Genomic DNA, 72,089 nt, shown 5'->3' with positions numbered 1-72,089 from the left:
TGATTTCATAGACCATATGTATATGAACATATCACCAAACCAACATTTTCTTTACACATATATCGGCGGGCAATGCAGATGGCAGTAAGGTGTTCAGGGGCAGATAGTTCTAGGCCTCCTCCCAGTGCCGCCCTACTATACGTCACCACTCACATTATTTGTAAAGGAACATTGAATTTTCTTTATTGATTTTCCAGACTTTATGTATATGAACATATCACCAAAACAACATTTTCTTTATACATATATCAAGCGGGCCACGCAGATGGCAGTAAGGAGTTCAGGGGCAGATAGTTCTAGGCCTTGTCATAGTGCCGCCCTCATACCCGTCACCACTCACATTATTTGTAAAGGAACATTGAATTTTCTTTATTGATTTCCCAGTTCATATTTATATGAATATGGCACTATACCAACATTTTCTTTATACATATATCGAGTGTGCCAGGCAGAAGGCAGTAAGGAGTTCAGGGGCAGATAGTTCTCGGCCTGGTCCTAGTGGTGCCCTCATAACCGTCACCACTCGCATTGATTGTAAAGGAACATTGAACTTTCTTTATTGATTTCATAGACCATATGTATATGAACATATCACCTAACCAACATTTTCTTTATACATATATCGAGCGGGCAAGACAGATGGCAGTAAAGATTTCAGGGGCAGATAGTTCTAGGCCTGTTCCGAGTGGCGCCTTCATACCCGACAAAACTAGCATTGATTGTCAAGGAACATTGAATTTTCTTTATTGGTTTCCCAGATTCCGTGTATATGAACATATCACCAATCCAACATTCTTTTTATACATATATCGAGCGGTCCAGACAGAATGCGGCAAGGGGTTCAGGTGCAGATAGTTCTGGGACTTGTCCGAGTGCCACCATCAATACCGTCACCACACACATTAATTGTAAAGGAACATTCAAATTTCTTTTTTGATTTCATTGACCATATGTATATGAACATATCACCAAACCAATATTCTCCTTATACACATATTGAGCGGGCAAGGTAGATGGCAGCAAGGAGTTCAGGGGCAGATAGTTCTAGGCCTGGTCCTTGATGTGCCTTCATACCCGTCACCACTCACAATTATTGTAAAAAGACATTGAATTTTCCTTATTGATTTCATAGACCATATGTATATGAACATATCACCGAACCAATATTCTCTGTATACATATATCGAGCGGGCATGGCAGATGGCGGCAAGGAGTTCACCGGCAGATACTTCTATGCCTGGTACCTGTGCTGCACTCAAACCCGTCACCACTCACACTGATTGTAAAGGAACATTGAATTTTCTTTTTTGGTTTCCGAGACCACATGTATATGAACATACCACCAAACAAACATTTTCCTTATACATACATCGAGTGGGCCATAGAGATTTCAGTAAGGAGCTCGGAGGCAGATAGTTCTAGTCCTGGTCCCAGTGCCGCCCTCATACCCGTCACCACTCACATTGATTGTAAAGGAACATTGAATTTTCTTTATTAATTTCCCAAACTATATGTATATGATCGTATCACCAAACCAACATTTTCTTTATACATATATCGAGCGGTCCAGGCAGATGGCTGTAAGGATTTCAATGGCAAATAGTTCTAGGCCTCGTCCTAGATGTGCCTTCATACCCGTCACCACTCACATTGCTTGTAAAGAAATATTGAATTTTTTTTATTAATTTCCCAGGCTATATGTATATGATCATATCACCAAAAAAACATTTTCTTTATACATACATCGAGCGGGCCAGGCATATGGCAGTAAGGAGCTCAGGATCCGATAATTCTAGGCCTGGTCCTAGTGGTGCCCTCATACCCGTCACCACTCACATTGACTGTAAAGGAACATTGAATATTCTTTATTGGTGTCATTGACCATATGTATATGAGCATATGACTAAACCAACATTTCCTTTATACATATATCGAGTGGGCCATGCAGATGGCGGCAAGGGGTTCAGGTGCAGATAGTTCTGGGCCTGGTCCGAGCGCCACCATCATTACTGTCACCACTCACATTGATTGAAAAGAAACATTGAATTTTCTTTTTGGTTTCCAAAACCATATGTATATGAACATACCACCAAACCAACATTTTCTTTATTCATATATCGAGCGATCCAGGTAGATGGCATTAAGGAATTCAGTGGCAGATAGTTCTAGCCCTGGTCCCAGTGCCGCTCTCATACCCGTCATCACTCACATTGATTGTAATGGAACATTGAAATTTTTTTAATGATTTCATAGACCATATGTATATGAACATATCACCAAACCAATGTTTGCTTTATACATATATCGAGCGGGCCAGGCAGATGGCAGTAAGGGGTTCGAGGGCAGATAGTTCTAGGCCTGTTCCCAGTGCGGTCCTCATAGCCGTCACCACTTACATAGATTGTAAAGGAACATTGAATTTTCGTTATTGATTTCCCAGACTATATTTATATGAGCATATCACCAAACCAGTATTCTCTTTATACATATATCGAGCGGGCAAGGCAGATGACGTCAAGGATTTCAGGTGCATATATCTCTGGGTCTGGTCCAAGTGTCACCATCATTACATCGCCACGCACATAGATTGTAGAGCAACATGGAATTTTCTTTTTGATATCCCAGACCATATGTATATGAACATACCACCAAACCAACATTTTCTTTATTCATATATCGAGCGATCCAGGTAGATGGCATTAAGGAATTCAGTGGCAGATAGTTCTAGCCCTGGTCCCAGTGCCGCCCTCATACCCGTCACTTCTCACATTGTTTGTAAAGGAACATTGAATTTTCTTTATTGATTACCAAGACTATATGTATAAGAACATGTCACCAAACCAACATTTTCTTTATACATATATCGAGCAGGCCAGGCAGATGGCAGTAATGAGTTCAGGGGCAGATAGTTCTAGGCCTTGTCCTAGTGGTGCGGTCATTCCCGTCACCACTCATATTGATTGTAAAAGAACATTGAATTTATTTTATTGATTTCATATACCATATGTATATGAACATATCACCAAACCAGTGTTCTCTTTATACATATATCGAGTGGGCAAGGCAGATGGTATCAAGGATTTCAGGTGAATATATTTCTGGGTCTGTTCCGAGTGTCACCATCATTAAAGTCACCACGCACACAGACTGTATAGGAACATGGAATTTCCTTTTTGATTTCCCAGACCATATGTATATGAACATATCACCAAACAAACATTTTCTTTATAAACGTATCGAGCGGGCCAGGCAGATAGCATTAAGGAGTTAAGAGGCAGATAGTTCTAGGCCTGGTCCCAGTGCCGCCCTCATACCTGTCACTACTCATTTTGATTCTAAAGAAACATTGATTTTTTATATTGATTTCCCAGGCCATATGTATATGAATATATCACCATACAAAAATTCTCGTTATACATATATAGAGCGGACCAGGCAGATGGCGGGAGGGAGTTCAGGGGCAGATACTGCAAGGCCTGTTTTGAGTACAGCCCTCATACCCGTCATCACTCACATTGATTGTAAAGAAACATTGAAGTTTTTTTACTGATTTCCCAGACCATATGTCTATGAACAGATGACCAAATCAACATTTTTTTTTTTATCATGTATAGAGCAGGCCAGTCAGATGGCGACAAGGAGTTCAGGGGTAGATAGTTCTAGGCCTGCTACCAGTGCCGCCCTCATACCCGTCACCACTCACACTGATTGTTAAGAAACATTGAATTTTTATTATTGATTTCCCGGGCCACCATACCAAACCAATATATCACCATACCAAAATTCTCCTTATACATATATAGAGCGGACCATATGTATATGAACATATCATCAAACCAACATTTTCTTTATACATATATCGTGTGTCCCATGCAGATGGCGGCAGGGAGTTCAGGGAAAGATAGTGCAAGGCCTGGTCCGAGTGCAGCCCTCTTACCCGTCATCACTCACATTGATTGTAAAGGAACATTGATTTTTTTTTACTGATATCCCACACCATATGTATATGAACATAACACCAGACCAACATTCTCTTTTTACCTATATCGAGTGGGAAAGGCAGATGTTGGCAAGGATTTCAGGGCCAGATAGTTCTAGGCCTGGAACCAGTGTTGCCCTCATTCCACTTACCACTCACATTGATAGTAAATGAGCATTGAAGTTTCTTTATTGATTTCCCACACCATATGTACATGAACATATCACCAAACCAACATTTTCTTTTTACATATATTGAGTGGGGCATGCAGATGGCAGCAAGGAGTTTAGGGGCAGATATTGCTAGTTCTGGTCCGAAATCCGCCCTCATACACGTCACCACTCACATTGATTGTAAAGGAACATTGAATTGTCTTTATTGATTGCCCAGACCATATGTATATGAACATATTACCAAACGATAATTTGTTTTATACATATATCGGGGGGGCGGGCAGTAGGCAGCAAAGAGTTGGTTGGTCATTACTGTCTCCACTCACATTGATTGTAAAGGAACATTGAATTTTCTGTATTGATTTCCCACACCATATATATATGAACATATCACGAAACCAAAATTTTCTTTATACATGTATCCTACAGGCCAGGCAGATGACGGCAAGGAGTTCAGGGGCATATAGTTCTAGGCTTGGTCCGAGTGTCGCCCTCACACCCGTCACCACTCACATTGATTGTAAGGGAACATTGTATATTCTTTATTGATTTCCAAGACCATATGTATATGAACATATCTCCAAACAAAAATTTTCTTTATACATATATCGAACGGGCCAGGCACATAGCGGCAAGGAGTTCAGGGCAGATAGTTCTGGGTCTGGTCCGAGTGTCACACTCATTACCATCACGACTCTCATTGTTTGTGAAGGAACATTGAATTTTCTCTATTGATTTCTCAGACCATATGTATATGAACATGTCACCAAATCAACATTTTCTTTATACATATATTGGTCCGGCCAGGCAGATGGCGCCAAGGAGTTCAGGCGCAGATACTTTTAGCCCTGGTCCGAGTGACACCATCATACCTGTCACCACTCACATTATTTGTAAAGGAACATTGAATTTTCTTTATTCATTTGCCAGACCTTATGTATATGAACATATCACCAAACCAAAACTTTCTTTATACATATATCGAACGGGCCAGGCAGATGGCGGCAAGGAGTTCCGGGGCAGATTGTTCTGGGTCTGGTCCAAGTGTCGCCAACATTACAGTCACAACTCTCATTGATTGTGAAGGAACACTGAATTTTCATTATTGATTTCCCAGACCATATGTATATGAACATATCACAAACCAACATTTTCTTTATACATATATCGGGCATGCCACGCAGATGGCTCCAAGGAGTTCAGGGGCAGATACTTTTAGGCCTGGTTCGAGTGACACCATCATACCCGTCACCACTCACATTAATTGTAAGGGAACATTGAATTTTCTTTATTGATTTCCCAGACCTTATGTATATGAACATATCACCAAACCAACATTTTCTTTATACATGTTTCGAGCGGGCCAGGCAGATGGCGGCAAGGAGTTCAGGGGTAGATAGTTCTAGGCCTGGTTCCAGTGCTGCCCTCATAGCTGCCACCACTCACATTCATTGTAAAGGGACATTGAATTTTCTTTTTTGATTTCCCATACCATATGTATATGAACATATCACCAAACCAACATTCTCTTTTTATGTATCCTGAGCGGGCCAGGCAGATGGCGACAAGGATATCAGTGGCATATAGGTCTATGCCTCTTGCGAGTGCGCCCTCATACCCGTCACCACTCACATTGACTGTAAGGAACATTGAATTTTCTTTATTGATTTCCCAGAGCATATGTATATAAACATATCACCAAACCAACATTTTCTTTATACATGTTTCGAGCGGGCCAGGCAGATGGCGGCAAGGAGTTCAGGGGTAGATAGTTCTAGGCCTGGTTCCAGTGGTGCCCTCATTACTGTCACCACTCACTTTGATTGTAAAGGAACATTGAATTTTCTTTATCGATTTCCCAGACCATTTGCATATGAACATATCACCAAACCAATATTTTCCTTATACGTATATCGAGCGGGCCATGCAGATGGCGGCTAGGATTTCAGGGGCAGATAGTTCTAAACCTGGTGAAGTGCTGCCCTCACACGTTTCTCCACTCACATTGATTGTAAAGGAACAATGAAGTTACTCTATTGTTTCCCAGACCATATGTATATGAACATATCACTAAACCAACATTTTCTTTATACATATATCGAGCAGGCCAGGCAGATGGCGGAGAGGAGTTCAGGGGCTGATAGTTCTAGGCCTGGTACGAGTGCCGCCCTGGTATATGTCTTCACTCAAATTGATTGCATAGGAACATTAAATTTTCTTTATTAATTTCCCACACCATATGTATATGAACATGTCAGCAAACCAAAATTCTCGTTTTACATTTATCGAGCTATTTAGGCAGATGGCGGCAAGGAGTTCAGGAGCAGATAATTCTAGGCCTGGTCTGAATGCCTCCCTAATACCCAACACCACTCCCATTGATTGTAAAGGAACATTGAATTTTCTATATTGATTACCCAGGCCATATATATATGATCATATGACCAAACCAACATTTTATTTATACATATATCGAGTGGGCCAAGCAGATGGCGGCACGGAGTTAAGGGCAGATAGTGCTAGGCCTGATTCCATTTCCGCCCTCATACCCGTCACCACTCACATTGATTGTAGAGGAACATTGAATTTTCTTTATTGATTTCCCAAACCATATGTATATGAACATATCACCAAACCAACATTCTCTTTATACATATATCGAGCAAGGCAGGCAGATAGCGGCAAGGATATCAGGGGCAGATAGTTCTACGCCTCTTGCAAGTGCCGCCCTCATACCCATCACCACACACTTTGATTGTAAAGGAACATAATTTTTCTTTATTGATTTCCCAGACCATATGTATATGAACATATCACCAAACCAACACCCTCTTTCTACGTATATTGATCGGGCCAGGCAAGTGGCAGCAAGGATATCTGGGGCAGATAGTTCTAAGCCTGGTTCCAGTGCTGCCCTCATACCTGTCACCACTCATATTGTTTGTAAGGGAACATTGAATTTTCTTTATTGATTTCACAGACCATATGTATATGAACATATCACCAACCGAACACTCTCTTTATACATATATCGAGCGGGCCATTCAGATTGCGGCAAGGATTTCAGGGGCAGATAGTTCTAGGCCTGGTCAAGTGCTGCCCTCACACGCTTCACCACTCACATTGATTGTAAAGGAACAATGAATTTCCTTTATTGTTTTCCAGACCATATGTATATGAACATATCAGTAAACCAACATTCTCTTTATACATATATCGAGCAGGTCAGGAAGATGGCGGAGACTAGTTCAGGGGCAGATACTTCTAGGCCAGGTCCGAGTGCCTCCCTCGCATATGTATTCACTCAAATTGATTGTGAAGGAACATTGAATTTTCTTTACTAATTTCCCACACCATATATATATGAACATGTCAACAAACCAAATTCTCTTTTTACATTTATCGAGCAGTCCAGGCAGATGGCGGCAAGGAGTTCAGGAGTAGATAGTTCTAGGCCTAGTCTGAGTGCCTCCCTAATACCCAACACCACTCCCACTGATTGTAAAGGAACATTGAAGTTTTTACATTGATTTCCCAAACCATATGTATATGAACATATAACCAAACCAACATTCTCGTTTTACATATATCGAGTGGGCCAGGCAGATGGTGGCAAGGATTTCAGGGGCAGATATTCCTAGGCCTTGTTCCACTGCTGCTCTCATACCTATCACCTCTCACATTGATTGTAAAGGAACATTGAATTTTCTTTATTGATTTCCCAGAACATATGTATATGAACATATCACCAACTCAACATTCTCTTTATACATATATTGAGCGGGACAGGCAGATGGCGGCACGGAGTTAAGGGGCCGATATTGCTAAGCCTATTTCCAGTGTCGCCCTCATACCCGTCACCACTCACATTGATTGTAAAGTAACATTGAATTTTCATTCTTGATTTCCCAGACCATATGTATATGAACATGTCACCAAAAAACATTCTCGTTTCACATATATCGTGCGGGCAAGGCAGATGGCGGCACGGGGTTAAGGGGCAGATAGTGCTAGGCCTGGATCCAGTGCCGCCCTCATACCCATCACCACTCACAATGATTGAAATGTAACATTGAATTTTCTTTATTGATTTCCCAGACCAAATGTATATGAACATATCACCAAACCAACACTCTCTTTTTACATATATCGAGCAGTCCAGGCAGATGGCGGCAAGGATTTCAGTGGCATATAGTTCTAGTTCTGGTACGAGTGCCACCCTCATACCTGTCACCACTCACTTTGATTGTAAAGGAACATTGAATTTTGTTTTTTGATTTCCCAAACCATATGTACATGAACATATCACCAAACCAACATTCTCTTTATACATATATCGAGCTGGCCAGGCAGATGGCGGCAAAAATTTCAGGGGCAGATAGTTCTACACGTCTTGCGAGTGCCGCCTTCATAACTGTCACCACACACTTTGATTGTACAGGAACATTGAATTTTCTTTATTGATTTCCCAGACCATATATATATATGAACATATCACCAAACCAACATTCTCTTTATACACATATCGAGCGGGCCAGGCAGATGGCGGCAAGGAGTTCAGGGGCATATAGTTCTAGGCCTGGTGCGAGTGCCACCCTCATACCTGTCACCACTCACATTGGTTGTAAAGGAACATTGAATTTTCTTTATTGATTTCCCAAACCCTATGTATAAGAACATATCATCAAACCAGCATTCTCTTTATACATATATCGAGCGGGCCAGGCAGATGGCTGTAAGGATTTCAGGGGCAGAGAGTTCTACTGCTCTTGCGAGTGCTGCCCTCATACCCGTCACCACACACATTGATTGCAAAGGAACATTCCATTTTCTTTATTGATTTCCCAGACCATATGTATATGAACATATCACCAAACCAACACTCTCTTTCTACATATATCGAGCTGGCCAGGCAGGTGGCGGCGAGGATTTCTGGGGCAGATATTTCTAGGCCTGGTTCAAGTGCTGCCCTCATACCTGTCACCACTCACATTGATTGTAAGAGTACATTGAATTTTCTTTATTGATTTCCAAGACCATATGTATATGAACATATCAGCAAACCAACATTTTCTTTATACATATATCGAGCGGGGCAGGCAGATGGCGGCAAGGGGTTCAAGAGCAGATAGTTCTAGGCCTGGACTGAATGCCGCCTTCATACCCGTCACCAGTCACATAGATTGTAAAGGAACATTGAATTTTTTTTATTGATTTCCCAGGCCGTATGTATATGAATATATCACCAAACCCACCTTTTCTCTGCCTCGGTGAATACGTGCACGTCACTCAGTACTCGTTTGCATTTGGTGGGCCCATACAGAATCTCTCCATGCTGCCTAATGTTTTCCTAACGTCACACTCGTCACGTACTTCACTTTTATTTCATAATCATTTCTGAGAGGTAAAGGAATTGCATGAAAACCTGCAGAGCTAGTGGCTCAAAATTAACACATATACTTGATGTGACTCATAAGCTGAACGAGTTATTCCCCGACGTTGTCTTAGATGTGCAAGTGCCAGTCAAAACACGCGGCGACGGCACTCTGCCGACTATTTCGCCAGTTAACACCGGTCTTGTTGTGTGTGTTTCGAGCTCAAGAGCATCTCCAAGCATGAAATGGTCAACAGCAATATTCAGACGGTTTCGTACTGCTCAATTGCTACACTAAAACGGTATGTTTCTTTTCCAGAACTGGAAAAACACTACCGTGACAGGATTCGAACCTTCAATCTTCGCATCCGAAGTTCGACGCCTTATCCAGATTTTTTTTTTTATTTTAGCTCTCATTTTGTGTGCTTTTCTCCGTTGTATCTGCTCGGGGCTGACGTTGTAAGACATCCGATGAAGTTCATTGATGACTGATTAACTCAGTTTTTTTTTATGACAGAGGGTACGTAACCGTCTGACCGAACACGCTGAGCTACCGTGCAGGCAAAAATATCGTATTGTTCGTTTCATCTGCTCGTTGTGCACGTCGTAAGACGTCCATTTCAGTTCGTCGTTGATCCATTAACTCAGTTTTTTTTTATTGCAGAGGGCAGCTAACACTGTGACCGGACACGCTGAGCTACCGTGCTGTCGACACCATTTCGCTAGTTAACACCGGTGTTGTTGAGTGTGTTTCAAGCTCAAGAGCATCTCCAAGCAGGAAATGGTCAACAGCAACATTCAGACGGTTTCGTACTGCTCAATTGCTACACTAAAACGGTATGTTTCTTTTTCAGAACTGGAAAAACACGACCGTGACAGGATTCGAACCTTCAAGTCCGACGCCTTATCCATTTTATTTTTTTATTTATTTTTATTTATATTTATTTATTTATTTATTTATTTTTTTGATGGAGCAGGGAGGGGGCTGGCGGAGGCAAGGTGGGCAGGGGTCGCGACCCAAGGCCTGTCCACGATGCCTGCCCCCTCCCATCCTGGGGATGTGATGTGGTACAAAGGATACAGTTGGTGTATTATTGTGATTTTTTTATTTATTCATTTATTTATTTTTAATTTTTTTTAACAGTTAGGAACAGAAAACTAGTAAGTGCACTCCTTGCGTCGAGTTGGGGACGCACGTAACTAAAACCATGCTAATAGTTGTAGAAAAAGGCATAAATAAATAGAGCAAAGTGCGGGGCTAAGGAAACCATGAAACAAAACTGAAGGGTGGAATCCATACCACCATTAACCAGTGCTACATCTTGCACCGGATGGTATAACTAAAACTGCGAAGACCTTTTCGCACCGGGGACAAAAAGAGGAAACGGGACAAATACTGCTACAGAGTGTGAGAGTTCACAACGAAACTCTCCATCTGCTGTATCATCCAGGTATGACTTCTCGTAATGATGAAAGTAGATCCCACGTTGTACCGTGTAGTGTTCTATTATCGTATTGTAATTTTAGCTTCTCTTACCCGTGACGTTCCAGCTACGTGGAGGGTCGTGGAACGCACTCCACAAAAAATTGGAAAAATATTGTCGCTACTTTGGGTTACGGAGGATCTTGCAATGTCGTTCCCGCAAATAGTTCCAAAAGTCTAAAGTGTCCTTAGTGCCGTCTTGAAACAAATAATGCACTGCATGTCCACGAAGCCACGTCATTGCATTAGTTTTAGTCCGTGGGTAATACGTTTCATCCGGGTATAAGGTAGTCTTAGGGGCGATCTGATTTGGCGTTACCGGAAGGAAGTATGCTGACATTTGCCTCACTAAGTGCCACACTGCTGTAGACTCGCCACAGCTAAGACGGTGTTCATCGTTGTCTTGAACGCCACAGCTCGTGCACGTGGGTGAGTCTACCATGTGGTTCGCATGTAGCCTTGATCTGGTCACCTGCTTACCGTTGACAGTGATATACCACATCGCCGTGACGTCAGTGTCTAGTGTTACGTGGTGAATTGTCCTCCACACTACCCTCCAGTTGACGTTCGGGTGCTTCCTCTCCACTACGTTGTCGGGTCGTCCACGTTGCAGGACCCTACAAACCGTCTTTGCCGACGCCAGTTGAGTCGCTGGTAAGGCAAGTCGAACGTAACTGAGTTCGAGGTAAAAGACACCGATGTAGAAGAGCGAAGAGGGGACGTGGTGTATCGGCACAGGCGGCAACAGGGAGGGCGGTGCTAGTTCTTCTATTGACAAACTGGTCAGACTGTCCGGACGGCGGTGCCATAGTTTGACTAATGTGCTCACAAATAGGGCAACCGCTCTGTCATAAACGTGATAAAGGCCAAGCCCTCCCCGATCCGGGGGAAGGGTGAGAGTCTCACATTTGATCTTGAAAAGCATTCTAGAACTCACGAAGGACCCAAAAGCCGCAAGTATACGGCGAGCTAACATCACCGGTATAGGTAATATCTGGGCGTAGTGCGGAATGTGTGACGCTAAATGTGTGTTGACATACTGAGACCGTTGGACGATATCCAGGGCTCGTAGGCGGTTGTTGGCAATTCCAGTCCGAACATTTCGTAAAAGCCGTCGAAAGTTGTGAGCAGCAGTCCGTCGTATATCGTCTGTAAAATCAATGCCGAGACATTTCAAACTATCACTGAGCTGTAAGGGGGTGACACTGTTCTCAGACAATCCGACCCCGATGTTCATCGCCACAGATTTTGCGACGTTGATACGACTACCAGTGGCCATGCCATATTTCGCTATCCAAGTTAGTGCGCTAGCGGTGTCGTCACCGTTGCGGATGACAATCAGCAGGTCGTCAGTGTACGCTTTACATCGGAAAGTGTGGCCTCGTAACGTCATACCCGTTAGTCGTTGGCGCAGGCTGCAGAGGAGAGGTTCCATGGCCACAGCGTAAAGTAAAGTGGACAGAGGGCAGCCTTGGCGTATCGATCGAGAAATTGTGAGGGGCTGCGAAGGTCGGCCGTTGACGATCACCTTGGACGTCACGCCACGGAGTAGTCGCATGACGACAGTGACGAATGGCTGTGGGTACCGCATATGTTGGAGGACCGCTTCCAAATAGTTGTGGTCCACTCGGTCGAAAGCTTGACTAAAATCGATGGCCGCCAGTGCACCCTTCAGACGACATGCCCTCGCCAGTGAGATCAAGTCACGATATTCGCTGAGTGCCGTTTGAATATTATTGTCGCCTCCCAATTATGTCTGATCGGGTGAGATAACATTGCGTAGGGTCTGGCGTATCCGCGCCGCCAACAGTCGAGAAAAGATCTTAAAGTCGCAGTTCAATAGCGTCAACGGGCGGTAGTCCTGCAGTCGTCAGCCACCAGACGGTTTGTGAATAGGAATAATCATCCCTTCCGCAAGGGCCGCAGGGAGCGGCACGTCCGGGGATAGTAGTTCGCGACAGATGTCCGTCCATCGGGAGGCTAATAAATATTGAAAAGTCCGATAAAATTCCAAGGGGAGGCCATCAGGACCCGGAGACTTGTTGACAGCTCCTTTTCTAATGGCGTTGATCACTTCTTCTTCTGTAATTTCTTCCATCAAGGCCGCTTTTATTACCGGGGTGACGGTGCCGTAAATCGTCTGAGAGACGTCCTCCAGTGCTGTCGGATCACGGGTCTGAGCGGAATAGAGCTGGGCATGATGATTGTAGAACGCTGTGTTTATGTCTTGTTGCGTGGTGAGGCGATGACCGTCCTCCGTATCGATGAAGCGTATCAGCGCTCGTTGGCGTCGTTTACGTTCACGAAGGACGTGGAACATTGACGGGCGTTCGCTAGGTATCCGATCCTGCGTCCTCGAGCGGATGACTACCCCCTCTAGGTGGCGTCGCATATGAGCGAGGATCTGAGCCTTGGCACGGTGGACCGCCCTTTGTCGTTCCGGAGACGGCGCCATAGCATCGCAGGTGCGCAAGACCCGGAAGTAAAAGTCGAGTGTATGTCTTCGCCAAGTAGCATGGTCGCGACCGTAGGTTATCAACGTTCGCCTCAGTGCCGGTTTGGCGCAGTCCAACCACCAGCGGATCGTTGTGTGATACGCACGGAGGCGATTTTCACACGAATGCCACGTATCCTCAACGGCTTGGCGGCAATCCGGGTACGACAGGTGAGCGATTTTTAATTTCCACGGGCTGCGGCTTCTCCACATTTGTTGCCGCCGCAGGGTGACGGCACAAATGTAAGCTGAGTGGTCCGAGAATGCTGCAGGCCACAGTTCCACATCCTGTGTTCCAGCGGCGAGAGAGCGTAAGACATAAATCCTGTCGATACGACTGGAAGAGTGACTCGTGAAGTGCGTGAATCCCGGTCGGTGGCCGTGAAGATGTTCCCAAGTGTCCACCATCTGCAGGTCTCGAATTAGCGTCTCGAGTTCCGGGCACGGATTATGATTTGGTAGTTGGTCTCTGGGTGCCAGTACGCAATTGTAGTCACCTCCAAACAACAGACGGTCGTGGGGGCCTTGGAAGAGCGGGGCGACGTCTTCCGCAAAGAATCGTGAACGTTCGCGACGTTTGTCCGTCCCGGAAGGTGCGTAGATATTGATAAGGCGGACACCCAGTACTGTGAGTGCCATTCCTCTTGCCCCAGGCAGAAACATCATATCGTCCGCCACTATCCCTTCCCGAAGAAGTACAGCGACACCGATGCATGTTGGGGAAGCTGGAGAGACGCAAGCATCGTAACCGTACATGCCTGGGAAGTCGTTGACGTACACTTCCTGGAGGAGGGCTATGTCGATGGAAGCAGAGTTCAACATATCCTGAAGCAAGGATAACTTAGCGCGCGTCCGTATAGTGTTGATGTTTATAGTTGCAATGCGATAAGTTTGAGGTCTATCCACAGCATCCGTGTTGGCCATCAGTACCCCTGTAAGGCTGTCTCGTCACTCTAACTGATGGCGGGAAAGGGTCAGCACTGGTGGGATAAATTTCCCCCCGTGTCGTCCGACACGATGGGCAAGGAGTGTGCCACACAGTCGTCTGCCCAGTCGCCATGAAATACCATCGGCTGTTGGTGGCTGTTAGTGGCTGCTGCGGCACTCGGCGCTGACTCCATCGGCTCTTCTGGCTGGGAATCGGCAGCGGCTGCCTGCTTGTTATCCTGCTGTTCTGTGGGGTCGGAGGGGCTGAAGCCGTCACCACGGCGATCTGTTGAGTTTGAAGTTACAGCGGGCTCTGTACCGCCGGTACCGTCGTCGGAATTTCCACTGTCCATGTCACACGATCGCTGCAAACACTCGTCCGATGGAGCACGCCGCCGTCTCTTGTGTTTTCGCGGGGAACGCTGTTTACGGTCGTGTGCTTCAGTATCTGAATGTGGGTGGATTTCTTCAGCTGCTCCGGTGTCTGGAAGAAAAGCCGCTGTCGGCACAACCCGTGGGTCAATGTCCATCCTGGCATCCACGCCTTCTTGCATGGTCGGTCGGCGATTATCTTCAGGTGGGGGTGCCGTTGTAGAAACCGGATCCTGTACTGTAGAGGCCATTATGTTCTCGCCGTCGGGGGCGGCTATCGGACTAATGTCGTCAGTATCGGTAAAGGTTGCTGCCCGTGTAACTTCGGCGTAATTGAGAGGAAGGGTCGTCACCGTAGAAGGAGTCATAGATTCACCTGTCGGGATTTGAGTAAACCGTCGTCGGGGACAATCCGAACGGACGTGCCCTACTTGACCACAACCAGAGCAAGTGCGTGGCTGACCGTCATACATAATGATCGCCCTACATCCGCCGATGACAAGATAGGACGGTACATGTTTGGTCAATTCAATTTTAATCTGTCGTACCCCGTTCTTAACGGGGTACGTTGTAAAGGTGGTCCATTTTTCTGCCATATGGCTGATCACTCCGCCGTAGGGCTGGAAAGCCGCGCCGAATACGTCCGGTGGTACTTCAAAAGGGAGTTCGAAGACGCGTATCGTACGTAGGCCAAGCCCCGCGTGATCGATAGAGACCGCCAAAATATGGCCATCAGAATGTTTGAATTTAAGACCGTTCGCATGTGCGCACACGATTCTGTTGCACACCTCGTCATTTACTAGCTTGACGTAGACAACACTGGTCGTGATAGAGAGATGGATACCAATTATGTCTCGCGGGTCAATTTTAACGTCGTCACGTAAGAAACGTTCCACTTCAAAAGCTCGCGGTCGTGCATGATCGGGTTGAAAACTGATCTTGATGGTGGTTTGTCTGTATGAATGTGCCATGGTGCGTCGGTAGTGACAACGCAGTAGTAAACAAGTACGAGCACTCGCGACCACGCGGACGGGACGTAAACAAGACGTCCTCGCCGCAGCGCTGCGGAAAGCAGACTGACCATTAGGCCACACGGTCACTGACGACCATGTATAACTTATATACGACTCATCTCGAAACGTTCACACCCCGGAGGAATTGTGTTTTCGTTCTACACAGACGCTGCCCCTTGCTGTTTCCCACCCTTTCGTCACATTCAACCTCTTACGAGACCGACCAAATATAGACTGGGAAACAAAACCACACACTTTGTGCATTCGCAATCGAAGACAGGGCGTCTCTCGCCGCATTTGCTACGATGGCCATTTGCTACTTCTGCAGAAGCGGCGGCGACGACGACGACCGAGAGAGACTCTGAGATATATGAAAAATACATCTACTGCCCCGTCCCACATTATGCTGTACCGCTTTGACAAATGCTTTATCTGCTCCATTCGCCTTAATCACATCTGAGAGTAATTCTTAATAAAACGCCTGTCGCTAAATGTTCGTCATCCCAGTTACTGTTTGCTATACGGCCACGACGCGCAACTGATTTCCAAAATTCGTCTGCCTCCTGTGAGAATCGAACTCATGACCCCTGGTTTACTAGACCAGTGCTCTGTAACTTCTTTTTTTTTTTTTTTTTTTTTTTGATGTGGGGAGAGTGATATTGCCCCAGCGAGTAAAACGTGTACCTCTGGTGGGACTCGAACCCACAATCCCCAGTTTAGGAGACCGATGCCTTACCCATTTTCTATAACGCGCATTTCCGGTACCTGGAATCGAACCCGGGCCTCTTGGATGGGAGCCAGGTATCCTAGCCACTTATTTTTCTTTTTATCTTTTTTTTCCCCTCCTCTGAGGATTGAACTCACGACCTCTGGTTTACCACACCAGTGCTCTGCCACTTTTTTTTTAATATACAATCATCTATATGAAGGAGATTATAACTGAAAATTATCGCGGCTCCATTGCCTTGTGGTAACAGAAAAAGAAGTGAAAGGAAAAGGGAAAATCAATCCACTGAGGTAAAGATGCGCGGCCTAGCGGTACTTTTGCGTACTTCGTCCTTACGGTCGTCTGGATAATCAGTCTTCAGCTGACAACACTTCATATTGCCGACTAATATTTGCAGCTATGGCTACCCATTACTGCTTGGCTACACATCTGACACGTAACCGCTGTGATCTCCAACCAACACCACTTCCATTTCAGAACATGTCTTTCAAACATGTCTACAAAATCACCTTCACCTACAAATACAGTTTCCTTGCGACTGACGGAGACCTAGGCAAAGTTTAAAGTTGCTATTTCCATTAAATCACGTTAATCAGAAAAACGGTAATTTACATCTGCAGCGGAACCAAATTCCGTTCCGCCCAGCGTGGGGCTCGAACCCACGACCCTGAGATTAAAAGTCTCATGCTCTAGCGACTGAGCTAGCCGGGCTGCCTCTGTGAATATATGCCGGGTACCACGTCACACAGTACTCGTTTGGGTTGGGTGGTCCCATACAGAATCTCTCCATGCTGCCTAATGTGTTCCTAACGTCACACTCGTCACGTACTTCACTTTTATTCCATAATCATTTCTGAGAGGTAAAGGAATTGCATGAAAACCTGCAGAGCTAGTGGCGTCAAAATTAACACACATACTGGATGTGACTCATAAGCCGAACGAGTTACTTTCCGACGTTGTCTTAGATGTACAAGTGCCAGTCAAAACTCGCGGCGACGGTACTCTGCCGATCATTTCGCTAGTTAACACCGGTCTTGTTGTGTGTGTTTCAAGCTGAAGAACATCTCCAAGCAGGAAATGGTCAACAGCAACATTCAGACGGTTTCGTACTGCTCAATTGCTACTCTAAAACGGTATGTTTCTATTTCAGAACTGGAAAAAACACGACCGTGACAGAATTCAAACCTGCAGTCTTCGGATCCGAAGTCCGACGCCTTATCCTTTTTTTAAAAAAAAATCTCATTTTGTGCGCTTTTCTTTGTTGTATCTGCTCGGGGCGGACGTTGTAAGACATCCGATGAAGTTCATTGATGATCGATCAATTCAGTTTTTTTTTTGTTTTTTTTTTTTTTTATGACAGAGGGTACGTAACCCTCTGACCGAACACTCTGAGCTAACGTGCCGGCAAAAATGTCACATTGTTCGTTTCATCTGCTAGTGGCGGACGTCGTAAGACGTCCGTTTCAGTTCGTCGTTGATCCCTTAACTCAGTTGTTTTTTTAGTACAGAGGGCAGCTAACACTGAGCGAACACGCTGAGTTACCGTGCTGGCAAGACCATTTCGCTAGTTAACATCGGTCTTGTTGTGTGTGTTTTAAGCTCAAGAGCATCTCCAAGCAGGAAATGGTCAACAGCAACATTCAGACGGTTTTTGTAGAGCACAATTCCTACACTAAAACGGTATGTTTCTTTTTCAGAACTGGAAAAACACAACCGTGACAGGATTCGAAAGTGCAATTTTCGGAATCGAAGTCCGACGCCTTATCCATTAGGCCACACGGTCACTGACGACCAAGTATAACTTATATACGACTCATCTCGAAACGCTCACACCCCTGAGGAATTGTTCTTTCGTTCTACACAGCCGCTGCCCCTTGCTCTTTCCCACCCATTTGTTACATTCAACCTCTTACGAGAACGACCAAATATAGACTGGGAAACAAGACCACACTCTTTGTGCATTCGGAATCGAAGGCGGGGCGTCTCTCGCCGCATTTGCTACAATGGCTATTTGCTACTTCTGCAGAAGCGGCGGCGACGACGGCCGCGAGAGGCTCTGAGATATCTGAAAAATACATCTATAAGATATAATTCAGACTGCCTCGTCCCACCTTATGCTGTACCGCTTTGGCAAATGCTTTATCTGCGCTATTCGCCTTAATCACATCTGAAAGTAATTCTTAATAAAACGCCTGTCGCTAATTGTTCGTCATCCCAGATACTGTTTGCTATACGGTCACGACGCGCAACTGATTTCGAAAATTCGTCGGCCTCCTGTGAGGATCGAACTCACGACCCCTGGTTTACTAGACCAGTACTCTGCCACTGAGCTAAAGAGGCGCGGCCTAGCTGTTCTGTTGCGTACTTCGTTCTTACGGTGGTCTGGATCATCAGTCTTCAGCTGACAACACTTCGTATCACCGACTAATATTTGCAGCTTTGGCGACCCATTACTGCTTGGCTACACATGTGACACGTAACCGATGTGCTCTCCAAACAACAACACTTGCATTTCAGAACATGTCTTTCACACATGTCTACAAAATCACCTTCACCTTCAAATACAGTTTCCTTGCGACTGACGGAGACCTAGGCAAAGTTTAAAGTTGCTATTTCCATTACATCACTTTAATCAGAAACACGGTGATTTACATCTGCAGCGGAACAAAATTCCGTTCCGCCCAGCGTGGGGCTCGAACCCACGACCTTGAGATTAAGAGTATCATGCTCAAGCGACTGAGCTAGCCGGGCTGCCTTTTAAAAATTTTTTTAATTTTTTTATTGTTTATTTTTTTTATGCATCTCAGCGCTAGGCAGTCGGCGGCAAGGCGGGCAGGCGTCGCATCCTGAGGCCTGGCCACGATGTCACCGCCATACCCCGCACTCATTCGCATGGTTTTGTGATTTTATGTTATGGCTATTTGTGTATTATTCATTTTTGTATTAATTTTCAAAGTGGCATCATGTGCGCCAGTGTTTTTATACATATAAACAGAATGTTAAAATAAATCCATGTCTGGTCTTAGGATTACGCAGCACACTATGAAATCCAGCACAGCAGATACTCTAAGTTGGTCTTCGCGTACAAATAATTTTCCCAGTTTCCATGTCGTTTATTAGTATGGTGAATTCTGTTGCCAGATGGTTGATTGTGGATTTCTGCTTCTCAAAACATTGAGCATGCTATGCGTTTGAAGATGCGCGCTGGTAACGTGGGGGCACCATAGAGCAGGGACATGCCAAACAACCATTTCCCGTATTATAAGTCCTCTTGATAGGAATAATAGAAGCTGCAGAAAACTTCTGGTTCTTACTAAATCTTTGTGCAGCTTTGATGAAAGATAATGCGAAATGAAAGTAAACAAATGAGGATCCTCTTCTGGGTGTCGCACTGCGGAACCAAAGGTAAAGTGCTTTCATTCCAAAACGAAAAGGAACACCAAAATACAATTAAATGTTCGAGGCCGAGTGCACGATGTACTCTGTACCGTCTATTGATCCATGATGCAAATCACCCACATCTGACGGTGCGGAGCAGACCAATCCATGGAAACAATAACAATAATAACAAAGTAGTGAAAAAAAAAGAAAAACTCCGCCCAATGTATTTAGAAACTTAAATTCTTCCATCACTTAAAGCAATAGTGAGAAAATATTGGAACTGGTCTTTATACTGTCGCAATTTCTTAATCGCATAGTACTCTTCTATGAGGTACATCTGATAATCGTGTAGCGTTGCCGTTGTATGGACGAGCATGTAATAGACGAACTGGCCCATGAGCCAGACATAACTATTATTCTTAGATTGAGGATAAAGCTGCCAGTCCGGTCGGAGCGCGTCTTGAAGTTGAATGGAAGTATCCGACGTCCTATTAATGACAGCGAGTTTCTTTCGTGTCCACTGCCATATCTGTGTTTGATCCCTGCAGTGGAAGAGATGCGGCAGGGTTTCCACTAGGTTACACTTGGCACAAAACGGGGTGGGCCGCAGCTTGATTTTGTGCAATTTCTCTCCAGTGGGAATCACCTTATTGACAGCGTCATACCAAACAGATCCAACTCTGGAACGAAGGAACGGATAACTAATGTTCTTCCATATATTTCTATAGTTCATGCCTAAATGTTTCTTCTCAATTGGGTTATTCAGCTGCCGTTTAGTAAGAGCACGATAGATCTCCGCCGTGTGGAACGGATGCGGGTTATCCTGAACATAGCTGAGCTCCACATAATATCGCCAGACATAGCTGAGCTCAGGATGAATGTGTCCCACATACGTTGGCGCAGACAACTCCTTTGGACGTAAGGTCTTGAAAAGCTGTTCCGTAAGGCTATTTTGGTTACTGTGTAGTATGCGGGAAGTACGAGTTAAAAAAGTAGCCACACATTGGGATTCAACGTCTTTGACGCCTAAGCCACCTCTGGAACGAAGTAACGAGGTAGCTTTAAAGGAAACTTTAAAGATGTTCCCTCTCCAGACATACCAGCAAGCAAGTGCTAAAAATTTTTTCGCAATGGCTGTTGGGATTGGTAAAACAGCGGCAGTATGATAGAGCTTACTGAAAACGTAACTATTAATAAACTGTGCCCTCTGCATCCGGTCTAAAGACCGCATGTTATGTTCTTTGATCACCGCACGTAAGATGGTAAGCTTGCGTTCCCAATTCGCGTTGAGCATTGCCTGGGGATGTGGTGATATAACCAGGCCTAAATGCCACAGATGTTCGGTCTTCTCCAACCAAGAAATATCGATGGAGTTCGGATTACGACCCAACGGCATGATTTTGGACTTTCGCTCATTAAGTCTGGCGCCACAAGCGACAGAGTACTGATGGACAATCCGACGAACTGACCCCAGCTCTTCGGTGGTAGTAATAATCACACTGATATCGGCGGCATAGGCGTGGCAGACCGTTTTGTTGTTTAACGTTTGCAACCCATGTAAAGTTATGTAAAACTTTTTAAGAAGTGGCTCAATAGCAATCGAGAATAAAGTCATGGAAAGGGGGCACCCTTGTCGTACTGCTTGTCGTATAGGCACAGGGGCGGTTAACTGGCCGTTAACCTTCACGCGTGAAGACGTTCCGCAGATACATTTCTTAATAAGCTGTCGAAAACGCTGACTGAATCCCATTTTACTCATTGTGCGCAATAAAAATCCGTGATTAATTCTGTCAAACGCCTTATCGAAGTCGAGAAATAGTAACGCCAAATCAGTGTTGGTAATCCAAGTTAAATAAGCCAGGTCACGATATTCACACAGGGCATTTAACATAGATCGACCACTGACTGAACTCGTCTGATAAGGGCCAAGTACTTTGCCAAGAAGCACTTTAAGCCTGTTGCTTATAATCCTAGTCAAGATCTTGAAATCGGAGTTAAACAACGTAATGGGCCGAAAATCATTTAACATAGTCGGATTTGATGTTTTAGGAACCAGGACAACCATTCCTTGCGTGAACTGCGGGGGGAAGGCAGCATGCGAGAGCAATTCATTGTACATTCGGGTCAATTCGTCGCCGATCACATCCCAATACCGTGAATAAAATTCGACCGGTAAGCCGTCTAAGCCAGCAGCTTTGTTCTTGGCAGCGCACGCAATAATGGACTTCACTTCAGAGTTGGTGACATTGGCCAAGAGATCAGCGTTATCATCCTGATCCACTTTGGAGGCGATGTCGGTTAAAAATCATCCCCCGCCGATAGATCGGTATCTGACTCGGAATAATGTTCTCGAAAATAATTGAAGACATACGCCTTGATAGCACCCTGCACATTGTACAGATGCCCCCCAGCATCCGTAAGATGAGCAATAAGTTTTTGTTTACCACGTTTCTTTTCCCGTATGATATGGAATAACGATGTGGACTCGTGGGAAACGTCATCAGAAGAGCGCGATCGTACCCGTTTACCAACAAGTGCTTCACGAACTAAAGCTGTAAGTTTTGCTTTGATACGCTTGATGCGGATCAGGTTGTCGGACAATGCGGAGGGATCGCTGTACAGCTGGCGTAAACCGAGGAAATAAAATTCTAGAGACTGTTTCCTCCAATAAGCCCTGGTCCTGGCAAACTGGCAAAGACATTTCTGAATCCGCGGCTTAACAAAATCCGTCCACCAAAGAATGCGCTCCCTATACCGAGCTTGCCTCTGGAGGCACTGCTGCCACGTGGCAACGAGGCAACGCCTTAAGTCCGCTTCTTCTAGCAGAGAGACATTCAGCTGCCACGTGCCGCGTCCCAAAAATGTCTTCTGTCGCAAATGCCTTAACGTTATGTGGTATGCGGAGTGGTCACTAAAACTGCGCGGCCATAGTTCACAATCACGAATGGTATTTAAAAGATCTTGAGAAACATAAAACCTATCCAGACGGCTGGAAGAAGCAGCGCTCACATAGGTATATCCCATCGTGTGTGGTCGAAGGTGACACCAACTATCTTTTAAATGCAGTCCATCTGTTAACATTAGTAGCTCGGGACAAAAATTAAAATTCGGACGTTGATCTGCTTTGCGCAAAACGCAGTTAAAATCCCCACCCAGGATGATCTTCAGACGAACGTTTGTCAATAATGGCACAACTTCAGCCCTAAAAAAATCACTTCTGTCCCGTCTGCCAGCGGACCCTGTCGGGGCGTACACGTTCAGGAGAAGCAAATCCTGTAATTGGGCGGCAATGCCGCGTCCCGTTTCTAAGATCGCTGTAGGTTGGTAAGCGATGCCAGCTTTGAATAAAATCGCAGTTCCCGTCTCAGTGCCTAGATTTAATATGGCATCATACCCAGGTATTTCTCTAACCTTGGGTGACACAACTTCTTGGAAGAAAACTATATCGATATCTGCTGCATGTAGAGAGTCGGTCAAACATTTAAGTTTGACATCGGATGCGATCCGATTTAAATTAACTGTGGCAAGTGTGTAATCTTGCATGGTGGGGATAGGAAGGGTCCGTTTTATTCACTGTCGTCGGCCCAAGACTTTTCGGATGGCGTATGCTGATGGCCAGTATCCATCAGCTCAGGACTCGGACGGTCGACATGCATGTCCATATCGGCCTCCCCCACGTGGCGGGCGACGGAACCCATTTCATCTGTGCTGCCGCGGTCACTGCCGTCTTTTCGGATCTGCTTTATGGTGCGCTGCAGTTTCTTTTCCAGAGTGCGTATCTCCTCCTCACTCTGCTTCCGTGCCGCCCGCTTAGATTTCCCCGTTCTTTGGGGAGGTGCGTCGGCGTCAGAAACGGTTTTGGTATCCGTCAAGAGGCTGTGCGTAGAGCCTTCCTCAGATTGGTCACTGCCGGGAGGGAGGGGTGTGGGGGCGCAACGTCAGGGGTGCAAGAAACGCGCGACCTGTCGCCACCATCCGACAACTGTTTCAGCTCAGCGAACATGGTTGGAGTAATGACGGGAGTCGGTCCTGCATGGTCGGCACGACGGCAGACAGTCGTGGAAACCTGCAGGTGTGCAGCGTGGCTGTCGGCATCGGTGACATCACTACGAACGGGACATTGGGGGGTTGTCGCAGAGTTGTTGACAACAACTGCGCCGGCGTCTGGGGTCACCGCAGCCGCTTGGTGGAGCGTCGGGTGTGTCACAGGCGACTCCATCAGAGTCTGGGCGTAAGACAACCGATTGTCATCTTGCCCATCGAGAGGCGTAAGACGATGTTGCGTTCTTCGTCGACCCGCCCGGACACGGGGACAAGCAGATTTTAAATGGTCGGTAGAACCACAAATTACGAAAGTTCTCGGTTGTCCTTCGTACAACACCACCGCTCGAAAACCCTGCACCAAAACGTTGGACGGGATGTGCTTCGTCAAATCAATTTTCGCATTCCTAAAGCCATTATCTACATTGAAATGTCTGTAACCCCTCCACTGCTCGGCATGAATTTGCAGGACATTACTGTAGCGAGACAAAGCTTGCCGAATTCTATCGAAGCTAACTTCGAAAGGCAGATTAAATATCCGGACGGTTCGTAGCCCTAGGCCAGCATGACTAACAGACACTTTGCATATTTCGCCTTTAGAATTCACAAAATCCGCTGTGCCCTCCGTGAGGGTCATAATACAAACGCAAGGATCGTCACTAACAAATTTTACATACACAGCGTTCGCAAGAAAATCATATGAAAAGCCAAGAACTTCTTCATCTCGCAGTCCTAAACGATCGTAAAACCAGTCAACGAGTTCGTGAACCTGAGGTCAAGCATATCCATACGGAAATCCAAATCGTAGCGTGTACCGTCTCAACTCATCTTCCATCACTTTCTTGAAGTACTACTTACAGTACCAACAGCTGCGGGCGACGCCAAGCACAGGCGAAGCGACCACTACCGCACGTCTGCACACGGCCGCGGCCGCGGCGGAACTATGTGCCTAGGTGAATATGTGCCGGGTAGCACGTCACACAGTACTCGTTTGGGTTGGGTGGTCCCATACAGAATCTCTCCATGCTGCCTAATGTTTTCCTAACGTCACACTCGTCACGTACTTCACTTTTATTTCATAATCATTTCTGAGAGGTAAACGAATAGCATGAAAACCTGCAGAGCTGGTGGCGTCAAAATTAACACACATACTTGATGTGATTCATAAGCCGAACGAGTTACTTTCCGACGTTGTCTTAGATGTGCAAGTGCCAGTCAAAACTCGCGGCGACGGCACTCTGCCGACCATTTCGCTAGTTAACACCGGTCTTGTTGTGAGTGTTTCAAGCTGAAGAACATATCCAAGCAGGAAATGGTCAACAGCAACATTCAGACGGTTTCGTACTGCTCAATTGCTACACTAAAACAGTATATTTCTTTTTCAGAACTGGAAAAAACGACCGTGACAGGATTCGCACCTCCAATCTTCGGATCCGAAGTCCGACGCCTTATCCATTAGGCCACACGGTCACTGACGACCAAGTATAACTTATATACGACTCATCTCGAAACGCTCACACCCCTGAGGAATTGTGTTTTCGTTCTACACAGCCGCTGCCCCTTGCTGTTTCCCACCCATTCGTTACATTCAACCTCTTACGAGACTGACCAAATATAGACTGGGAAACAAGACCACGCATTTTGTGCATTCGGAATCGAAGGCGGGGCGTCCCTCGCCGCATTTGCTACGATGGCCATTTGATACTTCTGTAGAAGCAGCGGCGCCGCCGCCGCCGACGACGACGCCGACCGCGAGTGGCTCTGAGATATGTGAAAAATACATCTATAAAATATAATTCAGACTGCCTCGTCCCACATTATGCTGTACCGCTTTGGGAAATGCTTTATCTGCGCCATTCACCTTAATCACATCTGAGAGTAATTCTTAATAAAACGCCTGTCGCTAATTGTTCGTCATCCCAGATACTGTTTGCTATACGGCCACAACGCACAACTGATTTCCAAAATTCGTCTGCCTCCTGTGAGGATCGAACTCACGACCCCTGGTTTACTAGACCAGCGCTCCGCCACTTTTATTTTTTTATTTTTATTTTTTTTGCAGGCTGTGTGTACTATGTCCCTCTTGTTGTAAGCACTAGACAATCAGAACAGCTACAGGGCGGAGTAATTCACATCCTCAGCGGTAATTGCATTGTCACAAAGGCAGAGCAATTCCATAGGCGTCAGCTTCAAAAAGATCGCATGCCGATACCCGGGTTCGAACTAGGGACCTTTAGATCTTCAGTCTAACGCTCTCCCAACTGAGCTTTTTTTTTTAATCAACAACTAAAACACTCTTCTTTGCTTGTCTCTGATTGCTTCTGGAGAAGTATAGAAAAAAAAAATAGCACCGTTGCTAACACAAGAATTGTCCTCATTTTCCGGCGTACTGGAGTCTGCGAGTGGCGGGGGTGGGAACCAGGACGCGTCACAGAAGCAGTGGGGCCTCTTCGCGGCACCACTGGTGTCCTGCGGCCCGGGCCCACCCACTTACACTCACATGTCTCACCCTATACCCATTCTATTAAATGTTAATTTAAGCATATTGCCGAAAATGTTGCCATGATTAGGATATCCGCAGGTTTTTGCGAATTCGATGTCCATAAACAGCTTGAATTCTAAGTGATCGTCACCACCAAGTTTATTAAAAACATAGCTGGAATAGGTGCCCAGCAACCACATAACTACATTACTTTTCGACGGCGGATAAAATCGCACGTCGGGTCGAGACAACATAGTTGAAGGTATGTTGGTGGTTGTGGTCCTCGTAATAATAGCTAGTTTTTTTCTCAGCCAACCCCAATTTCGTGCACGTTCTCCGCAGGTATAACGGTGCATAACGGTATCCACCAGTTGACGGCTATGGCACAGAGTTGTATCACTGAGTCCGATTTTATGTAGCCTCTCACTTGTACTAATCACTTCATTGATTGCTTTGTACCATGCAGTTCGAGCGGCTGAAGTAAGGATCCTGGAACTGACATTACGCCACACTATATCCCAGTTGATGCCACTGCACTTCGTAACAATTGGATTTGGTCCTTCATGTTGTCGCCAGTATGCCAATACTGATGATGTAGCTGCATGCTGATGTAGCTGCATGCAAGGAAATAGTCGCGGATGTATTTGAGCTTGTAACTGATGGTCTGAATGTTCAGCGGGGGGTCAAGACTTTGCGGCCTGACAGCATAGAATAATTGCGCCGTAATGCCCGAAGGGCAGTTGGTAAGGATAGAGACCGTCCTTGTGACATAGAGAGCCGCTGCCTTTTTCTTGATGTCGACTAAGCCCATCCCTCCGTTCAGGGGGTGGAGTGTAGTAGTTTTGGCAGATACACGAAAAATTTCCACGCGCTAAATAAAATTTGTTATCGTCGACATAATATTTCTAGCAATGACAGCAGGGAGCGGCAGAAGCTGCGCCATGTAGTAGGCTTTTGATAAGATACAGGCATTGATAAGTTGAATGCGATCAAATTGGTTGAGGCTGCGATGGTAATTATCAATTAGGGCTTTATTTATTTTACGTGCTACATCTCGCCAGTTAGCCGCTATCTTCTGTAGAGAGGACGCCGTCAACATGATCCCCAGAGCCTTGTGTTCTCTGACTTGTTTAGCATAATCAACACGCAAATGCTGGAGGCCACAGAGGTTCAGAAATTTGCTTTTGTGTTCATTTAACTGCGCCCCTGACACCAGACAGTATTTCCGAAGTTCAGCCTCTAATACGGTGACATCATCGACATCGCGAATCACCACACCCACATCGTCGGCATAAGCTCCGATTACACTTTTTACCCCAGAAATTGTAATCCCAGTGAGTTTCGTCTGCAACTGTTGTAACAGAGGTTCAAGGAAAAGTACAAAAAGCAACATAGACAGAGGGATCCCTTGTGGAACCCCTCGGTTGATTGGTATTGGTCGCGTCAGGTGTGAGTTGACAGAAAGTTTTGCAGTGATTCCCATGGCCGCGTTTTTAATCATGTCAATCGTGTTCCGAGAGTAGCACAATCTTTGCATAGTCTCGAGAAGGTAAGTATGATTTACGAGATCAAAAGCTTTAAAAAAATCAAGAAAGATCAGCCCACATTTCATTTTACTAGCGTTCGTTAACGCAATGACGTCGCGGTAAAAAGCAGCCGTTTGCAGAATTGTTCTCCTGAAGGCGCATGTCTGCTGTTGGCCAATGATTTTAGCAGTGAGTGGCGTGAGTCTCATGTTAATTGCGCGAGCCACGATCTTATAATACGAGTTTAACTACGATATTGGCCGGAAATTGGTGATAGTTTTAGTACCTCTGTTTTTAGGGAGAAGCACAATTTTACATTCCTTAAAGAAGGGTGGGACAGACGTTCCTTGCAAGACTTCGTTCACGACGTGAGTGATTTTGTCCCCGATAATGTGCCAATATTGCTTGTAAAATTCAATTGGTAAGCCATCAGGGTCCGGCGATTTCCCAATCGGCGAACTGCAGACAACCCCCAAAACATCTTTATTACTGAAGGCCAACGAGATAGAGTCATTGTCTTCCCTAGTTACGGTAGATGAAATGGCACTAAACAGTCCATCATAGCAGTCATCGTGTAGAGTCACTGATGCGTAGGTGTTGACAAAATAGTTGTGCAGTGCTGTGACAATCTCTCGTTGTGTGTCAACCGTTGTTCCATCCTCGAGTTTCAGGGCGTCAATAAAAGTCCGCCTCCTGTTCCTTGTATGTTTGACGAGGTGGTACAGAGCCGCTGCTTCATCATCTCTGACCGACGTCACTTTAGATTTTATCTTAAGGCCGTCCAGTTGCATCCTCTTCAGACTGATTAATTTTGCCTTTATTTTCCGAATGTCGTCAATTCTGGTGGCCGTCGTGTCTGCACGATCGTACAGGTCCCGTAAGATTGTGTAATAAAATTCCATCGTCTTTTTGATTTCCGCCGCCCTTTCAATTCCGAATGACATGATAACTTTTCGCAGTTTCGGCTTTGCCTGCAGAGTCCACCACTCTATAGTGCTGCGAAACTTGTGAGTAGTGCGCACCACCTCCTCCAGCTCAACATCCGATAACAAAGACACATTCAGGTTCCATTGATCTTTATACCATCGCGTGGGTTGGGGACGTAATTTCAAGCACGCGATGACACCACTGTGATAGGAGAAACTGGAGGGGATCGTCTCTACTTTTAATAAATCATTCTCGATAACATCGGAAACATAAATCCGGTCGATTCTGCTACAGGAATTTGCGACGATGTGAGTGAAGCGTACCAATGTCGGGTACCTAATTTCCCACGCATCTTTAAGTTTGAGGTCGGTCACGAGGCGCTTTAATTCAGACGAATAACTAAAAGTTGGGGACTGATCTTTCCTGGATAAGACACAATTAAAATCACCACCAACGATAATGTGTCGGGGATTTTTCCGAAAGAAAAAAAGTAGATCGTTCCGCTGTATAGGTATTACCAGAAGGTGCGTACAAGTTGATGATGGTGACGCCGAAAACGGTGATCCCGATCCTTCTACCCGATTCCAATTTGTCGATCTGAGTAACTGGAATCCCTTCTCTAATTAAGACTGCGGTGCCCACGGTCGTTTCCAGGGAAAAATTTGCAATGCCGACAAACCCAGGAAGAGTAAATTGTGGCATCGACACCTCCTGCAAAAGTGGTATATCAGTACCGGGCTCATATAGATATTGTTTTAATGCATGCAGTTTCACTTCTGATCTGATTTTATTAATATTGAGGGTCGTGATCGTATAGGCCTGTGACATAATAACAGGACGTCTGAGAGAAGGAGGGATCAACTGCCGTTAATTGCCCACATCTCCATGCCATTCCATGTGAGTAGCGGCCGCGGAATTCCTGTCTGGAACGTCACTGAGTTGATCTCTTGCATCTTTGTTTTTACTCTTTTTCCGGACAGCATTAACATTGGGTGGTACTCGGATCCTGTGACGGACACTCTGCAGCACCGCTGCAGTCGGAGGTGTGGGAGGGTCTTGGGTGATGTCAATCATCTCTCCCGACACATCTTGCGCCGGGAGCGCATGCGCCGAAACCGCTGGCGAGCGATCAGCTGAGCCACCACTTTCACTATCAACTTGTTTGGCAACCCTCGCTGCAAGAAGTTGTTTGTTGTCACTGACAGTCCCAGGCTGCTGTGTTTGTATACCGTCGCGGAGTTGCTGACATTCATGTTGTTCTGAGGCTAGGGTCGGAGCAGTTGCCACGTGTTGTGTACCGTCCGCTCCCGGAGACATTGTTTGTATACCATCACGGCGAGCCGCGATGTGAGTACTTCCAGTAGATACGTGAGCCACATCTACTTGTTGACTTTCCTGAGTGTGCTGTTGCGGAAGTTCTGAGACATGAGCCTGTGGTAACTGAACGGCTTCGACGGAAGTATCGACGCTTGAAATTGCGGTAGAAGAATCGTCCACAATCGCTGCACCGGTTATAACTTTAGTATCCGAAGCGATCCCCCGTACGACCGATTCCGCGGTCTCGTGCGCACTGAAGGTTTTATCATCAGAGTCACGGCTGTCACAAGTTCAACGCCTCTTATTAGTCGTGGCATCGACCTTCGCGGGTGGCTTAGCACCATTGTCTCTCCTAACCAGAGCTGGAAACTCTTCAGGGCGAAATTCTTATATCTCTTCCGAAGGTACGGCAGAACTAGGGACCTCACCCTCTACGATAGGGTTATCCGAAACTACATCAGCCAACGTAAGACTTTTACGCTTCTGTAGCGAATTTTTTAGCACAAACATTCGCCTGGGACAGTCATGACGCAGGTGACCACTCTCATTACATATATGGCATGTGGGAGTTTGGCCACTGTAAGTAACATGAGCCCTATAGTCACAAACGGTAACATGCGAGGGTATATTCTGCTTTATATGCATTTCTACTGATCGGACGCCACTGTAACATTGTAACCTGTGCTGGTCTGACCACCGTTCGTTACGAATCTGCTTGATATCCCCGAATTTGGACAGAACTTCCTTCAGATAACAATTTTCTACTTCAAGGGGTAGGTTAAAGATACGCACATTGGTATACTCCACATCGGCATTGGAAATGAGCACAGTACTTACAGACTCGTCCCGGTGTCGAAAAACAGCTCTCCCTCCCTGTTTCGTCAGAATCTTTTCCAGTAATACAGGATTCAGCAATTTTACAAAGAAGCAATATTGCTCGGTATCATAATACGCCATGTGCACTTGATCAGAGGTAATTCCAATGACATCCACAACCCAATCTGGTATTTCCAAGGAACTAGGCTGCACAGAACGGGTAGACTTGTCAAATTCAAATCAGAGTGTACACTTTCTCGAAAATAACCTGGACATTGCAAAATGATAACTAGCAAAGGAACCGCTAGAAGAACACAAGAATGAAAATCAAACTCAAGAACAATATACACTAAATAAAAACACTTCACGATAAAGAGAAAACTTAAGTTGTTATCACTACTTGTAAACACGTGGCGGAGTGGAGAACTTTACACGTCCGATCAGCACGGTGTCACAGGCGCGACTTCCACTGAGCTAAAGAGGCGCGGCCTAGCGGTTCTTTTGTGTACTTCGTCCTTACGGTCGTCTCGATCATCAGTCTTCAGCTGACAACACTTCATATCACCGACTTATATTTGCAGCTTTGGCGAACCATTACTGCTTGGCTACACATCTGACACGTAACCGATGTACTCTCTAACCAACACCACTTGCATTTCAGAAAATGTCTTTCTCACATGTCTACAAAATCACCTTCACCTTCAAATACAGTTTCCTTGCAACTGACGGAGACCTAGGCAAAGTTTAAAGTTGCTATTTCCATTACATCACGTTCATCAGAAAAACGGTTATTTACATCTGCAGCGGAACAAAATTCCGTTTCGCCCAGTGTGGGGCTCGAACCCACGACCCTGAAATTAAGAGTCTCATGCTCTAGCGACTGAGGTAGCCGGGCTGCCTCGGTAAATATGTGCCGGGCAGCACGTCACACAGTACTCGTTTGGGTTGGGTGGTCCCATACAGAATCTCTCCATGTTGCCCAATGTTTTCCTAACGTCACACTCGTCACGTACTTCACTTTTATTTCATAATCATTTCTGAGAGGTAAAGGAATTGAATGAAAACCTGCAGAGCTAGTGGCGTCAAAATTAACACACATACTTGATGTGGCTCATAAGCCGAACGAGTTACTTTCCGACGTTGTCTTAGATGTGCAAGTGCCAGTCAAAACTCGCGGCGACGGAACTCTGCGGACCATTTCGTTAGTTAACACCGGTCTACCGGTCTTGTTGTGTGTGTTTCAAGCTCAAGAGCATCTCCAAGCAGGAAATGGTCAACAGCAACATTCAGACGGTTTTTGTACAGCACAATTGCTACACTAAAACGGTATGTTTCTTTTTCAGAACTGGAAAAAAACGACCGTGACAGGATTTGAACCTGCAATCTTTGGATCCGAAGACCGCCGATTATCCATTTTTTTTATTATTATTATTTTTCTTCTGCTTACGAGATGAAGCTTGAAAATCTTGCCAATCGAATCCTTCAATATGGTTGTAACTTGGGAGTCGGTCAACATGATATATTATTCGCCTTATAGATGGTCCGCCTTTTTGCAGTGAATATCTGCTGAACGTTCTGTAACATGAAATTCAATCAGTTGACCTGTTAGTTTCTTTATTTTACGTCACAGTTTAGAGCAGGTAGTTGGCGAAGTGATCCTTGTAGTTTTGTGTTTTCATTAGCAGATGGTGCTGAGTTGTAAGATAGACCCAGAAGTCTTCTTTACTCTTTTCTTCTTTTGTAAATAAGTAGTGTACTGTAGCGGATTTTAACCAGTTTAGTGCGTTCCTTCTCGTCCGTGGGTACGGAGTATCATCCGGCGTTAGAAAGGCAGCAGGCGTTATATATCTGGGAGATGTTCTGCTGATGAGCGCCAACTTGTTCGTGATATATGCCCATATATCTTTTACTTTGTCGCACACAAATCTGTGTTCGTCAGTATCTATTAAATTACACGTGATGCATAGAGGTGATTCTGCGAGGTGTATGTTATGTAGTTTGAAGTTAGTGGCCAATTTTCTGTTAACTGCGAAATACCAAGTGGCTTGCATTGCTGACGGCTAGTGTGGACAATGGATGTTCACCCAGATTACCTTCCAGTCGTAAAAATTGTATTTGTCTTCGACGTTATTTGGCTTCTTATCTTTCATGAGTTCCTGGTACACGCGTTTCACTGCCGTCATTGCTTGTACGGGGATCCTTGTCTGTGCATAACTGTACTCCAATAAAAACCGTTTTAAATGATGAAGTCCGTTTGGAATATGTTGCACCGTGATGGGTGGACTGAGGTCGGCCGGAGCTATCTCAGTAAGCAGGTGAGCAGCGAGACTATCAGCTGAGTGTTTACATTGGTGGAAAGTTTTTGATATGTATAAAGCTTGCGCCTTCTCTCCAACATCGACAAGCTTTAAGCCACCATTTTTTGTGGCCAGCGTTAAGGTGTCAAACTGAACTTTAAAAATGTGACGATGGCTGACAAATTGTCCTAATGCTGACATAATTCGTTTTGCAGTGAGTGCAGACATTGGTAAAATTTGAGCGATATAATTGAGTTTTGAGGTGAGATATACATTTGCGACCGTGACTTTCTGAATTTCATTTAGTTTTCGTACACTGTGTTCCCGTATGCCGGCACGAATAGTCTGTAGAAGCTTTCTATAGTTGGTTGCAATTGTGTGCCGGATATTACGCTGAAAATCAATTCCAAGACACTTGAAGATCTTCAGCTGACGTAGTTGCCTGTGAAGGCGCGATCCTAGGCCGCGGCCAATATTGAATATTCCAGACTTTGTCCAGTTTAGCTGTGCAGCGGACGCTTGCTCATATTGCCTGACTGTCTGTAGTGCGGTTTCCACTTCAGTTCTATTTATGATAAGGAAACCGACATCATCTGCATACGCCTTGCACACAACTCGGGATCCATGTATGACGATGCCCTGTAAACTTTTCGTCAGGGTAGCTAACAATGGCTCAATGGCAATCGCAAAAAGCGCCATGGACATTGGGCAGCCCTGCCTGACGGAACTGACTATCTCTATTGCTCGGGTAGGCTGGCCATTGATGATGATTCTGGATGAATTAGTCGCTACCATCTGTTGTATAATGGCAACGAACCCAGGTGGAAAACCCATCGCAGACATGTTACGAAAGAGATACTGGTGGTTTACCCTGTCAAAGGCTTTGTCGAAATCTAAGGACATGATGGCACATTTCAGTTTACAGACTTCCGCAATGGAGATTAAATCACGGTAGTCGCATAAAGTCTGTTGAATTTTGCGATCCTTGCCCACGCTGGTCTGGTAAGGTCCAATGATGCTGGTCATCGTGGATTTAAGCCTTTGGGCCAATAGTCTCGCAAAGATTTAATAGTCGCTGTTGAGCAGCGTTATCCGTCTTAGATTTTTTACCTTGGCACCGCCTGAGTTTTTTTTAATTAGAACGATTGCGCCTTCACAGAAGCTGGTGGGGATCACGTTGTTGTGGTCTAGAAGTTCGTTACACATGCAAGTGATCTTCGCCTTTATGGTGTTCCAGAATTTTTGATAGAATTCGGCGGGAATTCCGTCAGGTCCGGGGGATTTATTCTTAGCACTTTCCCAGATGACATATTCCACGTCGTCTTCGGTTGCCACGGCTAATAGCTGTTCCGCGTTCGCGAGACTGACTCTGTTGTGCAAATTATTCAAAAGATCGTCCCGCACTTGCACGTTAACTTCTATTTTTGACATCAAGGTGGTGAAGTAGTTTAGCACCGCCGCCTTAATCTCATTGTGCGTAGTCAGCGTTGCGCCATCCTCAGCAGTTAACTCCGTCAGAATTTTACGGGATCCTTTCCTACTTTCTTGGATCATATGGTAGACTGAGATGAGTTCTTGGTGTGCAGTAGTCTGGACCCGCGACCTGAATTTGTAGCCTTCTAGCTGCGTCCTCCTTAGGGTTAGGATTTTAGCCTGGATTTTCTTAATTCGTTTACATTGCTCGACGGCCGAAGTGCCGAGCGCATACAGTTCACGCAGACAATGAAAATAGAAATGGATCGTCCTGTGAAGCCAAAAGCTCCTTTCCCGTGATTAGTTCATGAAACACCACCTAATTTTAGGTTTGGCGCACCTGAGCCACCAATCAATGGCTGTATTGTAAGAGGCAAATCTTTGTTCACATTCTCGCCAGGTTTGGAGGTAGGCTTCTTGACACGCCGAGTCTTGAAGATGTGAAATATTTAATTTCCACAGGCCCCTGTATCGATACGTTCGTTGTCGGTCTAGAGTGATAGTACAGATGTATGCAGCATGATCTGAGAACGCCACTGGCCATACTTCTGACTGCAGAATGTTATTCCTCAAATTAGGTGTGACATAAATTCGATCGAGACGGCTTGCCGAATGGGTCGTAATATGGGTAAACCCAGGTGCAGCCCCATGCTTGAGCTCCCAAGAGTCAATTAAGCGTAAGTCTCGTACAATTAGTTCCAGTTCAAGTGATCTGTTAAGATTGGGAGTCTGGTCCTTTGCACTGATGACACAGTTAAAGTCACCTCCGAAGATAACATTGTCGTGGCGGACGCCAAAGATTGGAACTATTTCTCCTTTAAAAAAATCTGCTCTTTGACGTCTATTACTGGAACCGGATGGGGCATATACATTAATTAGTCTGTTGTTATAAAAAGTGCCCGCAATGCCCCTACTGTTCGGCAATTCTGTGACGTCAGTGATAATAATACCTTCCTTGGCAATAAAAGCTGTACCTAGTTCACAACCGGCTCCAGGATTAGTAATCATATTATAACCTGGTATGCAATCAAGTCCGACCTCTGTTACTTCTTGGACAAATAAAATGTCTACATCAGCTGCATATAAAAAGTCCTTTAAATGTTGTAATTTACAAGCGCTACGTATCTTATTAATATTTAGAGTAGCAAGTCGATAGGCCTGTGGCTGAATTGTGGGTGACTAAACAGAAGCAATGCCTAAAATCCGTCCAATATCAATCATAAATAGCGCTGGAAAAGCAAACCACGTCGAAAATGCACTGTGCAAGCAATTTAAAAACATCTATGGACAGTCACTGTAAAGGCAGAGTTAAAAATATTCTCCGTTTGAAAATGGATCAGTCGCGAGTTCTTTTTGCACAGTAGTTTCTGTCGAGGCGTTACCTTTCTCATTAACATCGTCGTCCTTGGGGACCGAAGTTATGGCTGTCACCGTTTCTGAAGTATCCATACTGTCTACTTCGACATTGGATTCTGTATCGTCTGCCCAACTAGTTGGCTGTGGGCCTGTCGAGGTGGTTATTGACGCTTCAACAGGATAGAGGTCGATCATGTGGTTATCACGGTCGGCTCGAAGTGTAGCTGACTGTTCGGGGTTCAGAGGTAGAGCATCGGAGACATTGTCAAGGATTGATGGTAAACTAGCTGAGGGATGATCATGGTTTGTGCTATCAGATGCTTTTGCACTGATTTGTTCACCGAGCCTTTTCGCGCAGAACCGGTGCAATCAGTTCGGCACCCTGGCGGGCAACTCTCCGTTTTTTAGTTTTTCTGGGAGATGCACACTTTTGTGGGCTTTTATCATCACCTGCTTGAGATTCCCCCCGTGGAGTAGCATCGGCCGGTGGAGACGCAGCCGTTTGCAACGCAGATGCCCGTTCTTCGGTGACTACGATAGACGTCGATATTTCTGCTGGTTTAGGTTGACTCTGATCAGGCGTTTCAGCAGTCTCTATTCGTCTCACAGTCGCAGGCAGTTAAGTGGTTTCACTAACTTCTGGGACCGTGGGTGTAGCCGAAAGCCCACGCGCCACGGCCACATACGTTACAGACAGTGTTGTCATTGAGGGGGGCGTGGCAGCCCCGCCGATAGGCAGCTGCGCCACTCGCCTCTGCATGCATTCGGCTTGCACGTGACCTGTCGAGTTGCATGCTGCACATGTTCGAGGCTGGTCATCGTACATTACTATCACACGATACCCGCAAACGTGAACATAAGACGGGATGTGCTTCTGCAGCTCGATTCTTAATTGCCGCACCCCGTTAAGAACTGGGAATTTATGTGCACTAGACCAGCGTTCGGCAATATTGCTTATGATTTTACCGTAAGGACAAAGCACTGCGTTTATCTGTTCACTGGTTATTTCAAATGGAAGTTCAAAAATTCGAACAGTCCGTATTCCTAGGCCGGCATGCGAAACAACAACTTCTCCCACATTTCCATCGCTATGTTTAAACGTTAGGATACCACCACAAGATGCAACAATTTTCTCGCACATGTCGGATCTCGCTAATTTAACGAAAACGGTGCTACTGACAATCGAAAGATGTCCTGGCGACTGACAGAGACGTAGGCAAAGTTTAAAGTTGCTATTTCCATTACATCACGTTAATCAGAAAAACGGTAATTTACATCTGCAGCGGAACAAAATTCCGTTCCGCCCAGCGTGTGGCTCGAACCCACGACCCTAGGATTGAGTGTCTGACGCTCTACCGACTGAGCTAGCCGGCTACCTCGTTGAATACCTGCCGGATAGCACGTCACACAGTACTCGTTTGGGTTGGGTGGTCCCATACAGAATCTCTCCATGCTGCCTAATGTTTTCCTAACGTCACACTCGTCACGTACTTCACTTTTATGTCATAATCATTTCTGAGAGGTAAAGAAATTGCATGACAGCATGCAGAGCTAGTGGCGTCAAAAATAACACACATAACACTAGATCGCGTGTTGTTGCTCAGACTGGATACTAGTCTCCAAGTCCTTATCTGCGTTTGTGAAGTAAATGAGACTATGGTTCCTTGTTGTAGGTCCATCACAGACCTTCCAGTTGGCAATGTGGTCACCGACTTTGGAGTTTGCGAGGACGATATCTGTATCAGCTGCCGCACCTGCGTGAGTTTGGAAAGTAGGTGCGTTGAGAGGCCTATTCTTGGCGCAAAGGGCAAGTTCTTCTATAGTGTCCTGAGGGCAGAGTTCTCTTCCGTACGATACTCTGCTATGTCACAATATTGTTTTCGCGTTTGCATCCATTACGACAATGCGTCTGTCGTGTGAATACAGTGTTCCAGCAGTAGTTGTATGGCCTGACGTGACAGGATTCGAACCTGTAATCTTCAGATACGCAGTCCGACGCCTTAGCCATTAGGCCACACGGTTTCTGACGACCAAGTATAACTTGTATACGAATCATCTCGAAACGCTCACACTACTGAGGATTTGTGTTTTCGTTCTACACAGCTGCTACCCCAAGCTCTTTCCCATCCATTCGTTACATTTAACCTCTTACGAGACCGACCAAATATAGACTGGGAAACAAGACCACAAACTTTGTGCATTCGGAATCGAAGGCAGGGCGTCCCTCGCCGCATTTGCTACGATGGCCATTTGCTACTTCTGCAGAAGCGGCGGCGGCGACAACCGACGACCGACGACGACGACGACGACGACGACCGCGAGAGGCTCTGAGATATGTGAGAAATACATCTATAAAATGTAATTCAGACTGCCTCGTCCCACCTTATGTTGTACCGCTTTGGCAAATGCTTTATCTGCGCCATTCGCCTTAATCACATCTGAGAGTAATTCTTCATAAAACGCCTGTCGCTAACTGTTATTCATCACATATACTGTTTGCTATACGGCCACGGTGCGCAACTGATTTCCAAAATTCGTCTTCCTCCTGTGACGATGGAACCCACGACCCCTGGTTTACTAGACCAGTGCTCTACCACTTTTTTTTTTTTTTTTAGTACTGGGTGAGAGCCAGGTATCGTAGCCACTTTTTTTTTATTGACCCCTGGTTTACAAGACCAGTGCTCTCCCCGTTTTTTCTTTTTTTTCCATTATTTTGTGTCGTTTTCGTCTGCCATTGTTTAAAAGTTAGGGGTGACAATCAGATTCAGGCCTACGGAAACAAAGCGGGCAGGGGTCGAAACCCGTGGCCTGGCCACGATGATTCCACCGTCCTGTTTCCGAATGGCACCTGTACAACGGCGTCGTACTTACCCCTACTGTCCCGGTTCTTGGTCTTACGTTTGTTTCTCTTGTTCGCCCTAAAGGTCCACGGAAACTTCAGTCCAGGTGTAGAGAAGAATTTTACATAAAGGCGGCAAAACCAGCTACAGTATAAAAGAAATCGGCTAACACAGGCGACCTTAGCCAACACCCTCCCTTTCAAATGTCAGGCTAAGCATATTTGCAAAATCTTTACGGAGTCCTGGCAAGCGCAATCGGTTCCAGTAAGCAGTAACGATGTACTGCCGAAACGTTAGGTGTTCATGCTCTTCATGACAACTATTGACAAAATGTACGAAGTGTCCAAACAACCACATAACGGTATTGAGCTTCGTTCGCGGATAAAAGGAAGATTCGGGCCGTACGATGATGTCAATGGTATAAGCGGTTTCAGCAGTCCTAGTGACAAAAGCCAGTTGTTTCCTGAGCCAAAGCCAATTAGCAAGGTGCCCACTGCAGGTGAATCGATGCTCAAGTGTGTCCAGGAGACCACACCGAGTGCAGTTGTCCGTGTCGGAAAGACCAATACGGTGCAGTCGTACGTTGGTGGGGACCAAACAATTAACTACCCTATACCACGTGGACGCCACAGCCATAGAGTGGATCGGCAGACTAACATTCTTCCAGACGTTCCTCCAGGACACTGATGGAGACGCCAGTTCGATTGCATTGGGACCAGCCAGCCCCTCACAACGGGCAATCAAGCTCTTGGTCGTTGGCACCGGTCGTCGCAAGAAGACGTCACCGACGTAACTAACCGCAATATAAAATTCCCGGACGTGTTTCAACTTAAAATTGAGGCGACCGACGTCGACAGGTGGAGCAAGGCTCTTCGGACGCAGAACAGTAAAAAGTCTGGATGTAATTGAAGTCACTTCTTGCGTAACAATTAGAGTCGTACGGTGGACGTACAAGGCAGATGCCTTGCGAGTAATGTCAGTGAGGCCCAAGCCTCCGGAGATACGCGGTTTCGTCATAACCTCGTAACGCAACTTGAATAGATGACCCTTCCATATAAACCTGCTAGATAATTGGCGCAACCTTTTCGCCACCATAATGGGAAGTGAGAACAGCTGAGCAACATAATAGGCTTTACATAACACGTATGTGTCTAAAATTCTGACTTCTTGCAAAATGGTAGCAGAGCGCTGCTCATGGACCATCAGAGCCCCCTGTATCTTCTCGGTGACAGATTTCCAATTAAGAGCCGCCATTTTTATAGGACACCGATCAACGGTAATCCCCAATGACGTATGGCGATCGACAAAAGTGGCCCAAGGGACACCAGCATCGCGCAACTCTCGAATATCAAGGAACTTACATTTACCCTTATTGAGACGCGCTCCAGAGACACAACAGTATGCATCAACTGCCCCTTTCAACAATGTGATATCATCACGTTGACGGAGGAGAACAACGACATCGTCCGCGTACGCCTTAACAGTGAGCTTCCCACCAGAGAGGGTCATACCCTGAAACTTGAAAGCAAGAGTCCGAAGCAGCGGTTCCAGGGACAATATGAATAGAGACATAGTGAGCGGACTACCCTGAGGTACCCCTCGGCGGATAGCAATGGGCGGCGTCAGCTGCCCATTGACTGACACCCGAGCAGTTATTCCCCTATACAAATTGCCAAGAACACCACGTGATGAAGCGTTAAAACCTATTGTATCTAAAACACGATCTAAAAACACATGACTGACGTGATCAAAAGCCTTATAAAAATCGAGGAAAGCAAAGGCACAATGAACATTTGTAACCGCCGCAACCGAGACAACATCCCGATATTCGGCTACTGGGGTCAGAATAGATCTACCAGGAAAACAACATTGATGTGCACCAATCACACCCCGAAGCAGAGAAGACAATCGACTATTGAACGCTCTAGCAGCTGTCTTGTAATCAAAGTTCAGCAATGTGAGCGGACGAAGATTGGCAGCAGATAAACGACCAGTGGGCTTCGGAATTAAAACAATTTTCCCTACTTTAAAATCGGCTGGCACATCCATCCCCCTGACAATGTAATTTAAAATCTGAGTGAAAGTGCCACCCAAAAGAGGCCAAAAACGGAGATAAAATTCTTTAGGCAGGCCGTCTGGACCCGGCGATTTACCGGACGGAGAGCAAGCAATAAAATCAAAAACATCATCTACCTGGAACTCCCGGAGAAAGTCGCCGTTCGCGTCAGGCGAGATCGTCGCAGGAAGATCCTCAAGGACATCATCAGAAAGTGACGCACCAGAATCATCGGCAGAATAGAGACTAGCGTAATACTGATGAAGAGCACGAGTCATTTCCTCCTGTGCAATAAGCTGTTGTCCATCATCCACCATAAGAGAAGAGATGAAGGAGCGACGACGTCGAGTCTGATGCCGCAGCAGGTGGTACAAAGAAGTCAGTTCACCTTCAACAAGAGAGTGAGTTTTCGACTTTACTCGCAGACCATCCAACTGTCGTCGTTTGAGGGTCAAGAGCTTGGCTTTAATACGACGAACATCATGGATCCGCAGAGGAGAAGGACCCGCCGCGTCATACAGTTCACGCAGGACAGAGTAGTAAAATTCATACGTGTTCTTAAAATCACGCGCCCTTGCGGCACAGTAAAAAATCAAAGACTGACGAATCTTGGGCTTGGCAAACGCAGTCCACCAAACGAGCAAGGAGGGGTAACGCGGGACAGAGCGAAGACATCGCTCCCACACGGCACTTACAACTTCATCAATGGCGCTGTCGGCAAGGTGGGAAACATTTAACATCCACTGGGAACGATAAAGTTTTGCAGGTTGGTGACTAAGATTTACAGTTGCAGTAAAAGCACAATGGTCAGAAAAACTAGTAGGAATAACATCGACAGAAAGAATGTTATCACATAAAAAATCAGAGAAGTAGAATGTGTCGAGTCTACTGCATGAGGACGCGGTAAATACGTAAATTTCACCAGGGTTGGATATTTGTGTTCCCAAACATCACGCAGGTGCATCGTACGAACCAAGTCATGTAAATCACGGCAATAATTAAAATTGGGGGACTGGTCTTCAGGGCGTAAAACACAATTAAAATCGCCTCCGAGCAGGAGACTACGAGGACTCTTGCGCAAAAGATAAATAAGCTCTTCCTTATAAAAGCGCGATCGAGCCACAGTGCGACCCGAACCAGAGGGGGCATACAAAACAACTAGGCAGATATCAAAAAGACGACAACCAATCCCACGGCCAGAGTCAAGGAATTCAATGTCAGTAACAGGAATACCTTCTCGAAAGAAAAGAGCAGTTCCTGTTGAATTTTCCGGTGCGACATTAAAAACAGTTTGAAATCCAGGTAGAGAGAGATCAGAAAACAATACTTCCTGCAAAAATACCACGTCCGCACAGGAGTCGTAGAGAAACTGCCGCAAAGAGGCAATGCGAACATCGGACTCAATACGGTTAACATTTAAGGTAATAAAGGTGTATGCTTGAACCATGGAGAGAAAAGCGAGAGAAGAAACCACCTACACCGACGCATCAACAGCACAGTCCATATCAGGGGAGACGGAGGAATCCGAGGGAGGGGGACTGCTACCCCCTTCCGCGGATCCCTTACGTTTCGGTTTTTTACGAACAGCATTGACGTTCGGCTGAACGCGCAACTTGCGTCGGCTGACGGGCAAGGAAGCGGCAGCCGCCGGTGACGTAGGAGGGTCAAGTTCTGTATCCGACACCACCCGCGCCGGTCCACAGTCAGGGTCCGGCGTCGCGGGGGAAACATCCGACGAAACGGACTGGTCTACACCAATACTAGCTTCCGGCAAACATGGACTACACGGAGGCGAAACGTGAGCAGGAAGCTCCGAAGCTGCTAAGTTGGAAGGAAGCGGAGCAGCTCCGCTGGCAGAGGTGTGGGGCAGCGAAGCAGGAAGTTGTTGCGACTCAACTTGTTGTGACAACGAAATCGGTTCGGAAGGCGGCGCCAACAGGCCCGACCGACGAGCCGACTCGAGAGAAGCCGCGTCGGAAGCCGGAGGGGCGTCAGCAGCCGCTACTGGAACAGCTACTTCAGGGGAACAGGGAGCATCTACACTACTCTGTGGCTCGGAGTATGTCGGTCTCTCGGAGTGGGGCATCTCGGGGAGATCCTCATCCGTACTATTTCCATCTTGTGCGCGACGCCGTTTATTATTCAAAAGCGGCACACCCACCTGAAGAACAGACGGAACAACATCAGATTTGGCACGCAAAGGAGGAAATTCTGTGTCAGGGGCGTGCAAAACCTGCGGCTGGGTGCTTCTACCACTGGACTGTTCGACACCAAGAGCAGTACCACCTGCAACGAGGTCAGCGACCGTTAACTTGCGACGCTGTTCGAGAGAATTTTTTAACACAAAAAACCTCCGCGGACAGTTGGTACGCACGTGGCCACTCTAATTACACAAAAAACAGGTGCCAACCTGACCACTATATGTTACATGGACACGATATCCAACGATCTGCAGGTGCGAGGGAATATTCTGCTTCACGTGCATTTCGACGGAACGAATGCCACTGTAACACTGCAGGCGATGTTGGCTGGATCAGCGTTCAAGGCGAATACTCTTAACATCACCATACGTGAGTAAACCCTCCCTAAGATACACATTATCAACCTCCGGCGGAAGGTTGTAAACACGAACACTGGTGTACGTAATGGAAGCATTTGAAAGCAGTACGGTACTGACAGAACCATCCCGATGCCGAAAGAGAACCTGATGACCAAATTTGGAAATAATTTTATCAACCTGAAGGGGGTCCAATAAATTTAACAAAGAAAACATAGAGTTCTGTATCAAAATAAGCAGTGTGCACCTGATCGGAATGAATGAAAAAGGTATCTACTAACCAATCATGAATCTCAAGGCAACTAGGTTCCACATGGCGGGTGGACTTGTCAAAAGCAAAATTAACTGTAGCCTGACGAGGAATAACCTGAGACGACATATTCAAAAACTACGCGGTATAAACCGCTACACAAAAAAACACTGAAATACACACAGAAAGTAACACAAGGAACGAAACAAAGACGGAGAAAAACTCACAAAAGGTACAACACTACACATAACCAAACGATATCCCACTATACGTAACGCTACGGCGGAGCGGAAGACTAGGCACGTCCACACTGCACGGCGTCTGAAGCGGAACTGTCACTGAGCTAAAGAGGAGCGGCCTAGCGGTACTCTTGCGTACTTCGTCCTTACGGTCGTCTGGATCATCAGACTTCAGCTGACAACACTTCATATTACCTACTAATATTTGTAGCTATGGCGACCCATTACTGCTTGGCTACACATCTGACACGTAACCGATGTGCTCTCCAAACAACAACACTTGCATTTCAGAACATGTCTTTCACACATGTCTACAAAATCACCTTCACCTTCAAATACAGTTTCCTTGCGACTGACAGAGACGTAGGCAAAGTTTAAAGTTGCTATTTCCATTACATCACGTTAATCAGAAAAACGGTAATTTACATCAGCAGCGGAACAAATTCCCGTTTGTCCCAGCGTGGGGCTCGAACCCACAACCCTGAGATTAAGAGTCTCATGCTCTACCGACTGAGCTATCCGGGCTGCCTCGGTGAATACATGCCGGGTAGAACGTCACACAGTACTCGTTTTGGTTGGGTGGTCCCATACAGAATCTCTCCATGCTGCCTAATGTTTTTCTAACGTCACACACGTCACGTACTTCTCTTTATTTCATAATCATTTCTGAGAGGTAAAGAAATTGCATGACAACCTGCAGAGCTAGTGGCGTCAAAATTAACACACATACTTGATGTGACTCAAAAGGCGAACGAGTTACTTTCCGACGTTGTTTTTGATGTGCAAGTGCCAGTGAAAACTCGCGGTGACGGCACTCTGATAACCATTTCGCTAGTTAACACCGGTCTTGTTGTGTGTGTTTCAAGCTCAAGAGCATCTCCAAGCAGAAAATGGTCAACAGCAACATTCAGACGATTTCGTACTGCTCAATTGCTACATTAAAACGGTATGTTTCTTTTTCAGAACTGGAAAAACACGAGCGTGACAGGATTCGAACCTGTAATCTTCAGATACGCAGTCCGACGCCTTAGCCATTAGGCCACACGGTTTCTGACGACCAAGTATAACTTGTATACGAATCATCTCGAAACGCTCACACTACTGAGGATTTGTGTTTTCGTTCTACACAGCCACTGCCCCTTGCTCTTTCCCACCCATTCGTTACATTCAACCTCTTACGTGTCCGACCTAATGTAGTCTGGGAAACAAGACCACACACTTTGTGCATTCGGAATCGAAGGCAGGGCGTCCTCCGCCGCATGTGCTACGATGGCCATTTGCTACTTCTGCAGAAGCGGCGACAACGACGACGACCGCGAGCGGCTCTGACGTATGTGAGAAATACATATATTATATGTAATTCAGACTGCGTCGTCCCACCTTATGCTGTACCTTTTATTTTCTTTATTGTTATTTTAAACCTATACATAGGTAGGCCAGCAGCGGCGTAACTAAGCCGCTCTTCGTCCACAGACATGAACATAGTACAAGCAGTAATAGGGACACAGAGACATGGAAGTTAAAAAACAATAGGCAAAACAGAGTAAAATAACAGAAGCCGTTCACTGTGGAGCAGTCAAGTTAAAAGTGATTCACAATGCACATAACGGAGAGATACAAAGTAGCACACGTGAACGATGGAGCACGGAACAAGGGACACGGATGCACTAGCAGGACGGCAAGACACATAAGCACTGCGGTGACAATCTCTGGCAGTCGGTGATGTACTTGTCACACGAGTAAGGCCGGGGACCTGCCAGAGGGAAGGGGCGAGGGTAGGAGGGAATGAGGGAGGGGTTGATGCCAATGGGGAGAGGATGGGAGAGGGAGGGGTGGTGTGCCGAAGCCCAGGCAGAGGTGGAGGGGAGGGAAGGAGGGAGGGAGAGAAGGGAGAGAGGTTGCCCACAGGATAAGGAGAGGAGAGGGAAGGCAAGGCTCAAAGTTGGTAGGAGGGGTAGATGGAGAGGAGGAGGGCATCATCTGGGAGGGGGAGTTGGCGGAAGCCACCTTGGGAGAGGGTGTGGAGAGTGTGAAGATGGAGAGCAGGTGGGATACAGGAGTACAGGTGCGGCAGCGGGTTGGGGTGGGAGAGGATGGGAGAGACAAGCGGGTGGGGAGGATCAAGCTTGCGGGAGGTGTAGAGGATCCGTATCCGTTCGAGGAAGAGGAGGAGGTGTGGGAAGGGGATGAGGTCATAGAGGATCCGCGTGGGGGAAGGAAGGCGGATGCGATAGGCGTGGCGGAGTGCATGGCGTTCAAGGATTTGAAGGGATTGGTAAAAGGTAGGAGGGGCGGAGATCGAGGCGGGATGGGCATAACAAAGGATAGGACGGATGAGGGATTTATAGGTGTGGAGTACGGTGGACGGGTCCAGACCCCATGTGCGGCCAGAGAGGAGCTTGAGGAGGCGGAGTCGGGAGCGTGCCTTGGCTTGGATTGTCCGGAGATGAGGGGTCCAGGAGAGGCGACGATCAAGGGTGACGCCAAGGTACTTGAGGGTGGGGGTGAGGTTAATAGGACGGCCATAAATGGTAAGATAGAAATCAAGGAGATGGAAGGAAGGGGTGGTTTTGCCTACGATGATTGCCTGGGTCTTGGAAGGATTGACCTTGAGCAACCACTGGTTACACCAAGAGGTGAACCGGTTAAGATGGGATTGGAGAAGGTGCTGGGAGCGTTGCAGGGTGGGGGCGAGGGCTAGGAAGGCGGTGTCATCGGCGTACTGGAGAAGGTGTAGGGGGGTGCATTCGGAGGCATGTCCGCCATATAAAGAATGTAAAGAAGAGGGGAAAGGACGGAGGCTTGGGGCACACCGGCAGAGGGGTAGAAGGTGTAGGAAACCGTGTTGTGGATGGTGACATAGGAAGGACGGTGGGAAATGAAGGAGGCGACCAGACAGACGTAGTTTATAGGAAGGGCAAAAGTTTGGAGCTTGAAGAGGAGACCAGAATGCCATACACGGTCATAAGCGTGTTCAAGGTCGAGGGAGAGGAAGATGGCAGAGTGACGGGAGTTGAGTTGTTCTGAGAGGAGGTGAGTGAGGTGAAGGAGAAGGTCATCGGCAGAGAACGATGGCCGAAAGCCACATTGGGTGGAGGGAAGGAAGCGGTGCTGGTGGAGGGGCTGGTGGATGCGGCAGGTAAGAATGGATTCCAGGACCTTGCTGAAGACCGAGGTAAGGCTTATAGGACGGTAGGAGGAGACAGCGGAAGGTGGTTTATCAGTTTTGAGGAACATTAGGATCCGGGAGGTTTTCCACAGGTCGGGGTAGAAGCCGGTGGACAAGACCACAGTGTACAGTCTGGCCAGGGTGGAGAGGAAGGAGGCGGGAGCTTCACGGACGTGACGGTAAGTAACACGGTCGTGACCAGGAGCGGTGTTGCGTTTGGTGCGGAGTATAGCTAGGATGTCTTGAGTAGTGATAGGGGTATTGAGTTCGGTGTGTGTAATATTGTCCAAGTATTGGAAGCCAGGAGCGTGTGGAGGTTCAGAGGTGTCAGTTCGATCGCGGACATCGGGGAAGAGGGAATAATCGAAATGGGGATCGTCAGGGACGGTAAAGATATCCGTGAGGTAGGAGGCAAAATGGTTGGCCTTACTAAGGTTGTCAGGAAAGGGACGGTCATTATGGAGGATAGTAAGGGGGGGAGGTTTAGATCCGGTAATGCGGCAGAAGGCAGACCAGTACTTGGACGAGTTAAGAGGTAAGGTAGCATTAAGACGGGTGCATGTCTGTCGCCAGTCCCGGCGTTTCTTAGCCGCGAGCAAGTTCCGGATGTGTCTCTGGAGTTGCCGGTGGCGTCGTAGTGTGTCCCGGTCACGCGTGTGAAGGAGGGCACGGTAAAGACGACGGGATTCTCGAAATAGGAGAACGGCCTGTGGGGGTAAAGTGGGACGGTGCGGGTGAATAGCGACGGTAGGGGTGTGGGCCCCCACGGCCTCAGACAAGGTCTGCTGGAGAAAGGACGCGGCATGGGTGATGTCATCAGGTTGGTGGTAGGTGAGGGGGTGGCTATCGACTCGGGCCATAAGGGTATCCCGGTAGGCATTCCAGTCGTCACGGGAGTAATCATTGACATACTTGCTGCGTGGGTCAAGGCAAGGGTCGGGATCGGGGCGACGACAGTCAGATATGGTAAGGAGGACAGGGAGATGGTCACTGCCAATAGGATCAAGGACGTCCACCACTATGCGGCCAAGGAGTTTGGGGGAGGCCAGGACAACATCGGGAGTGGTATTGGATTCAGGGCGGGTGTGTTGGGGAAGAGGAAGGACATCTCTTTGGAGGGTGGCGAGGAACCGATGCCACCACCATAGCTGGGCAGCGGAGCGACTATGGATGTTAAGGTCGGCGGCAATCACGTAGGAGGAGAAGGTACGGTCGATGTGAGAAAGGAAGTCGAAAGGAATAGGGGCAGTGGAGCGGACATAAATGGTGGCACAGGTAATGGTGAGGCCGGGGAAGTAGAGGCTGAGGATCAGATGTTCTGTGGGATCAGGAAGGAGGGGTTGGAGCCGAACAGGGATCTGGCGGTGGTGGCCAATGGCGACTCCACCACGCGCTATCGGGAGGGGATTGTCGGAGCGATGAAGGAGGTAGGGGGAGGTGTGGACGGTGATGTGGGGCTGGAGAAAGGTTTCGTTCAGGAGGAAGGCATCCACGCAGTGGGTCGTGAGGGTATGCAGAAGGAGGTTCTTGTTGACAGGAAGGGAGCGGATGTTATTGAACAAGATACGGTGCTGTCGCGCTATGATGGGAATTTAGATGAGGGTGTCAAGACGGGAGAAGGTGAAGTGGGCCTGGTTATGGGAGTAGGTGGCATAGGTATTGAGATGGAACACGGAGCGTGTGGCGAGGGATATCTGCTGGAGGGTGTGGGGGCGCTGAAAAGGATGGACGTTTTGGAGGACAATGGTGACAAAGTGGATGATGTCCTCAGAGGTGGGGGGGGGCGAAGGGAGTTACCAGGGGGGGTAGGGTCATCCAGAGGGCAGACAGGAACGGTGAGTTCAGGAGTGGAAGGGGCTGGTCGAGCCTTGCATTTCTGGGAGTATGTGGGGTGAGGGAGGTTACAGGTGTTGCAGGATGGAGGAGACTGAAGTTTGGGGCACTGCCGGAGGAAGTGCGCTTGCTTGCAGTGCGGGCAGACAGGGGCCTCGCGGCACTCAGATGTTAGGTGTGCATTATAGCGCAGGCACGTCTGGCATCGGATGGACTGGGGAGGGGAGCGGGAAGGGTCGACCTTGTAGCGGCGGTTGAAGAGGAGGGCACCCTCCTTAAGGAGAAGGTCGATTGAAGGAGCGTGCTCAGAAAAAACCCGCATAAAGCAGGTGGGGCCAGCAGGGTTGTGGATCCGGCGAACGGCACGAACATCGAGGTAGGGATGCGCCTTAAGCTCTGCCAACACCTCCTCCTCCGCGATCGTCGGACTAAGCCGAGTGATCACGGCGGTGAGGGTTGGCAGGCGTCGCGGGGGTTGGGGTTGACGGGAGGAGGAAGGGGAAGGAGCAGAAGCGAGAGAGGCATTGGGGCCGAAGCAGGTAATGGAGATGCGGGATAGGATGTCGGTGTGGAGGGTGGGGCTATAGGAGGTGATAAGGACGGAGTCCCTACGGGGGGTGAGAAGGGAGATAGGGGCGCCAGGAAAGTGTTGGCAGAGGAGCAAGGTGAGGTTGCGGGCCTCCAGGAGAGAGGGATCCGCATGGGAAAGGAGGTAACTGTAGGAGGGGGTGGTAGAGGAAACAGTAGAAGGGGCGGGCGGGGAGTCTTCCATGGCATCTTTGGGGGGAGGAGGGGGAAGGGGCTGCGATTTCTTGGGAGTGGAGTGGGCAGGGGTGCCACTTGGACGTTTTACAGGATGGGAAGAGGGGCGGGGTACTGGAGCAACCGGGAGATGGTGGGGGGAGACAGGTACCGGCAGTGGAGCTGGGGCCGGTGCTGCAGATGATGCAGGTGCGGGCGCAGGTGCTGGTGCTGGTGCTGGTGCTGCTGAAGGTGCGGCAGGGGTGGTGGCTCTCCGAGCCACAACCCTGGCGGGGGCTGCATGAGCGGATGAAGTGGCGTGGGGGAGTGGAGGGAAGGGGTCAAGTGAGGTGGTTGGGGGAGAAGGAGTGACAAAGGGAGCTGGGGAGGGAAGGGTGAGGAGGGGTGGGATGTAGGGGGCGGGGGGTGTTTGAGCACACCAAGTTATGGTGGTGGTAGCTGCTGAGGGGGAGGTGTAAGTTATGGCTGTGATAGAGGCGGTGGTGGTAGGGGTGGTCATGGTGAAATGAAACAACTGAACGGGATGAGGGAAAAGAAACACTAAGGATGACAGACAACGAAGACGAAGATGAAGACGAACACTACACTACACTGCACAAGTCCAGGAAGGCGAAGGCGGCGGCGGCGGCTGCTGCTGCGACGGCGGGGAGCGGGGTCCGGGGCCCCGCCCTGCTGCTGCGGCGGCGGAGGAGGACGGGCTCGGCGGCGGGCTGGCGGAGGCGGTGGCGATGACGACGAACGGGGCAAACTGCGTCAGCCGGCGACGAGAACGGCGAGCAGGAAGGGCTGCACCGGCGACAGGAGTCGCGCTGCGGGGGCGGCGGCTGCTGCTGCTGCTGCTGCTGCTGCTGCTGACACTGGTGCCTGCGCTGCCGAAACTGCTGCTGCTAAATCTATCGCTTCGACGATTGCGGAAATCAATCCTCGAAGTGCGCAACTCTCTCTAGTTCCGATGAAGAAATATGCTGTACCGCTTTGGCAAAGGCTTTATCTGCGCAATTCGCCTTAATCACATCTGAGAGTAATTGTTAATAAAAGGCCTGTCGCTAATTGTTCGTCATCACAGACACTGTTTGCTATACGGCCACGACGCGCAACTGATTTCCAAAATTCGACGTCCTCCTTTGAGGATGGAACTCACGACCCTTGGTTTACTAGACCAGTGCACTACCACTGAGCTAAAGAAGCGCGGCCAAGCGGTACTTTAGCGTACTTCGTCCTTACGGTCGTCTGGATCATCAGACTTCAGCTGACAACACTTCATATTACCGACTAATATTTGCAGCTATGGCGACCCATTACTGCTTTTCTACACATCTGACACATAACCGATGTGCTCTCCAAACAACAACACTTGCATTTCAGAACATGTCTTTCACACATGTCTACAAAATCACCTTCACCTTCAAATACAGTTTCCTTGCGACTGACAGAGACGTAGGCAAAGTTTAAAGTTGCTATTTCCATTAAATCACGTTAATCAAAAAACGGTAATTTACATCTGCAGCGGAACAAAATTCCGTTCCGCCCAGCGTGGGGCTCGAACCCACGACCCTGAGATTAAGAGTCTCATGCTCTACCGACTGAGCTAGCCGGGCTGCCTCGGTGAATGCCTGGCGGGTAGCACGTCACACAGTACTCGTTTGGGTTGGGTGGTCCCATACAGAATCTCTCCATGCTGCCTAATGTTTTCCTAACGTTACACTCGTCACGTACTTCACTTTTATTTCATAATCATTTCTGAGAGGTAAAGGAATTGCACGACAACCTGCAGAGCTAGTTTCGTCAAAATTAACACTCATACTTGATGTGACTCTAAAGGCGAACGAGTTACTCTCCGACGTTGTTTTAGATGTGCAAGTGCCAGTGAAAACCCGCGGTGACGGCACTCTGCCGACCATTTCGCTAGTTAACACCGGTCTTGTTGTGTGTGTTTCAAGCTCAAGAGCATCTCCAAGCAGAAAATGGTAAACAGCAACATTCAGACGGTTTCGTACTGCTCAATTGCTACATTAAAACGGTATGTTTCTTTTTCAGAACTGGAAAAACACGAGCGTGACAACATTCGAACCTGTAATCTTCGGATCCGAAGTCCGACGCCTTATCCATTTTTTTTTTATTATCAGATTGACTTGGTATATTTCACGAGAATTCAGAAAACCATAGTCAAATCATCATTTAATATTAGCTGCAAAATGAAAATCAACAAATTAGTTGAAGCACAAATGAAACATTTCTTCTGAAGGGGAAGACCAACCCGTCATCCCACCCGTATGAATTTTGGGTGTATATATATACTTGCAAAAGAGAAAAAAAAATTACGAAAAAATAGAACAAGGGAGGGGACTCAAGCTCAGGGAAGAAACAGGAATCACAGGGGAACTTATCCAACACCTTGACGGTTAAACACAAGAAAAAGCATATTCGCAAAAAGCGTTCGGTATTGTGGTAACCGCTGCCATTTCCAATGCGCAGTTGACAAATAATGGTGAAAAACGCGGGGATCTGGGTCATTACCGCCTTCAATGACGTAGTGGACATAGTAACCCATGAGCCAGACAATCGTGTTCGTTTTCGTCTGAGGAAAATAAGAGATGTCCGGATGTAAGAAGATGTCGTCTGGGAATGCGGTTTCAGGCCCTCTAGTAAGAAAAGCTAATTGACGGCGGACCCAGAGCCAATGATCCCGTCCGCAAGCAACTAGCCTGTGAAGTAAGGTGTCAGTTTGATGACATTCCTCACACTGATCAGTCGGACGAAGGCCAATACGAAAAAGACGATCACCAGTAGGTATCAGACGGTAAATGACCTTATACCACGTTGAAACAATCTCCATCGGCAAAATGGGAAGACTAAGATGAGACCAGACCGTTTTCCATGACGTTGACGGGGAAGCAAGTTCAACAGAAGAAGGGAAACATGCTGTACCCAAACGGATTTGTAGCATGTTGGTAGTAATATGCGTCATAGAAAGTATATCAGCACCCAGAATACCGACAAGTACAAAGTATTCACGAATGTGCCGCAATTTAGGATTAATCCGTCCAACATCAACAGGAGGGGTCAGACTGGCCGGCCGGAGGCGGGAAAGTAAACGAGAGGTGACTGAATGCGGAGCCCGCGTACAGGTTAAAACATTGCGGCGGGCAAATAAGATGGACGTCTTCACTTTGATATCTGAAAGACCCAATCCTCCAAGCTTCCGAGGCCTGGCCACAACTTCATACCGGACACGGAAGACATGGCGGCGCCACAGAAATCGACTAGACAGCTGTTTCAGCCTGCGGGCCATCATCGCGGGAAGCGGGAAGACCTGCGCAACGTAGTATATTTTACTGAAGACATAGGTCTCTAAAACCCGTGCCTTGTGAATGAGGCTAAGGGAACGGCGGTCATGTTCAAGGATCGCCCCGTGAACACGACTCGTAACCTCACGCCAATTTAGTGCCGCCATTTTGATCGGATTACGATCCACTATGATCCCCAAGGTCTTATGGCGATCGACAACCGTCGCCCAAGGAATGACGACATGATCAAAGCCTCTCAACGGCAGGAACGTGCATTTGCGATCATTAATGCGAGCACCAGCAAGACCACAAAATGAATCCAAGGTATCCTTAAGCCGCGGTATGTCCTCGGCATGTCGTACTAAAACCATGACGTCATCGGCGTATGCACGGACTGCAAAAATTTCCCCCAATATATTCCAGCCACGTAATTGCATGGTGAGATGGCGAAGTAAGGTCTCTAAGGATAGAACAAAAAGTGACATGGATAAGGGGCTTCCCTGGGGTAACCCCCGTCTGATCGATATCCGGGGGGGTAGGGTGACCGTTCACAATCACCGAGACACTGATACCGGTAAAAAGATTAGTTAAGACTTGTCGAGCATCATTATTAAAGCCGACAGCGGTGAGCACTCTCGATAAAAAATCATGGCTGACGCGATCCAACGCTTTTTGGAAATCAAGAAAAAGCAAAGCCCCTGGGATATTAGCGGCAGCCGCCACCGAGATTACATCGCGACATTCGAGAACGGAAGTCAGTATCGTGCGTCCAGGCACACAGCTTTGGTGGGCGGCAATAATGGTATCGAGCAGCTTAGAGAGACGGATATTAATTGCTCGAGCGACAAGTTTATAATCAAAGTTAAGGAGAGTAATGGGACGGAGGGAATCAATTGCAGGTCGACCTGTGGATTTCGGGAGGAGGACCATTCTGCCTTCCTGAAAAGGAGCAGGAAGTGAGACTCCCCGCATCACTTCATTTACCATTGACGTTAAGGTGTCACCAATGAGCGGCCAAAATTGAACATAGAACTCCTTAGGAATACCATCTAATCCAGGCGACTTGCGGGACTGCGATCCTGCAACAACATCATATATGTCATCCTTCTGAAAGGGACGCAGAAAGGCGTCGTTTAATTGAGGAGTGACGACGCGAGGCAGCAAGGAGGTAAAGTCGTCAAGAGAGGTTTCCGCCGGGACATGAGTATCGTACAGATCAGTAAAATAGGTGTAAACGAAGTCAGAAATGTCACGGTGAGAGGTGAAAACGCGGCCGTCAGCGGTTGTGAGGGAGGCAAGGCACCCACGTTTCTGGCGCAACCGTAAACGGACTAGATGGTAGAGTGACGTCAGTTCCTCTTGTAGAAGGGAACGTGGTTGAGACCTCGTCCGCAGGCCCTCCATTTGAATGCGTTTGAGCTGCAGCAATTTGGCTTTGATGCGCTGTATATCAGTAACCCGTAGGGGAGCATGCGTAGCACTATCGTACAGTTGACGTAAGACAGAATAGTAAAATTCTTGCGTTCGTCGATCTTCTGCCACCTTCGCAGCCCCAAAACGCATGAGAGCCCTACGGATGTGTGGTTTTGCATACAGTGTCCACCATGACACGATAGACGGGTACCGGTCCATAGTACGAGAACAACGAGTCCAAATGTCCTCCAGGACGATACCAAGGGAGGTATCTTGCAAATACGCGATATTGAGCATCCAAGGAGGACGAAACAATTTTACCGGTTGTCGCTCGTAATTAAACGTAACGGCTACAGCGCAATGATCAGTGAAACAGGCTGGTATCACATCAACAGCCAGAAGTTGCCCACACAAGGAATCGGAAAGGTAAAAGCGCTCGAGGCGACTGCTAGACGTGGGAGTAAAGTAGGTATGTCGCACAAGTGTAGGATAGCGAGAAACCCACACGTCATGCAGGTGCAAGGAGCGCACAAGGTCGTCGAGTTCTTTACTGAAATTAAAATTAGGAGACTGATCTACCGGCCGTAGAACACAATTGAAGTCCCCACCTAAAATTATCTTTGTCGGGGATTTACGAAGCAGGTAAATGACTTCTTCTTTATAGAAACTCGAACGTGCGGTAGTACAACCCGAACCAGAAGGGGCATAAAGAAGGAGTAAACTGAGATCATAAAACGTGCACCCGATCCCCCTTCCACTGTCGAGTACTTCGAAATTCATCAACGGAATGCCTTCTCTATAAAACAAGGCAGTGCCCGTAGAAAGTTCGGAAGCGACATTAAAAAACGTCGAGAACCCAGGAATGGAAAACTGGTCGAATAGGACTTCCTGTAAAAAAAACAACATCTGCCCCAGACTGATAGACAAACTGTCGCAAAGCGGCGAGCAGAAGCTCAGAACATATTCTGTTAATATTCAGAGTAAGAAATGTATATGCTTGCATGGAACTTCAACCCAGAAAGAAGAACAAAGATCGGTAGAGAGCCGTCAGCTGACGGAGCAACATACAAGTAATCATACCAGAAACAAGCGCTGAACCACAGAGAGAAAAACTACTAAACAGAACCCTCATCTTCCCACTGCTTTTTCTTCGGCCGTGACGCGGCTCTCTGTGGCTGTTTACGGATTCGACTGCGGCTCCGCGGTGCCGACGCTGCAGCGTTCGGCTGCGTGGGAGCACCATGTAGACATTCCGTGTCAGATTGCGGAAGAGAGGCCTCTACATCCCACTCGTTCGCAGACATGGGTTCACGGTGGGACAGTTGGTGAATAACAACGGGATCCACTGGCTCTGGAGAATCAATCAGTTGTTTGATGGGAGGAGGCTGTGACCCAGAGGGGGCGACAGAAATTCCAGAAGGGGGATACGAAACAGAGTCAATAGGAGAAGTGTCAGAGAGAACCGGAGAAGACACGTGGCAACCAGAAGCAGGTTCCGTCACGGGCGTCTCCGAAGAGGCTGCCGCGGCAGCAGGAACAACGTCAGATAAGGTGTCAGGGAGCTTCTGCAAAGGCGTGATAGCACCTGTGGCGTCCTCATCCACGATTTCCGACTGAGAAACAGAGTCCTTTACCGGAGGCCCATCGGAAGGGCGAGCCAATAAGGAAGATTCATCAGCCGCATCATCCTGTGTTCGCCGACGCTTGTTGTGAGAAATCAGCGCGGGCACATCGGAATTAAGGGCAGCAACATCCCTACTCAAGGACAACGGGGGAAAATCACGGCCGTTGTCGGGCAACGGATCACTGCGTCCCTCAGTAACAATGAGCGATTCAGTCCGAGATCCTTGCGTGAGAAGATAAGCTAAAGTCAATTTTTTACGCTGTTCGTATGTAGGTTTTAATACCACCACACGCAGCGGACAATTAGTACGGAAATGACCAGTTTCATTACAATAATAACATGTTCCTTCCTGGCCACTGTACGTGATATGGACCCTATAACCACATACCTGTAGGTGAGAAGGAATAGGTTTTTTGACCACCATTTCCACCGACCGAATACCACTATATACCTGTAAGCGGTGCTGAGCAGACCAGCGTTCTTTTCGAATATGGCGTACGTCCCCATAAGGAAGCAAAACGGACTTCAGAAAACAGTCGTCAACCTCGGGCGGAAGGTTAAATACCCGAACATTCGTATATATCACTTCTGCATTTGCCAAGAGAACCATACTAGTGGAACCATCACGGTGCGTAAAGGGTACCTGAGAACCATGACGAGAAAGTAGCCTATCAACCTGGAGCGGGTCAAGAAACTTAACAAAAAACACATATAATTCGCTGTCGAAATATGCGGTATGCACCTGATCAGTAGTGACCTTAACTGTATCGACTAACCAGTCATGTATCTCCAAAGAACCGGGCTGGACGTGACGCGTGGATTTGTCAAAGGTAAAGCTGACTGTACCTGTACGCGGAACTTTCGTGGGAACCATGGTGGACATCACGGCGAGAGACGACGCCGCGACAGGAAGGGCCGCACGAACACCAAACACCAGCCGACAACCAGCGATGCGACGCGCACGGAGACCAACACGGCACTAAACTGACAGGAGGAAAACACGCTGCGCTACGGTAGAGGCGGAACTAAGAGCACAACCTAGTCGCCCGACGCGCGAAGCGAGAATGAAATTCGTCTTCCTCCTTTGAGGATGGAACTTACGACCCCTGGTTTACTACACCAGTGCTCTACCACTGAGCTAAAGAGGCGCGGCCTATCCATTAGGCCACACGGTCACTGACGACCAAGTGCAACTTGTATACGACTCATCTCGAAACGCTCACACCCCTGATGATTTGTGTTTTCGTTCTACACAGTCGCTGCCCCTTGCTCTTTCCCACCCATTCGTTACATTCAACCTCTTACGAGACCGATCAAATATAGACTGAGAAACAAGACCACACACTTTGTGAATTCGGAATCGAAGGCAGGGTGTCCCTTGCCGCATTTGCTACGATGGCCATTTGCTACTTCTGCAGAAGCGGCGACGACGACGACGACGACGGCGACCGCTTGAGGCTCTGAGATATGTGAGAAATACATCTATAAAATGTAATTCAGACTGCCTCGTCCCACCTTATGCTGTACCGCTTTGGCAAAGGCGCCATCCGACTTAATCACATCTGAGAGTAATTCTTAATAAAAGGCCTGTCGCTAATTGTTCGTCATCACAGATACTGTTTGCTATACGGCCACGACGCGCAACTGATTTCCAAAAGTCGACTACCTCCTTTGAGGATGGAACTCACGACCCTTGGTTTACTAGACCAGTGCTCTACCACTGAGCTAAAGACTTGCGGCCTAGCGGTACATTTGCGTACTTCGTTCTTATGGTCGTCTGGATCATCAGGCTTCAGCTGACAACACTTCATATTACCGACTAATATTTGCAGCTATGGCGACCCATTACTGCTTGGCTACACATCTGACACGTAACCGATGTGCTCTCCAAACAACAACACTTTCATTTCAGAACATGTCTTTCACACATGTCTACAAAATCACCTTCACCTTCAAATACAGTTTCCTTGCGACTGACAGAGACGTAGGCAAAGTTTAAAGTTGCTATATCCATTAAATCACGTTAATCAAAAAACGGTAATTTACATCTGCAGCGGAACAAAATTCCGTTCCGCCCAGCGTGGGACTCGCACCCACGACCCTGAGATTAAGAGTCTCATGCTCTACCGACTGAGCTAGCCGGGCTGCCTCGGTGAGTGCCTGGCGGGTAGCACGTCACACAGTACTCGTTTCGGTTGGGTGGTCCCATACAGAATCTCTCCATGCTGCCTAATGTTTTCATAACGCCCATTCGTCACGTACTTCACTTTTATTTCATAATCATTTCTGAGAGGTAAAGGAATTGCACGACAACCTGCAGAGCTAGTGGCGTAAAAATTAACACTCATACTCGATGTGCCTCAAAAGGTGAAAGAGTTACTTTCCGACGTTGTTTTAGATGTGCAAGTGCCAGTGAAAACTCGCGGTGACGGCACTCTGCCGACCATTTCGCTAGTTAACACCGGTCTTGTTGTGTGTGTTTGAAGCTCAAGAGCATCTCCAAGCAGAAAATGGTCAACAGCAAAATTCAGACGGTTTCGTACTGCTCAATTGCTACATTAGAACGGTATGTTTCTTTTTCAGAGCTGGAAAAACACGAGCGTGACAACATTCGAACCTGTAATCTTCAGATCCAAAGTCCGACGCCTGATCCATTAGGCCACACGGTCACTGACGACCAAGTGCAACTTGTACACGACTCATCTCGAAACGCTCACACCCCTGATGATTTGTGTTTTCGTTCTACACAGCCGCTGCCCGTTGCTCTTTCCCACCCATTCGTTACATTCAACCTCTTACGAGACCGACCAAATATAGTCTGGGAAACAAGACCACACACTTTGTGCATTCGGAATCGAAGGCAGGGCGTCCCTCGCCGCATTTGCTACGATGGCCATTTGCTACTTCTGCAGAAGCAGCGACGACGACGACGACGACGACGACGACCGCTTGAGGCTCTGAGATATGTGAGAAATACATCTATAAAATGTAATTCAGACTGCCTCGTCCCACCTTATGCTGTACCGCTTTGGCAAAGGCGCCATTCGCCTTAATCACATCTGAGAGTAATTCTTAATAAAAGGCCTGTCGCTAATTGTTCGTCATCACAGATACTGTTTGCTATACGGCCACGACGCGCAACTGATTTCCAAAAGTCGACTACCTCCTTTGAGGATGGAACTCACGACCCTTGGTTTACTAGACCAGTGCTCTACCACTGAGCTAAAGACTTGCGGCCTAGCGGTACATTTGCGTACTTCGTTCTTATGGTCGTCTGGATCATCAGACTTCAGCTGACAACACTTCATATTACCGACTAATATTTGCAGCTATGGCGACCCATTACTGCTTGGCTACACATCTGACACGTAACCGATGTGCTCTCCAAACAACAACACTTTCATTTCAGAACATGTCTTTCACACATGTCTACAAAATCACCTTCACCTTCAAATACAGTTTCCTTGCGACTGACAGAGACGTAGGCAAAGTTTAAAGTTGCTATATCCATTAAATCACGTTAATCAAAAAACGGTAATTTACATCTGCAGCGGAACAAAATTCCGTTCCGCCCAGCGTGGGACTCGCACCCACGACCCTGAGATTAAGAGTCTCATGCTCTACCGACTGAGCTAGCCGGGCTGCCTCGGTGAGTACCTGGCGGGTAGCACGTCACACAGTACTCGTTTCGGTTGGGTGGTCCCATACAGAATCTCTCCATGCTGCCTAATGTTTTCATAACGCCCATTCGTCACGTACTTCACTTTTATTTCATAATCATTTCTGAGAGGTAAAGGAATTGCACGACAACCTGCAGAGCTAGTGGCGTAAAAATTAACACTCATACTCGATGTGCCTCAAAAGGTGAAAGAGTTACTTTCCGACGTTGTTTTAGATGTGCAAGTGCCAGTGAAAACTCGCGGTGACGGCACTCTGCCGACCATTTCGCTAGTTAACACCGGTCTTGTTGTGTGTGTTTGAAGCTCAAGAGCATCTCCAAGCAGAAAATGGTCAACAGCAAAATTCAGACGGTTTCGTACTGCTCAATTGCTACATTAGAACGGTATGTTTCTTTTTCAGAGCTGGAAAAACACGAGCGTGACAACATTCGAACCTGTAATCTTCAGATCCAAAGTCCGACGCCTGATCCATTAGGCCACACGGTCACTGACGACCAAGTGCAACTTGTACACGACTCATCTCGAAACGCTCACACCCCTGATGACTTGTGTTTTCGTTCTACACAGCCGCTGCCCGTTGCTCTTTCCCACCCATTCGTTACATTCAACCTCTTACGAGACCGACCAAATATAGTCTGGGAAACAAGACCACACACTTTGTGCATTCGGAATCGAAGGCAGGGCGTCCCTCGCCGCATTTGCTACGATGGCCATTTGCTACTTCTGCAGAAGCAGCGACGACGACGACGACGACGACGACGACCGCGAGAGGCTCTGAGATATGTGAGAAATACATCTATAAAATGTAATTCAGACTGCCTCGTCCCACCTTATGCTGTACCGCTTTTTCTTTTTTTTTTCTTTATTGTTATTTGAAACCTATACATAGGTAGGCCAGCAGCGGTGTAACTAAGCCGCTCTTCGTCCACAGACATGAACATAGTACAAGCAGTAATAGACACACAGAGACATCGAGGTTAAAAAACGGTAGACACAACAGAGTAAAATAACAGAAGTTGTTCACTGTGGAGCAGTCAAGTTAAAAGTGATTCACACAGCACATAACGGAGAGATACAAAGTAGCACAAGTGAACGATGGATCACGGAACAAGAGACACGGATGCACTAGCGGGACGACAAAACACATAAGCACTGCGGTGACAATCTCTGGCGGTTGGTGATGTACTTGTCACACGAGTAAGCCGGGGGACCTGCCAGAGGGAAGGGGCGAGGGTAGGAGGGAATGGGGGAGGGGTTGATGCCAATGGGGAGAGAATGGGAGAGGGAGGGGTGGTGTGCGGAAGCCCAGGGAGAGGGGGAGGTGAGGTAAGGAGGGAGGGAGAGAAGGGAGAGAGGGTGCCCACAGGATAAGGAGAGGAGAGGGAAGGCAAGGCTCAAAGTTGGTTGGAGGGGTAGATGGAGGGGAGGAGGGTATCATCCGGGAGGGGGAGTTGGCGGAAGCCACCTTGGGAGAGGGTGTGGAGAGTGTGAAGATGGAGAGCAGGTGGGATACAGGAGTACAGGCGCGGCAGCGGGTTGGGGTGGGAGAGGATGGGAGAGACAAGCGGGTGTGGAGGATCAAGCTTGCGGGAGGTGTAGAGGATCCGTATCCGTTCGAGGAAGAGGAGGAGGTGTGGGAAGGGGATGAGGTCATAGAGGATCCGCGTGGGGGAAGGGAGGCGGATGCGATAGGCGAGGCGGAGTGCATGGCGTTCAAGGATTTGAAGGGATTGGTAAAAGGTAGGAGGGGCGGAGATCCAGGCGGGATGGGCATAACAAAGGATAGGACGGATGAGGGATTTATAGGTGTGGAGTACGGTGGACGGGTCCAGACCCCATGTGCGGCCAGAGAGGAGCTTGAGGAGGCGGAGTCGGGAGTGTGCCTTGGCTTGGATTGTCCGGAGATGAGGGGTCCAGGAGAGGCGACGATCAAGGGTGACGCCAAGGTACTTGAGGGTGGGGGTGAGGTTAATAGGACGGCCATAAATAGTAAGATAGAAATGAAGGAGACGAAAGGAAGGGGTTGTTTTGCCTACGATGATTGCCTGGGTCTTGGAAGGATTGACCTTGAGCAACCACTGGTTACACCAAGAGGTGAACCGGTCAAGATGGGATTGGAGAAGGTGCTGGGAGCGTTGCAGGGTGGGGGCGAGGGCTAGGAAGGCGGTGTCATCGGCGTACTGGAGAAGGTGTAGGGGGGGTGCAGGCGGAGGCATGACCGCCGTATAAAGAAGGTAAAGAAGAGGGGAAAGGACGGAGGCTTGGGGCACACCGGCAGAGGGGTAGAAGGTGTAGGAAACCGTGTTGTGGATGGTGACATAGGAAGTACGGTGGGAAATGAAGGAGGCGACCAGACGGACGTAGTTTATGGGAAGGGCAAAAGTTTGGAGCTTGAAGAGGAGGCCAGAATGCCATACACGGTCATAAGCGTGTTCAAGGTCGAGGGAGAGGCAGATGGCAGAGTGACGGGAGTTGAGTTGTTCTGAGAGGAGGTGAGTGAGGTGAAGGAGAAGGTCATCGGCAGAGAACGATGGCCGGAAGCCACATTGGGTGGAGGGAAGGAAGCGGTGCTGGTGGTGGTGCTGGTGGATGCGGCGGGTAAGAATGGGTTCCAGGACCTTGCTGAAGACCGAGGTAAGGCTTATAGGACGGTAGGAGGAGACAGCGGAAGGTGGTTTATCAGGTTTGAGGAACATTAGGATCCGGGAGGTTTTCCACAGGTCGGGGTAGAAGCAGGTGGACAAGACCACAGTGTACAGTCTGGCCAGGGTGGAGAGGAAGGAGGGGGGAGCTTCACGGAGGTGACGGTAAGTAACACGGTCGTGACCAGGAGCGGAGTTGCGTTTGGTGCGGAGTATAGCTAGGATGTCTTGAGTAGTGATAGGGGTATTGAGTTCGGTGTGTGTAATGTTGTCAAAGTATTGGAAGCCTGGAGCGTGTGGAGGGACAGAGGTATCAGTTCGATCGCGGACATCGGGGAAGAGGAAATAATCGAACTGGGGATCGTCAGGGACGGTAAAGATATCCGTGAGGTAGGAGGCAAAATGGTTGGCCTTACTAAGGTTGTCAGGAAAGGGACGGTCATTATGGAGGAGAGGATAGTAAGGGGGGGGGGGAGGTTTAGATCCGGTAAGGCGGCGGAAGGCAGACCAGTACTTGGACGAGTTGAAAGGTAGGGTAGCATAAAGACGGGTCTGAATGTTGCTGTTGACCATTTTCTGCTTGGAGATGCTCTTGAGCTTGAAACACACACAACAAGGCCGGTGTTAACTAGCGAAATGGTCGGCAGAGTGCCGTCACCGCGAGTTTTCACTGGCACTTGGACATCTAAAACAACGTCGGAAAGTAACTCTTTCGCCTTTTGAGTCACATCAAGTATGAGTGTTAATTTTCACACCACTATCTCTGCAGGTTGTAATGCAATTCCTTTACCTCTCAGAAATGATTATGAAATAAAAGTGAAGTACGTGATGAGTGTGACGTTAGGAAAACATTAGGCAGCATGGAGAGTTCTGTAAGGGACCACCCAACCAAAACGAGTACTGTGTGACGTGCTACCCGGCAAGTATTCACCGAAGCAGCTCGGCTAGCTCAGACGGTAGAGCATGAGACTCTTAATCTCAGGGTCGGGAGTTCGAGCCCCACGCTGGGCGGAACGGAATTTTGTTCCGCTGCATATGTAAATTACCGTTTTTCTGATTAACATGATGTAATGGAAATAGCAACTTTAAACTTTGCCTACGTCTCTGTCAGTCGCAAGGAAACTGTATTTGAAGGTGAAGGTGATTTTGTAGACATGTGTGAACGACATGTTCTAAAATGCAAGTGTTGTTGTTTGGAGAGCACATCGGTTACGTGTCAGATGTGCAGCCATGCAGTAATGGGTCGCCATAGCTGCAAATATTAGTCGGTAATATGAAGTGTTGTCAGCTGAAATCTGGTGATCCAGACGACCGTAAGGACGATTCCGAATGCACAAACTGTGTGGTCTTGTTTCCCAGTCTATATTTGGTCGGTCACGTAAGAGGTTGAATGTAACGAATGGGTGGGAAAGAGCGAGGGGCAGCGGCTGTGTAGAACGAAAACACAAATCATCTGGGGTGTGAGCGTTTCGAGATGAGTCGTATACAAGTTGCACTTGGTCGTCAGTGTCCGTGTGGCCCAATGGATAAGGCGTCGGACTTCGGATCTGAAGATTACAGGTTCGAATGCTGTCACGCTCGTGTTTTTCCAGTTCTGAAAAAGAAACATACCGTTTTAATGTAGCAAATGAGCAGTACGAAACCGTCTGAATGTTGCTGTTGACCATTTTCTGTTTGGAGATGCTCTTGAGCTTGAAACACACACAACAAGACCGGTGTTAACTAGCGAAATGGTGATCAGAGTGCCGTCACCGCGACTTTTCACTGGCACTTGCACATCTAAAACAACGTCGGAGAGTAACTCGTTCGGCTTTTGAGTCACATAAAGTATGATTCTTAATTTTGACGCCACTAGCTCTGCATGTTGTCATGCAATTTCTTTACCTCTGCCTCTTGCGTCTTCGGCGTTCTTGAATGATATGGTGGAGGGAAGGTCGTTCACCACGAACATCATCAGTCGTCCTCGCTCGCACCCGCACACCCGCAAGACGTACGGCGTTGATACGAAGGAATTGTGCCTTGACGCATTGTACTGCTGATTGTCGCTCTGGCGACGGCGGTTGTACAGCCAGTTCGCGGAGCGCAGTATAGTAAAAATCGGTAGTCGCAGTATACCAGCGCGCTCGGTCGCGTCCATAGCTGACTAATGTTCGGCACAGTGCGGGTTTTGCACACCGTAACCACCATTGAAGTACAGAACGGTAGGCGGGTAAACGCCGGTGGCAATTGCTCCATGTGGACTCGACTGCGCGTCTGCAATTTATCTCATCAAGAAGGGCCACATTGAGGCGGCACGGACCCCTACTTCGGCGGACGTGCTGGCGGGGAAGGGTGAGAGTACACACATATGCGAGGTGATCCGTGAACGCTGCCGGCCACATCTCAGCGTCGACAACGGCCGATCGTAGGCCGCGGGTGACGTAGGCTCGATCCAGTCGGCTCGCGGAGTGACTAGTAAAGTAGGTGTGTGCTCGACGGTCGCCGTGTTGGATGATCCAGGTGTCCAACAAGGCCAAGTCCTGTACAAGTGCCTGGAGTGCCGGGCAGGTGGTATAGTGTGGCTTCTGGTCGGATGGGCGGAGCACACAATTAAAATCGCCGCCTACTACCAAGTGGTCGGTATTGCCCTGGAAGAGCGGGGCTATATCTTCGGCAAAAAAAAGGTGCGCCGTTCTCTCCTTTTGCCGGTGCCTGAAGGAGCATATAAGTTCACCAGACGTACTGTACCAATCGTGAGTGCGACCCCCCGGGCCGACGGTAAATAGGAGATATCAGTGGCCATTATCCCTTCCCGCAGTAGAATCGCCGTACCTCCGCCGCCCACATCTGCAGGCATAGTGTAGGAGTCATATCCGTAGGCATCGAGACAGAGTCCTGATCGGACTTCTTGAAGGAAAACAATGTCCAGAGCCGCAGCGCGTAACGTATCCTTCAGCATACGGGTCTTGACATCAGATGTAATGCCATTGACGTTGATCGTGGCGAGGCGGTATGCCTGGTCCATCAAGTCTCGGGAGGTGACCACGGTATGACAGGAGGGCAGTAGTCGTGACGTGGAGCGCCGGTCTTGCGAAGTGCTAGGCAGCGACGAGAGGTGCTCATGCCGCCCTAGGCGTCTGTCGCCGGCCGCGTAGACGCTGCCATCGGCATCGGTGCATCGTCTTGGTCCTGAAACGCATCCTGCAACTCCATCTCCTGCGCCCAGTCGCCCAGGGACGTTGACACCACTGGATCTCGAGAGTCAGACGGAGGCAAGGGTGCATCCCCGGTGTCGGAGCTGCGGTGATCTCCCGCATCCCCATGTGGTCCAGACCCAGCGGCAGTGGGAGAAGACGTCGAACCGTGTGAGACGGTAGGGTCGCCTGTGTCGGCGCGGTGGAGCGGTTGAGGCACCTCGCCATCCAGCGGTGTCCCCTCGGGCTGTTCTACGTCGTCGGTTGTCTTGCGCCGCTTCTTATGACGCTTGGGTGATTTCTGCTTGCGCTGCCGCGCCTCTGTTTCCGACGTAGGGCAAGGGGAGGACGCTGCATCCTGTGCGTCAACTTCCATCGCACCGTCGGCGAGCCGTTGTGACGGTGCGCCGGGGTCCGACGAAAGGACATCAGTAGCATCAGCACTGAGAGACGCTTGGGGCTCCGTGGAAGCTACTGCAGGGTCCTCCAAAGCTCGCACCAATACAGTGGGGTCGTCATATACAGCTGGCGTCTCTCGTCTCGCCGCCGCAACATACGTAATCGGCAGAGAGGTCGGTGTCGACGGACGAATCTGGTCGGTCGAGGGTGTCTGCACGAGACGCCGTTGCAGGCATTCGGTACGCATGTGTCCCGTCTGGCCACAACCGGAGCAGGTTCTCGGCTGACAGTCGTAAATAATTATTGCCAAGCAACCAGCGATCGTGAGATACGAAGGAATATGGCGATGCAGGTCAATACGGACTTGTCGCACCCCGTTAAGGACAGGGTAGGTGTCGAAGGTCTTCCATTTTTCGGCCGTGTGGCCGAGAACTGTTCCATAGGGTCGAAGAGGAAGGGTGACCAAATCCGCTGGAACTTCAAAAGGGAGCTCAAACACGCGCACATTTTGGATTCCCAATCCAGCACGTTCAAGCGTCACCACACCCACGTTTCCGTCTGAGTGGCAGAACCGATAACCTGCCGTCGAGCGACTGAGAAGTTTGTCACATGCTTCGTCGTCAGTGAACTTAAGATATACGACGCTGGAGACAATAAATAAGTGGATACCTATCAGGTCGTTAGGATCAACATGTACCACATCGCGTAAAAAAACGCTCTACTTCGTGTGCCTTGGGTCTAGAGTACGTAGTGTCGAACTGCAACTTGATCGTGGCTTTCCGATACGAAAGAGCCATCGTGTGTCAGGAACGTGACGGCAATACGTAACACTAGCGCGCCGGCGCGGTAAACAACAACACACCCGGAAACGAGACACGGAGCGGCCGGGACGTACCGCACCGCTCCACAGCCAAAGGCCGACTACCACTGAGGTAAAGAGGCGCGGCCAAGCGGTACTCTTGGGTACTTCGTCCTTACGGTCGTCTGCATCATCAGACTTCAGCTGACAACACTTCATATTACCGGCTAATATTTGCAGCTATGGCGACCCATTACTGCTTGGCTACACATCTGACACGTAATCGATGTGCTCTCCAAACAACAACACTTGCATTTCAGAACATGTCTTTCACACATGTCTACAAAATCACCTTCACCTTCAAATACAGTTTCCTTGCGACTGACAGAGACGTAGGCAAAGTTTAAAGTTGCTATTTCCATTAAATATCGTTAATCAGAAAAACGGTAATTTACATCTGCAGCGGAACAAAATTCCGTTCGGTCCAGCGTGTGGCTCGAACCCACGACCCTGGGATTAATAGTCTGTCGCTCTACCGACTGAGCTAGCCGGCTACCGCGGTGAATACCTGCCGGGTAGCACGTCACACAGTACTCGTTTCGGTTGGGTGGTCCCATACAGTTTCTCTCCATGCTGCCTAATGTTTTCCTAACGTCACACTCGTCACGTACTTCACTTTTATGTCATAATCATTTCTGAGAGGTAAAGAAATTGCATGACAACATGCAGAGCTAGTGGCGTCAAAATTAACACACATACTTTATGTGACTCAAAAGCCGAACGAGTTACTTTCCGACGTTGTTTTAGATGTGCAAGTGCCAGTCAAAACTCGCGGTGTCGGCACTCTGCCGACCATTTCGCTAGTTAACACAGGACTTGTTGTGTGTGTTTCAAGCTCAAGAGCATCTCAAAGCAAAAAATGGTCAACAGCAACATTCAGACGGTTTCGTACTGTTCAATTGCTACATTAAAACGGTATGCTTCTTTTTCAGAACTGGAAAAACACGAGCGTGACATCATTCGAACCTGTAATCTTCAGATCCGAAGTCCGACGCCTTATCCATTAGGCCACACGGTCACTGACGACAAACATTTACATGTATACGACTCATCTCGAAACGCTCACACCCCTGAGGATTTGTGTTTTCGTTCTACACAGCCGCTGCCCCTTGCTCTTTCCCACCCATTCGTTACATTCAACCTCTTACGAGACAGAACAAATATAGACTGAGAAACAAGACCACACACTTTGTGCATTCGGAATCGAAGGCAGGGCGTCCCTCGCCGCATTTGCTACGATGGCCATTTGCTACTTCTGCAGAAACGGCGGCGACGACGACGACGACGACGACGACGACTGCGAGAAACTCTGAGATATGTGAGAAATACATCTATAAAATGTAATTCAGACTGCCTCGTCCCACCTTATGCTGTACCGCTTTGGCAAATGCTTTATCTGCGCCATTCGCCTTAATCACATCTGAGAGTAATTCTTAAAAAAACGCCTGTCGCTAATTGTTCGTCATCACAGATACTGTTTGCTATACAGCCACGACGCGCAACTGATTTCCAAAATTCATCTTTCTCCTGTGAGGATGGAACTTACGACCCCTGGTTTATTAGACCAGTGCTCTACCACTGAGCTAAAAAGGCGCGCCCTAGTGGTACTCTTGGGTACTTCGTCCTTACGGTCGTCTGCATCATCAGACTTCAGCTGACAACACTTCATATTACCGGCTAATATTTGCAGCTATGGCGACCCATTACTGCTTGGCTACACATCTGACACGTAGCCGATGTGCTCTCCAAACAACAACACTTGCATTTCAGAACATGTCTTTCACACATGTCTACAAAATCACCTTCACCTTCAGAAACAGTTTTTCCTGCAACTGACAGAGACGTAGGCAAAGTTTAAAGTTGCTATTTCCATTAAATATCGTTAATCAGAAAAAACGGTAATTTACATCTGCAGCGGAACAAAATTCCGTTCCGCCCAGCGTGTGGCTCGAACCCACGACCCTGGGATTAAGAGTCTGACGCTCTACCGACTTTTTTTTCTTTTTTTAATTCTTTTTTTTAGCCATCTTTTTTTTTCTTTTATTTTTTTTTCTTTTTTTTGTTTTTTATTTTTCTCCTTTTTTCTTTTTTTCTTTTTTTTTAATTTATTTTTTATTTTTTTTGTTCCATATGAGATAGGTGAGTGACGAAGTAAATGTATACAAGTAAATAAAATCCCTTCTTTTGAGGTTATGGAAAAAAAGTAGTTCCGCTACTATCTTCCATCATTGTATGGGAGTGATTTTTATAGGAGAGCCAGGCTTACATCAGCCTGATGGCTTCTCATCGGTGTGTCAGCAACCTATTAGCGCTGCGACACGAGGGTGAAGGGCAAACGAAATAGCCACCTTGTTGGCGAAAAATGAATGAGATGCTTAATAGATAATTAGATAATTTCATAAAGGAAAAAAAAAGGAATCTTGAGGTTGAACTACATGTCGTTTGATCGTTCTTCAGCTCTGTCGGTGAGTCAATGTTCGGTTCAAAAAATTTGCGTAGTTGTCTTTGTATTTCATTTGTCGTTCGAGCTTTTGATGTTCTGTCATCTGGTACATCCAATAATCTGCTTCACTTTTCGTCATAGCCGTTGAGATGTAATGGACTGTCAGTCCTTTGAGCCAGTTGGCTGACCTTCTTTTAGTGTTAGGATATGGCACGTCATCAGGCAGAAGGACGTGTGTCGGTGAAATTGTGTTAGGTGACGTACGTAGCACATGTGCTAGTTTTTGCCTGAAGAGATTCCACACGTCTTTCACATCTTCACAGACGAAGCGATGTTCTGCATTGTCGACGACATTGCAGCTGGAACAGTTTGGTGTGTGTGCCAGACGTATCGCGTGCAGTTTGGAGTTGGTTGGGATTTTTCTATTGACTGCGAGGTACCACGTCGATCGCACATTGGATGGTAGATGGGGGTCAGATATGTTGTCCCATATGTTTTTCCAATTATAATGTCGAAACTTGTTTTCTATTCGATTGCTCAATTTTCCTTCCAGCAAGGTGTTGTAAACCTCCTTAACCCGATATATGTCCTTCTCCGGTATTCTATGGCGTACATAGCTGTATTCCACCAGAAAATGTTTATAGTGGTACAGCTCGTGGGAGATGTGATGCACATCGATTGGTGGATCTCTGCTGACTGGGGTGATTTCACGTAAGAGATGAGCCACTAAGGTCCGCGGTGATCGTTGCCACTATTTATAAGTTTTGCTAACGTATAACGCTTGCGCTTTAAGGTAGATGTCTGTCAGTTGTAGCCCTCCATTGCGTGTCGGTAGCGCCAAGGTATCATATGAAACCTTAAATATCTGACCTCTGCTGACAAAATAACCAAGCGCTGCTTGCATTTGGTGTGCAATGGTTCGTGGCAGAGGCAGCACTTGAGCAACATAGTTGACTTTGGAAGTGATGTATGTATTGGCCAGTTGCACTTTTCGTATTACGTTTAAATTACGCAAGCTGTGTTGTTTTATGCTTGCCCGTAAGGTGGCAAGTAATTTTCGATAATTGAGAGCGGCCGTGCGGCGGATATTACTCGTATATTCTATTCCAAGGCATTTGATTTTTTCCACAGTGTTGATACTTCCAGCTGCTCTGATCTCTATACCCCGACCAAGATTCATAATACCAGATTTATTGCGGTTGAGTTTAGCTCCTGACGCCATTTCGTAGGTCGCCACAACTTCAAGTACTGTTTCCACCTCTCTTTCGTCAGTCACAAGTACCCCTACATCGTCCGCGTAGGCTTGACATATGATCTTCTGTCCGTGTATATGTAATCCACGGAGTTGCCGAGTCAGAGATACTAAGAGAGGTTCAAGCGCAATCGCGAAAAGCGTCATGGACATTGGGCAACCTTGTCTTACCGAGCTCTGAATATTGATCGGGTGACTGAGTTGTCCGTTGACACTGGTTCTTGACGTGCTATTCGTCAGTATGTTTTTCACGGAGGCTATAATTTTCTGGGGGACGTGCATGGATGTCATACACAGGAGCAGGTACGAATGATTAACTTTATCAAAAGCTTTTTCAAAGTCAAGCGACATCAGAGCACAGCGAATGTTGCAGGCTTCCGATATCGCTATAATGTCTCTGTAGTCGCATAAGGTCTGAAATATCGTTCTGTCCTTTCCCACACTTGTCTGGTAGGCTCCTGTCACTGTACGAATAACAGAATTGAACCTTTGCATCATGATACGGGCGAAGATTTTATAATCACTATTGAGAAGTGTTATGGGTCGAAGATTCTCCACGGTTTTGCCTCCTGGTGTTTTGGGCACTAAGACCACTGTACCTTCACAGAATTCCTTCGGAAGGTCAGTGTCCGCATTTAGTATTTCATTGCATACGAGTGTCAATTTAGCAATTATTTGTTCGCGAAAAGTTTGATAAAATTCAGCGGGTAGCCCATCTGGTCCAGGTGATTTGTTCTTTGGGCTCTTCGAGATGGCATCTTCGACGTCTTCGTCCGTTATTCTCTTTGCGAGCACATCAGCTTCTTCTGGAGTGAGTCGCTCTGTCGTCCTAGCAGTGAGAGCTTGCTGCGCTGTTTCATCTGTCTGTGTATTGGCCAGCAATTCACTAAAGTGTCGATGGATCTCGTCTCGTATTGCAGCTTGATCGGTCAAGAGTCTCCCGTCTGAAGTTTTGAGTTCCGTCAGTATTTTATGTTTTTGTCTTTTGTTCTCTTGGAGAATGTGGTACATCGATGTTGTTTCTTCTCGTGTACCGTTCTGCAAACGCGTTCGTATTTTACAGCCTTCGAGATGGTGTCTCTGCAGGTTGAGCAATTTTGCTTTTATTCTGTTGATTTGCCCATAATTTGTTATGACTGTAGCATCACGAACGCACAAGTCTCTCAGACAGCTGAAGTAAAACTCTACTGTCCGCTTCCGCCAGGCGACTTTTTCACGGGAGGAAGTTTTCATTGTCTTTATTATTGCGGGCTTCGCGCAGTTTAGCCACCAATTCAGCGCCGTGCCGTACAAGTGGAACTTCCTTTCACATTCCGCCCAAGTGGTGTGGAAGGCGGCGTGACATCCAGGATCCGAAAGATGAGTAACGTTTAGCTTCCACTGACCTCTCGCCCTGTAAGTGCCTTGTTTCTCTAAATTTACCGTACATATGTACGCGATATGATCAGAGAAA

General features: G+C 47.6%; 9 non-coding genes across 9 annotated transcripts; 1 reads left to right on the top strand and 8 right to left on the bottom strand.

The window, feature by feature from the left end:
- Positions 1–17,180: 17,180 nt before the first annotated feature.
- Trnak-uuu (transfer RNA lysine (anticodon UUU)) lies at positions 17,181–17,253 on the bottom strand. The gene has a single exon. It is a non-coding gene; the product is annotated as a tRNA-Lys (tRNA).
- Positions 17,254–18,810: 1,557 nt separating this feature from the next.
- On the bottom strand, positions 18,811–18,882 carry Trnat-agu (transfer RNA threonine (anticodon AGU)). Its single transcript has one exon. It is a non-coding gene; the product is annotated as a tRNA-Thr (tRNA).
- A 338-nt stretch (positions 18,883–19,220) lies between these two features.
- Positions 19,221–19,293, bottom strand: Trnak-cuu (transfer RNA lysine (anticodon CUU)). The gene has a single exon. It is a non-coding gene; the product is annotated as a tRNA-Lys (tRNA).
- A 12,561-nt stretch (positions 19,294–31,854) lies between these two features.
- Trnak-cuu (transfer RNA lysine (anticodon CUU)) lies at positions 31,855–31,927 on the bottom strand. The gene has a single exon. It is a non-coding gene; the product is annotated as a tRNA-Lys (tRNA).
- Positions 31,928–44,551: 12,624 nt separating this feature from the next.
- On the bottom strand, positions 44,552–44,625 carry Trnak-cuu (transfer RNA lysine (anticodon CUU)). The gene has a single exon. It is a non-coding gene; the product is annotated as a tRNA-Lys (tRNA).
- A 6,764-nt stretch (positions 44,626–51,389) lies between these two features.
- Positions 51,390–51,462, bottom strand: Trnak-cuu (transfer RNA lysine (anticodon CUU)). Its single transcript has one exon. It is a non-coding gene; the product is annotated as a tRNA-Lys (tRNA).
- Positions 51,463–58,260: 6,798 nt separating this feature from the next.
- Trnak-cuu (transfer RNA lysine (anticodon CUU)) lies at positions 58,261–58,333 on the bottom strand. The gene has a single exon. It is a non-coding gene; the product is annotated as a tRNA-Lys (tRNA).
- Positions 58,334–59,757: 1,424 nt separating this feature from the next.
- Trnak-cuu (transfer RNA lysine (anticodon CUU)) lies at positions 59,758–59,830 on the bottom strand. Its single transcript has one exon. It is a non-coding gene; the product is annotated as a tRNA-Lys (tRNA).
- A 3,618-nt stretch (positions 59,831–63,448) lies between these two features.
- On the top strand, positions 63,449–63,521 carry Trnak-cuu (transfer RNA lysine (anticodon CUU)). The gene has a single exon. It is a non-coding gene; the product is annotated as a tRNA-Lys (tRNA).
- Positions 63,522–72,089: the final 8,568 nt, after the last annotated feature.

The sequence above is a fragment of the Schistocerca gregaria genome, chromosome 4, assembly GCF_023897955.1.
Source record: "Schistocerca gregaria isolate iqSchGreg1 chromosome 4, iqSchGreg1.2, whole genome shotgun sequence".
In the NCBI taxonomy this organism is placed as follows: domain Eukaryota; kingdom Metazoa; phylum Arthropoda; class Insecta; order Orthoptera; family Acrididae; genus Schistocerca; species Schistocerca gregaria.
This window is presented reverse-complemented; position numbering and strand designations above follow the sequence as displayed.